General features: G+C 40.7%; 1 protein-coding gene across 6 annotated transcripts; it reads left to right on the top strand.

Moving 5' to 3' along the window:
• The first annotated feature begins 11,837 nt into the window (after positions 1 to 11,837).
• On the top strand, positions 11,838 to 54,130 carry MED30 (mediator complex subunit 30). 6 transcript variants are annotated; one of them, XM_033065292.2, is made up of 5 exons: positions 11,838 to 11,930; positions 12,661 to 12,866; positions 13,693 to 13,851; positions 16,890 to 17,000; positions 53,893 to 54,130. In XM_033065292.2, the coding sequence occupies exons 2-5, from the start codon at positions 12,693 to 12,695 to the stop codon at positions 53,968 to 53,970; spliced, it is 522 nt and encodes a 173-aa protein (XP_032921183.1). In that variant the 5' UTR covers positions 11,838 to 11,930; positions 12,661 to 12,692; the 3' UTR covers positions 53,971 to 54,130. The 6 variants fall into 6 exon arrangements, with proteins under 6 accessions (XP_032921183.1, XP_032921140.1, XP_032921157.1 ...); XM_033065249.1 differs by lacking the exon at positions 53,893 to 54,130 and adding an exon at positions 27,760 to 28,158; XM_033065266.1 differs by lacking the exon at positions 53,893 to 54,130 and adding an exon at positions 27,760 to 28,158 and having other exon boundaries at positions 11,851 to 11,939.
• The last annotated feature ends 10,565 nt before the right edge of the window (positions 54,131 to 64,695 follow it).

Consider the following 64,695-nt stretch of genomic DNA (forward strand, 5'->3'; position numbering starts at 1 on the left):
AATGTAGAATTGTGTATTGTATATATTATTAAAATATGGCATTCAGATACATACAACTAATTTTAAATTTATTTATATTGTCTGTTTCTTCAGTTTTTTCAGAAATCACTTCTGTCCTGAACAACTTTATAAAGTATCTCATTTCGTAGGTCAATACTAATCAAAATTGTGTATCAACCTTGCAGCACAAAGCATGGCAATTTCAATAATAAAATCAGTTTTTATTTTTACAGCTCTCCAAAGTGAGATGTTAGTCTGAGTTTGGAATGCAAATGAACTCAAAGCTATGTGCACGCTCAAGCAGTTGCCTGGATGAGAGCCAACAAAACCAGCTGAGATGGGGGATTCATTACAGGTAGACTCATTAATGGAAATGGTTGCTGAACATTTTTAAGTAGCTTACACAGACTGGACACAAACAAAAAGACAGGAGACACTAATAACTGCCCCTGAAGCTGAGGTCAGGAGAAAGATCTGGTCAAGGCATCCCAGTAAGAACCTGTCTCTGTTCTGACAGACCACATATAAGACTGTCACTGTTTTCTGCTGACCTTAATATGGCCCTAACAACAGGGAAAGGGCCAAGCTGGGAGATTCAGACACAGTCTTGCATTTTTGGAGACTGCATATGCGTTTCCACCACTTATGTCCATATTAAAGGACTACAAAAACATTAGAATGTTGACAAGCCTGGTGTTCCCTCAAAAAACAAAAGCCCACTGCACATGTGCAGCTGGAGTGATGGAACAGCATCATCTATTAGTCAATATAAACAGTTTTGTAAATACATGGTTAAAAATGATCAACTATGTTCTCTAAACTGGTTTAATATGTTAATTATCTTCTGATTGCATGCAGCATTATTTCAGTCTTTTCAGCACAACAGCTGCCAGAACTGCCCTTACTCTGGATTCCTGCTTTGTGCTTAGAGCTCCCATGTTCTTCCTGTTGTAAATTTACTGCAACATTGAAAAGCCCAGAGTTAGGGATATGCAAATTTTAAAAATTGTGAAAATGATGGCAAATTGGATGAACTATGACATGCTCTTCCCATAAGATCTGTTCATATGAAACACAACTTCTTGATATTCAAATTCTAAGGCTAAAGACTGAGGCATAGCAAACTACTGACTCCTATTATATTTACTCTATAAGGATGAAAGATTGTTGGTCCCTGTGGGATTATGAGTCTGAGAAGTGCTGTTATTTCAGACCCGATGTTTAGGCCATTAATGATTTAATGCAGCCTTTTCCTTTACCTCAGTAGTGGCAGTTCTGTCCCTAATGTCTTTTTTTTCCCCATTTAGCCTGAGGATTTGATGTGATTACCATCTGAAATGTATTACTTTGGGTTGCTGTTTATTAATTTAGCTGAAATATTACAACTTTTAAACTCTACTGGTCATGGAAGGCTGAATGATAAGGTTCATTAATTCTGAACAATTTTAACCAAAACCAAAAGTATTTTAAAAATAAAATAATGTAAAATCAGAGAGAGAGTTTTCTCTGCCGTACCTTATTAGGATCCCACCAGTGGCCAGGTGTCCTGCAAAGAATTATTCTCCCACTACCTTTGTGTTAGCTGGATAATATAGAAAGAATGTACCCACAGTCTGGGTTTCAAATGCTTATCCCACCAAAGATATGCCTCTTAGAAATGGCCCTGTATTTACTGGAACTGGACCAAGTTCATCAATCTCACATTCCAAAATCTTCCACACTAAGGCTTAAATTCTCCAGCTTGTATCTTGAGTCTGTGTTAATCAAATCTTTTTAAGTTTCTCCCTCATTAGTCTTCAGTCAGGATTGTCAGTTAATAAAATACAGGATGGCACAGATGCTCAACTCATGTAAATTTTCTCAACTCCTGCCACTTGATAGCTGTCTCTTTGACGTCAGTAGAACCATGACAATTGCCATCAACCCAATATTCATTTTTCTCTCTCCTGTTACCCACTTCCCTGAAGACATGAATCACTAGATGCTGCCACTGCTGTCATACAGTGCCGTACAGACAAAAGATAAGTCACCTAGAAAACTTCACATTTCATGCTTTCAGAGGATATGGATTTGAAAAACTATTTCCACTCAAATGACAAATGATGAAACACTGAATTGACCTTTGCACTGTAGTTTTCTTCTTTTCATGCTTAAGTATAAGCTTTTAATTCTTATGCCTGCAGCTGTTAATCAGCAGATATCAGCTACTAAAGGACCTCTTCCCACGCCCTCCATATGTATGTTTGCTCTGTCACTTCTGGTACTAATGGAAGCAGCATCCCTAAATACATTTTTATCATTAAATATTAAGAAGAAAAGATGGCAGTGTTACATCTCCAGTTGGAAGATGTGCACAGGCTGACAGAAGAAAAAAGAATATTTGAAAGATATATTTTTACAGGTCCAAGGGAAGGATTGTCCTATAGTGTGTGGAACACATGCAGGAAAATTACAATATTTCTACATAAAACTAAAAATTCTTTAATCTCAGCTGCAGAAGTAGCAGCAGGGCACAGATTTTATCTGTAAGCATTCTTTCTAGAACCAGACTTACATTCTCTAAGGGCTACAAAAAGGATTTCAGAGATTTTTCTGTATCAAAAAAAAAAATCCTTTCTGCATTATATAACCCTTCTTTCTATACAGTAATTTGGCACCTCTACATGAAAAATAAAGATATTTGGGTCTGAAGATCCTCAGCTCAAACAATGAGAGCTAAGGATAATACCTCTAGAAATTAAAAATAGGAAAATAAGTATACAAAGTCTACAATAACATTACTTTCATATTTTCTGTTTACAGTGATGTATGAATTGCTATTACTGTTACCAGCCTCACACCAAGAAAGCATACTGAATCCTCCTATTGATAACACATGGATGATATTTGCTAGTGCTTTCTTAAAAGGCATCTTCTAAAAGGCTAGTATTGGTTAAAATAACATTATTTAAAATTTCCCATTTCTTATCCCCAAAGCTTCAAAGCTGCAATACTCTTCTTCCCATTACTGTCCTTATAGCATTAAAATTGAAGAATTTTCATGGTTTTAGCTGAACAATAAAGACTAAGCTGGGGGGTTTGGTTACCTTGCTTTGTTGTGGTTTCTTTGCTCGAACAATCAAACTAATTAGTCATGTGCTCCTTTTCAGGTTACTACTTTCTGGTCTGTTTCAGTTTTTTTTCTCTTATTATTATCACAGAGCTATGAGATACGTCATTCAGAGAGTGCTAGCCAGAAATTTTCCATCAAAAACGTTCATTTAATGAAATGTTTCTATTCAGTTAAATGCAAACATCTGTAGTTACTCCACATATTATATATTAAAAGATGAGCATTTTCAAAAAGAAACCTCGCTCTTGTACATTCCAGAAGTAAAAAAAAACCCAAAAAAACCCAAAACGCGGAAAAACACACAAAAATAATTTTAACCATTTTACTGGAGTAACTAGGGATCAGGTGGAAGGAGTTGGGAATGAGGAAAATATGACTTTTCTACAAATTCTGTTTCTCTCACATGTTCAGTTCTCTCTAAATATTGAAAATACCTGGTGAAAACATCTTAATTGACTTTTGGCATAGTTTGGTTTTTTTAAGGCCTGCATTTAGGGCCTTTGCAATTGTTTTAATGGGTTTTTTAAATGGGGTCTTTTAAACTCCAGCTCAAACCTCCCCATATTACAGGAAGCAGGTGACTGCCTCTGCAGAGCCCCGTAATGGTTGTTTTCAGTTTGACGAGGGAGGCACAGGGGGGTAGAGCCCTGCTGCAACAGTCACAGCGCACAGTGATGAAGCCAAGGGGGTTTGTCAGCACTGCCAGTGCAAATAAAAACCATGTCATGCCACCTGAAGCAAGATTTCAGGGAGTTCTGCAGAAGAGCTGAAGGCCCATTTGAAGGATTCAGCAGTAAGGCTTTATGTGAGAGCGGAATTGTGCTTTCCTGTTTCTCCTTTTCTCCGACAGTTCATTGCATTGGTTTGAAACAGTTGGATTTTCTCAGAATCCTTTACTACAGTACCATGCAATTTTAATGTATTCTCCCTGTCTACCCTCAGACTTTGTCTGCCTGCACTCCTGCTTTCCACACATCTGTAAAGACAGGTGCAGCCATGAGAGTTTTCTTAGGTTTGAGGCAGCTCCTCTGCTGTGCCTGTCAAAGCACCACAACCCACAAGTCTGTGGCAGCTCCTTTAAGGAACATCACTGTACTTCTCATCTGTAACAGCCTGATACAGCAGCAGAGACTGATACATGAGCTCTGTGGGGCTGACATGCCTTTCTTCCTCTTGTTAACATTATTTTTAGAAAAAGCATTGCTGCTAGCTATGGTCAAGTCTCTACTGACAGATGACTGGAAGTAAGCCATCAAAGCAGGAATTCTCCAAATTCTCCAAGTAGTTCCATGTTTGGAGATCCTCATGCTGTCACATGGCATCTGACAGTATGTTGACTCTGCTAATAGGCAGTTTTGAGTTGTAACCTCAGAAGACACTTAGATCTCAGATCACTAATTATCATCTTCATTCCAGGAAAAGCCTTGTTCCACATACTGACAAACTTGTGAAACTGAAATAACACCAGACTTCTCACTCACTTCGCACAGTTCATGGAGAAAGCACTTGCCAATGTCACATTTCATGTTAAAAAAAGCCTCTATAACAATTAAAAAAACAAACAAGTTCACCAAATTCATTATCCTCTTTAAAATGACATGGATTACAAGATTGTGAGGTTCCTTCTTTAGTAGCTTGCTTTTCCTCCATCTCATTTTGCATTTCAAAATTACTGGTCTTAAAGCAAATTTAAAAATGCATTATGGTGTATACACGGGTAAGACTACAAAAAGAAAACTAGACTGGTCAGTGCCACTCTACCACCAACTGTCTGGGAGGTGCCAGGAGACAGCAACCCCTTCCAGCAAACAGTGTGTGTGTTGCCACACTTTTCCAAAGTTTAATAGAGTCAAATATTATTCATATAGACTGTTCAACGCCAACTGGCCTTGCACCCAGATAACAACCTGATGAGGATTTAATTTATTGGTATAGCTGCAGCCATACAGAGTCTATTGAACATCTGCTTCACAACATATCATACCCTACAAGCCACAGAAAACTTTCCGACATGCTGTAATAAAATTAGGATACATGATCTTCAAGAAAAAAAGTCTGAAAGCTAATGTGCAATTAGTACAGATCCAGCAAGATGATGAGTTTTGCCATCATCCAAGTCTGCCCTAGATGGGAATGTGGTCAGTAAAAATGTCCAGATGTTGTATATAGATTCAGGTTATAATGAGAAATATACTGCTTCTAGTAATTGTGATATACATCTGGAAGGTTATATAGGAACAGGATGGAAAACTCTGGGGAAATAGAGGAGATCCTCCATTCAGAAATATATTGCTTGTAATATTGCATAGAGGGAATGTGGCCAGAAGTTTTGCATAAATAATGTCAGTGAGTCAATCCAGCAACCCCACAATAATGCATCAGCCTAGAAGGATGATTTGTGTTCCAACATCTGCCTCCAGCTATGCTTTTTCCCTATCTATTATTCCATTCCCTATTTCACATGGTCTTATTTCACTGGGAAGACGCAAGTGGCATTTGACTTGCATCGAGTGATGATGGCTTTCGTGGACACGACCTGCACTACAAATCTTTCATGCCCTTATAATTTCTTCTGCATTGTCATCTATACAGTTGATGACTTTCATGGTAAATTAGGACACTCCAACCTCCTTATCCAGGAACTATTAGGTCCCTTTTTAATCTATCTAATATCCAATTTCTGAATCATAAACCATCAAGGACAAGGACTGTTTTCTTCTGTACTCACACAGCAGAATGAGGTTCTACTCTTACCTAAAGTCTTCTGCTGCTACCATAATGCATGCATAGTGATCACATAATGTATGTCTGTGTTTGTTTAAATCATTCTAAATCTTCCAAGAAGAAAACAAGAGCAAAATGTATCTCGGGGTGAATAGATCTTGTGTTTGAATGTCCAATGAGGTAGTGAAGGACAAAGAATGATTCCATGAATGGTCACACACGTAGGGGAGCTACTGACCAGAATGCAAAAATTCCCAGGCCCAGATTTATAGCACCAGAACAGCTGATCTTGTTAATATCTATTTTGCATGCCATCCATGTTTACATGCAATATCTGATTCACATGCAGAAAGGGTTATGGAACCTGTGAATAAGAAATGAGGCTAGAGAATCTAGCTTGATTGACACTGAATAAATCACAATTTTGCTCATGAGAAGGAAGTTAAGGTGAAAGAAAACATCTTGTGCCACAGATCCAAGAAACAAAAATGAGCCTTATAACACTTCAAGAATACAAATGTTCTTTGCAATCAGTTGATGGGTGCTTAGTGCTCCCTCAAATGACAGTGGGTGAGGTGGGTTTGTTTCTGTAAAGTCACAGAGAAAGTTTTCACCTACTGCAAAGGGTTTACAGTCAGAAAGAGATAAAACATCAATAGAGGCAGATGAAGAGAGAAGCCCTGGGCTGTTGCACTTTTCAGGGTCTGAGACAAAAAGCCATATACCACAGAAAGCAGCAAGGGTCTCCTCACACACTAAGACGTATTTCAGGAAGGAAATAAGCACAGACTTCTCTGTCTGTCCTACTATGCAGTGAGTCACAGGAATATCATCTGTCAAGACCTTAATGAGAACTATGCCTCCAACTGTGGAGCAACAATGGGAAACTGCATACTGGCAATGACCCCTGAAGGGAAAAACCACCCTTGCACTCCTGATTATAATGTTAATAGCATATAAACAGTCAAGCCACAGGGCAGACTGGCTTTTCTCCCATATTAACTACTGTGAAGTCCACCACAAAGTCATTTGTCACCAACATACTTTCGGCATTGGTGTAACAGCTGTGAAAATATAATTAGTCCCTCCATCTCTATCCCACTGGGTACCAATCACTACTTCAGTGGTCTCTTTGGATATGTTTCTGTCCTCTACTGGCCAGAGGTCAAGTTTTCCAGAAGCTAGTTGCCTGTATAAATTACAGTGCACATATTTTACATCTCATTGTAATGCTTTCTTTTGCCAGCATCCGCTTCTTTGCAAATGTTCCATTTCCAAGTCATTTTTCTGCAAGCCCCAAGAGAAGTCATCAAACAAACATGATGAAAATTTATCCACAGGCATCAAAAATGCACATTTGGCTGATGAAGACATAGAGTTCACATAAACTTCGGTTTGGAATGCCTCTTCTTCCAAACAGCTAGTCCCATATGGCACCATTTGCTCAGGAAAAGTAGGACCAGGGGAAATGTGTGAAAGCCCAGTTCAAGAAGGCACAGATTGCCCACAGCTATTTTGGGACAAGGAGAGAAACTTGGTACTGTTCTGTTTGAATAATTTTCAGCGTCAGCATTTAGAGTACCAATACAATTGAAAGTTGCAGGGGAGATGCTTGGTAGTGAGAGACCAAAGGAGACATGATACATCTGCTTCTGCACTTGGGTCTGAAGTCACAACGTCAAGATTGTGCTGAGACTCCCAGATGTCTCTTTGGAGACAAGCAACTGAACAACTCCAAAAGCAGAAAAATTATCAGGATGCTGTTTTTGCATTGTGATACCCTGGAATAAGTCCTGCTACTCCTTTTTCTTCTGTTACCATTAAGCTGCGGGCATAACAGCCCACCACATAAAACATGAGGAAGGATAACAATCTTCATGCCAGAAACAACTGACCATGAAACTATTTCTTTGGTGTTTAAAGGAATATGAAATGGGTCAAGGGGAACATTCCTGAGCTAAATGTCAAGAAGGAGACTTCAGGGAAGTAGAGAACTGATGATAGAACATGCCTGTCAAGATCAAGAAATGGTATGTAGGATCCACTGCATAGTGAGAACCAAAATGCCATATCGTGTTTTAACCACCCCACATGTAGGCTGGACTATTACACTGCACCTGACTTCCCCATATTCTGTTAATGTTTGTTTTCATCCTATGGGAAGCAGTAAACCCATATAGTAATTATAGTAACCCACAGAGTGACCCTGGCTTACAGAGGCAATGTGAGTCCCTACTGTGTCTAAGCTGTTGCAATGCTATTTGGATCAATCTGCAGGAGGATTGTGCTTCCACATGCAGATCTCAGCCCAAGAGGTTTTCATTCTATTTTCTCCCCCTGTACTGCTGAGGAGGGAGAGGTGGAGAGTGAGGGAATGTGATGGTGGAGTGATATGGTAGGCACCTGGTAGCCACCCCATCATGTAAAGCCATTTTGAAATGGGTGGTTTCCTGACCCATTTTTTCTCACCACTCCGTGAACATTCAGAAGTTGGGCTGTGGCTATTAACACATACAATGTATGACAAGTTTGTTTATGGATATACAGATGACAGAAACAAGAAGCAAGCACTGAGGCAGAGCCCCTTCCATCTTACTCTCCTTGCCATCTTTCTATCACCTACAGCACCAGAGGCTGTGCAAGAGAATTCTGTAAAGCCAGACAGGTCTTCATTGCTCAACTCCAGTCTCCCCTTGGTCCAGAAAACAGCTGTGCTCACCCTCTACTGAGCAAGGGTATGGCATATAACTCTCTACTCTGATGCTTTGGGCTCTGATCCTGTCTAATTTATCCCATGTTACATAGCCTACTACAGATGACCCTGCTTCCCTCTGAATGGATTCTTTCACAGTTCATGAAAATACCTGCCTGGATGTGGAAAACACCATTGCAAAAATCCCCGTCATGCAAAAAAACCCTCCAAGCACCCAGTCCTCCTCACCTAATCACAGCCATTAACTGTTTCCTCTGGTCTATAAATATAATCTCTGCTGAATTAAACTCCACCTACCTTAAGTGTTGGCCACATACTAAAAAAGTTATGTGCCATGCTGTTATCTACCAAAGATTGGTAACAGTAAAACTGTGCCATGTCTGTTTACTGTTGGCAAAGGTTCACAAAGTCCCATTATTTCTCCTTGAATGAACACATAAACACTGGACAGGGTGGAGAATTAAAGTCCTTCCATGGTTAACACATTTCCCCTAAGCCCATCTGTCACCCTCAGAGCACTAACAAAGCACTACTGCTTAAGGAGTAGTGTGAGGAGACTTGTGAGGCAGTAAACTCTTCTTTATTAGAGGAAAACAGATGGTAATCCAGGAATTTCACCAGTTCTGTTTATTTTTAAACAGAATGATTCATAGTGCCTTGCAAGCGTATCAACTGATTTAGAGAAAATTATTTAAACAAAAGCAACAATTATCCTCTTCCCTCACTTCTGAGGATTTTTACTCTCCTTATAGAGCACATCAAAACCATCTTTGGAGTTGCTCAGGATACATGAGTGCAAAATTTGTATTTTACCTTATAAAATACAAAAAAAAAAATCATAAACTGTTATTATGGTGAAAATTATGAAGTAGTCACTCTTTAAAGAGTCCTAATTTCAAATTCGGGTTAAAGTTGATTGGAATGGAATATTACATGCAGACATGCTATTACATGCTCTTTGTTAAGTTTTCAGTAGCCTCTCTACAACCCAACAACAAAGGCAGCAGAATCCTTAGACACTGTTTGAACTGATGCCACAGAAACTGAAATGGATATGAAAGATAATCTCTGATTTGGACACGTTCCAGATGAAAGCACTTGGCCCAAACTGAAGTCAGAGAGTGGTTGCTTAATAGATTGCTTTAAAAAGCAAATTCATCTTTATATCTTTGGACCAGGAAACATTTTTATCTGAAAGAAGATTCCTTTGCCTGGGAATGAAATCCCATATTCAGACAGTTCCACAGACTGGCAGTGAAGAATATTCGGCCTCTTAACAACATTCTCCAGCACTTTCCACAGGCAGACTTGGCTCTGTGTTTCAATGGCCTGCAGTACATGGCAGCTCTATATGCAGGATACAGCTCCACATGGAGTCTGTCTGGCAGCCCTGAACAGTGGCTGGTCTGAATCCCTCATTACTCTCATGCCATCAGATTTGAGGCAGCAACTTAAGCATTGTGAACAGAACTCTTGGGTATGGAATCAGAAGATGAAAACATTATCCTCTGTGCTCAACACTTGAACAGTTCTTGTATCATTTTCTTAGTGTACAGTGAAAAGAGAAGCAAACCTTCAAACAAGCTCTTTGAAGTTCTCCAGAGGCTGCTCTTCCCAAGCATTGTCTAGGTAGACACCATGGGATGCTCCTTTGCTTTCTGAAAATATGCTCCTCATATTTTTATCAACCATTTTTTCCTCACTGCTTAAGAAACCGCTTTTGTATCCTTTATGCTAAGATCTTGGCTAAAATAGTTATTTATATTGCATCTTGAGTAAGGCAGAGTACTAGGGAGAACTTAGTCAGGCAGCAAAAAGCTCCAGTTTAGGAAGGGGGGTGCTCTTTCCCCTCAGTAGTTTGTTTCTGAGGTAAAAAATGTTTTATGAAACAAAATACCTCTGATAGCAAGTTTATATGGTTTTGTTCCTGAATGTTCCTTGACTTCTTCTTGTTCTTTGTTCTTCTTTCTTTAACGAAGGCTGTATACCACACATCAAACCTCCGATGTGTTTTTACAGCATTACAAATGAAAAATATTTCACAAAAAAAGATCATTCGTAACATCAGTTTTAATACAGCACAACTACCTTTACTGTACTAAGAATTCATTACAAGTTGCAGGTATATAAATGTCCTCTTCTGCATATTGAGATACTTACTGCCACAATCACTCAAATACAGTGTCCTAGATATGATATCAATTGGAAAAGGCAGAGAAACTTTGGTACTCACTGATTTTTGCATATGAATAAATTTTTTTGTTAGGCAGATAGTAAGCAATAGATACTGTAGAAACAGCTCATATCTGTCAGGCCTCACAGAACCTGCCTGATTTCTTTCTGAGGGTGTTCCCTCTCCCTCACATAGTGTGGTACAAGCGCTCAGAGCTGTTTTCTATCCGTGCAAATAGTGACACAGGAAGGTCAAGTGTTAAGGCTTTTATGTATTAGCAATAATATATCTATGCAGGAAGGAATAGCAGCTTCCCCATAAAGCTATAAAAGCAGGTTTTAAAGTGTGTACTGACAATACATATCCCACAAAACAGACATTGAGCCATTTATCAGTGTGACTGTGACTTGAACATCTCTCCTACAAAGACAGGCTGAGAGAGTTGGGGCTGCCTGGAGGAGACCTCATAGCAACCTTCCAGCGTGTGCAGGGGCCTACAGGGAGGGTGGAGAGGGACTCCTCATCCTGAACTCTAGTGACAAGAAACGGTGAATGGCTTCAGACTGAAAAACAATAGGTTTAGGTGCTAGGCAGAAATCCTTCACTGTGAGAGTGGTGGTACACTGAACAGGTTGCCCGGAGAAGCTGTGGATGCCCCATCCCTGTCAGTGCTCAAGGCCAGGCTGGATGGAGCTCTGAGCAACCTGGTGTAGTGGAAGGTGTCCTGCCCTGTGGCGGGGAACTTGGAATTAAATGATCTTTAAGCTCACTTCCAACCCACACTGTTCAATGATTCTATGATCTGACAGAGGGGTGGTGGGAATGTGTGAATATGCCTGGGGATTATGACCAAACTTTTGAACCTAAAGAGTCCGCATGCAGGCTGACCTGCCCGCAAACCCACACCGCATTCAGCAAGTCGGGAAAACGCCCCCGCTCCCGAGCGAGGCGTTCGACGGAGAGCGGCGGTACAGGGGCGGTACAAGGAGGTACAGGGGCGGTACAAGGAGGCACAGGGGCGGTACAAGGAGGCACAGGGGCGGTACAAGGAGGCACAGGGGCGGTACAGGGGCGGCCCCAAGCCGGCCCGACAGAGCCGTGGCCCCGCCCGCCGCTCCCGCCCCGCCGGCTGTGACGGCGCCGGGAAGTGCTGAAGTGCTTCCGCCGCGGGTCCGGGGCCCGTGAGTGCGGCGGGACCCGTGAATGAGGCGAGTCCCGTGAGTGCGGCGGGATCCGTGAGTGCGGGGGGGGATCCCGTTAGTGAGGCGAGTCCCGTGAGTGCGGCGGGACCCGTGAATGAGGCGAGTCCCGTGAGTGCGGGGGGGATCCCGTGAGTGAGGCGAGTCCCGTGAGTGAGGCGAGTCCCGTGAGTGCGGCGGGATCCCGTGAGTGCGGGGGGATCCCGTGAGTGCGGGGGGATCCCGTGAGTGCGGGGGGATCCCGTGAGTGCGGCGGGATCCCGTTAGGGAGGCGAGTCCCGTGAGTGAGGGGAGTCCCGTGAGTGCGGTAGGACTTGCGGCGGGGCCCGCGGGGCCGGGGGAGCCGGCGGGGCCGGGGCACCGCTTCGCCCCGGGAGCGGGTGGGTCAGCGGCGGGAGGAGTGCTCGGACAGGTGCCGGTCCGGGAGCCCAAGGCTGCGGTTCTGCCTGCTGGAGCTGGGCAAACACCTCTGTCGTGTGCCCTTGGGACAGCTCGGGGCGCGCCCAGTGACCGCTGTGAGGGAAGGGAGGTGCGTGAGGGGCACCCGCAGTTCCAGCGGCCAGCAAGGCTGCGGCGGGTCGGGGAGCGGGGTCCGCACTGAGGGGTGCTGCGCTGGGCCGGCCTCCTGTGTTGGACAGAGCCGCGTACGGGGAAAAGGGAGGGATAGCCACTCTGCAGAAGTTTGTTAGCCTGGAGTCAAACAAGTATTTGATCGTTCCATCATCACCTCTTTGTGCAGCCTGCCCTAGTGTGACTGGTCACCGCCGGGAGATGTCGACCCCCCCTCTGGCCGGGGCGGGGATGCCGCCGGGCGCCTTCTCCGGGACGCAGGCTCAGGCTGCCCGGGAGGTGAACACGGCTTCGCTGTGCCGCATCGGCCAGGAGACCGTGCAGGACATCGTCTTTCGAACCATGGAAATCTTCCAGTTACTGAGGAACATGCAGGTGAGAAACAACTGTTTATTTCTATACACTCAGCTTGCCATGTTTTCATCACTGACAGCCACTGTATATAGACTCAGGAGTTTAAAAAACTAGATCAAATTGCTTTGAAAAGGACGATTGGTTGAAGAAGTGAGTGCTACATTTAATACATTTGCTTAGTCCTGTACATTAAGTGAAATTGCTGTATTGTCATTGCCCCCACAACAAAAAAGCTCTAAATATGCTTAGTAACTGTGTTTTCTTCTATGTATAATGAAGACTGTTCATAGGTTGGTTATGTTTCTCTGTTTATGTTAACATATGGGGAGCAAATTTAGAGGGATTTTCATTGATCTTTTTCTGTAATATTTTCTCCCTAAAATTTTTTTTTTTAGGAAAATGACATAATCCTTATTTTTGTCTACTTATTGAGAAAATATACAGACTTCTGTTGTGTTTTCTCTGTGGAGAGTACAAGATAAATAATCACTCCCACTCCTGTATTTTGTTGGCTCTTGAATCACCAAATTGAGTGGCGTGGGATTGAGACAGAAAATCTCAACCCCAGTCACAATGGTGTCATATTTAAGCATTGTGAAGACACTCACTGAAAAGTCAGAGGGATTGACAATGACCACAGTGTAGAATACATGAGGGTGTTTGAATGTAGTGATTGAGCACATAAAATACGTAATTTTACTTGTAAAGAAAATAAAGATTTCAGTGATTCCTATGGGAAAAGTGTGATTTTCTTATTTTAAATTATACAAAAAACTGTCTGATATCTTTATTTATTTCATGTGACAGAAACTTTACTGTAATATTTTTAATGTTTTGGTTCTCTAAGTTACCAAATGGTGTTACTTATCATACTGCAACATATCAAGACAGACTGGCAAAGCTGCAGGAGCATCTCCGTCAGCTATCAATACTCTTCAGAAAACTGAGATTAGTCTATGACAAATGTAATGAAAACTGTGCTGGGCTCGATCCTGTTCCCATAGAAGTAAGTACCTTTATTTATGTATAAATTACAGATCAGAATAACCACTCTGGATAGCAAATCATCTATCTTGCTTGGTTGCAGGAGGCTGATAAGTTTTAATTATAATGGAATTATTCAGTGGACTGAAATCTGTTTATTAATTAGAGTTTGTTGGAAGATTGTGAAACTTAGTGTCTAATTGACAGCCTGTTCTGTCATAAGTTGGACTTGGTCTCAGAGGTCTTTTCCAGCCTACTTTGTTCTGTGAAAGTGTACTTAATTTAAAATTTTAACCTTTTTTCCTCTGGCTTCTTGGTATCTTCACCAATTTGCTTCCCCCAGGGAAAAAATAAAAGAGGATCAGGGCAAAATTTTTACAAGAACTGGGAAGTGGGATAAAGACTGCTTCAAGCTCTCACCTGTCAACCTGGCTCCTGAGTAATAAGAATTATTTACTTTCTCTGGCCAACACTCTGTGCCTCCATACTTCCTTTACTCAGCTATCCCTAACCTCCTGGCCATATGAACCAAACGTAAATGTGCAGTGGTGATAGAAAAGTTGCAACATAAAACTTCCAGGGGGGAGGATTGGCCAAAGTTTTTCTTAATAATACTGCTGTCTTCATAAGTTGTTTCTGATTTCTAGTAATACTCTTAAACCCTGGGTTTTGTTACAATTTGAGTTGCTCCTACTCTGTATTAACAGAACTTAGAAATTCTTTACTTTCTGACCTCTGGATTCTGAGGCAACTTTATTAACAGACTTTTGATTGTCCATTGAATTTTAAGCATATAGGCATTATATTTGAAGTGTCTCAACTGAATAGGAGTAAAGAAATGAAGAGGTCCGTTCTGTGCAGTCCATTCTAGAGTACTATTTCAGTTAACAGTCGCTGCTAACTTTTGGCAAGGGTTTGAGAGAAATGGATCTGGAAACCTGACAGAAGCAAGGGAATGAGTTAATTTTCCCATTTAAGAAAATAAACCTGTTTTCACAGTGTAACTTGTGCACAATAACCAAATACTTGTGTTCTCTTTAAAAGCTTTTCATGTGTCTTTTTTTCCCGTATCAATGGAATGATGTGGGGTCGGATTGATTGATTTTTCTATAACTTTTCACATTTTTTCCTGTAATCAGAATGGAAAATAATCTCCATAGAGAAAATAAGTAGTCACTTCAGGCTCTTTTAATGCAAGGTTTCACTGATAACTTAGTCACAGCAGAGTTTTTTATTGATAGTTGGGGTATTTTTTAAAATCTTCTTAGTCTTTTCTTCTCTGAATAGATGCCTGTCTCCCCAAGTTTTTATTGGTTAGAGTGAATGACAGTGGCACATCATTCCTGTTGGATCAGTTTTCTTAAATTCTTCTTCCAGTAGTTCAATAATAGTCTCAATTGTATTATTAATGACTGATATTCTAACCATGTCTTTACAGAATATCAGTAAAACTCTTTATTTTTTGCACAGTCAAGAGAAGTCCATACCTATTAGTATTGCTTATTCCATGATTATTGATATAAATTATTTAATACTTTTTGTAAATGTGTACTAATGTGTAGTAGGTATTATTAGCTTTCTCTTAACCAGCATAGCAAGGCATGAGATAATTGTGAAGATCTGCTTACAAAGATTAAATTTCCTGCTTCTTTTGTGTATTAGGTATAGCTCTGTTTTTATTTGTAGGTTTGTTTCTTTGGCTTTCTTTTTCATCTGTCACCTTTTCTGAAAGATAGTGAGGTTTTTGAAGAAAATGTTATACTCTGAGTGCTACTTTATTTTTCCATCAGAGAGTTTTTTCCAAGAGAGTATAGCAGCCCCACTACTTCTTCTTTATGGTCTGCAAATGTAGTAAGTTGTCAACATCTGCTACTTTTTATGTGGCAGAGTTTAGTGTGGTAGCTTTTGTCCATTTTGCTAAGCTTAATAAGAATGGCTGCAAAAATTTATGTATAGGAGGAAATTACATTTCTAGTGGGTTAAATCAAATAAGTTTTCCAACAGAGTGCTGAAGACACTGAATGCTTTTTGTAATATTACACCCCAGCCTAAGTAAGAAGTTAATATGCACTCGATGAGCAACTTGCTCCCAGGCTTTTAAACTAGTGTCTTCTTGCTCACTTTTATCAGTATTAGTCTTCCATTTGTCTGTAGTGTGTGTGTGAACACAGATGTATTTGTGCATAGTTCAGGACAGAAGAAACAATGTCAAACTATGGACTTTGTGGATGCATTATCTTTTAAGGAATTGGTAGTAACTTGGGAGTGTTCTGACACAGAAGCAAGTTATTTGTTTTGTATCTAGTATGTTTCTTTTTGATTTATTCTTTTAGGAAGGAAACGTATGGTAGCATTCGTTTAGAAATTCTGCATCAAGGAGTTTTGGCTTTGATGAAGCTTACAAAAAAGACAGTACACTGTGGTGTTCTCCTGTCTAAACCAAACTATGATTCTGTGTGTCTGAGGAGATCACAGTGAGAAATACATACAGAAAAGCTCATTTTAGGTAACTGTGGGCCTGGTCTTAGAACAGCCAAACAGAGGCTCATTAAAATAGCAAGTCATGACTAGAGTATTAACCAAGTAGCTATGTAAAACCAGTCATATTTATGTTCAGTGTATCACCAAAATGCTTTTTCATCATGATAACCTCATGTTTGTGGTTTTATTTCTTAGTGTGGAATAGCAAATTTTAAAATCCCAATCTGCAGAATTCAAAACTTCAAGGATTATCTATAATAAACATCTTAAAATGCAAAGACTGGCTTCTGCCTGCAGTTACGAAATGTCTTTGGTCTAGGCTTGGTAATATGTGGGATTGTGTCTTTTTGAAGGATGTTGCTTTCCTGGAGAACCAGCTGAGGTCATTGCAAGGCCTTTAGATTTGAGGTGCCAAGCAGGCTCATGTCCACTTTCTCTTGGGCAGTTAGAACCTGTGGAGAAATGGTAGTATGTGTTTCCTGGATTTGTTTTGGGCTTTTTTTCTTTTCTTTTTTATTTTCTATTTTTTTCCATTTTCTTTTTTTTTTCCTCTAAAGCTGATGTTTCTTGTCTTCACAGCAACTTATCCCATATGTGGAAGAAGATGGCTCCAAGCATGATGATCGTGGTGCTGCAAGTCAGCTTCGTTTTGCTAGTGAGGAGAGAAGGGAAATCATGGAAGTAAATAAGGTAAGGAAGTTGAAATTAATTTGCATAAACTGAGAAATGTCATTTTCACATTACAATGGCCAAATTGCTAGATTGCTGTGCTAAATACACAAGGTGTGATAAATACCATCAAAACTGGAGATAAATACTTTTTATATATAAATATTTCAGTATTGACCTTTTAGTTAAACAGCTGGTTTTCAGCTGTACCTCTGGCAGTAGGGTTTAGGTTTCCTAACAATTTTAACTTTTAAAACAGGCATACATTCTTATGAATGCAGTGTGTTATGTTTATGTGTAACCCACTAGATATTGACAGTACAAACTGAACTAAGGTGCCTGTTGAACTTAATTGTCTTCAGAACTTACCTTAGGTGTTAAAATAATTGATACTGAACATCAGATGTGTTAATATTATTACAATTATGTCAGTTGGTAAAGAATTTTCAGGGCTACGTTCTGTATTTTGACAGTTTGGAGAAGACTGTTCCTTTTGTAAGGAGGAGGATTTATTGAATCTTGGCACATTCAGAAAAAATGTACTATGAATTATAAATGTTATGTGAGTTAAAATGTTAAATTTTCAGTTTGAATGGCATTGTGCAACTGGGTACAATTACTGAAGAGGGATTCAAATCTAAAAATAATTATGCTGTAGTGAAAGCTAATGTAATATGGAGATTAAAAATACATAGTTTTATCAGACCATAGTTTTGAAAATTGTTTCTTCAATCTGTAAAGTACAAAGATAGGATTAAATAAATATTTCTACAGCTGTAATATCTGCAAGTACTCAGTAAAGGAGTTATAATCTACAAAAATACCCAAACAAAAGAAATAAATTAATAAAATGTTATTTATTGAATGAATAATTGATGGATTTTCGGCTTTTTAAAATATTTCCAGTGTTCTAATTTGTCTTCCACTATCATACACTGAATTTTTCATAACCCATTTATTTAGAAAAATGCATGTGTATTGTACAGGAGAAAATGAAGACTACATGAATTTAGAGAAATGCAGTTGTCAGCTCTCCTGTTGTAATCTTTCTCTTCAGTGCTGATGTAGCAGAGTTGTATATATTATGTTGTATGTAATGTTGTACTGTGAATTTATGCACATTTATTTGCAATCTTTAAGTATTAATAAGCTTAACTGTCCATACTTGCTTTGGTTTTAATAGTTCTGTGACATGGTTTTGCCCTTGCTGTTGTACCTATATGCTAATATGATTTTAAACCTCCTTGGTGTGATCTTGTGAAAATAATTTCATAAATTTTTATGAAGAGTTCTGAACCTTAAACAGATTGATGGTTTTACAGGACCATTGGTAGCAAACTGGTAATTAAGAATGCCTTGAAATCTTTATGTAAATATAGGCTGAAATCCTGTATTTATATTTAAATGCCTAGACCTTATTTCCAGATTTTCCACACTAAATCTTCAAAAGATAGTTGAACTTTCTTTAGTATTCTTGTGGACAAATACTTAATAACTGCAGCAAAAGAAAGCTAAACTTCTTTTTTGAAATTTCACTGATCTTTTCTTTTGTCTCCCTCCAGTTGTATAAGCATACCATTTTCAAAGTTCAAATTCTAATACATTACAGACTAGGAAATGCTTTTATGACTAGAAATATATAATTTTTATTTTTTTTCAAAGAAAAATCACTAGAATTTAATTGGTCTAATTCTAATTGGTCTAATTTCTAACACTGGCTGCTGCTTCAAGGAGGTCTTGCCCTGGTTCTTAGCTGGCACACCTGACAGCTCTTCAGTCCTCTCTAGTGTGTAATGTCCACCTCCAACTCAATTTGATGAATTAATTATAGGAAACTTTAAATAATACAAAATGTTGATGAAAATACTATAATAGGGAAACCAGCATGATAGTTAAAGAAGCTTTTTATATTCTTGACCAAAACTTTTCTTCCTTCAACTCCTTGTCCTGTTCTCACTTTATCCGTTTTGCTGTGATAGGCATTATTTTTTCAGTCTTGCAACAAAAAATCACTATTGCACTAACACAAGACTTTGACACTATTTTGATATTTGAATTATTTCTTAGATCTTTAATTTTGCCTTTCTTGCCATGATATCCCAGCCAGTCTGATTTCTTTTGTGGCTCTGGATGCATGTCAAAGACACTAACTGCCCCACAATGTGGACCACTGCCAAAACTAGTAGTAGCTCTTCTAAACCTTGTGGATCGTATATTCTCATGCAAAAATGTCCTCATTCCATGAGCCACTGACTTGAAAAACAGCAGTTTTGCTTTGCTACTGCAGGTGTCTGGGAAGAGAGCATCCTCAGTGGAGGAGGAGGGGAGCATCAGGTACTTCCTGTGCTCAACATCTTGTTCATGGGGGAGGAGAACCTACTGATGTATCAGAGTTCCTAAAAACTATAGGAGCTCTTGGTTTACTGTGTCACCTTTTGGTCTTATTTAGTTATTCTGCTATATTAGGGTTACCTTTTAGGTCAGAAAGTTTAATGTGCTGACCTTGGATATGTAAGTACTTGTCTGTTATTTTAAAATATAGATTAGTTTACAAGGCAATGAATTTCTGTCCTAGCAATTCAGTAATAATTAGCAGCTGTAGGTTTAAATAAAACCTATTGAGCTTTATAACGCAAGGGATTTTGCCCACAAAAAGAAGCTTGTACCATTATTACAAAACAAACCATTTCTTGAGCACTGACTACCTCTATCTCTTGTCTAAAACAATTCTCTCCTGCAATTCCCACAAATGTAACTTACTCTTTTTGATCTGTATATGCTTTCTGGGCTTGTAAATTGTTGAAGTGGTTGCCTTTTTTAAAAAAATTACTGTTCCAGAATCAGTTTAGCATTTGAATTGGTCTTCTAGTACGTCTTGATCCAGTTTTCATTGAATTAATGTATTTGCAGCAAATGGAAGATGTTACCAAGATTTCCTCTCTTCTGTTCATGTTTTTTCGAGTGTTTAATGTTCCATCTATTAAGTTTTTTACCTTTTAAGTATAGAATCATCAGTATTATTTTCAAGATGTCAGGCTCACATTCAGTCTGTGCTCTTGTACTACATTTGACAGGACTTGAAACAGAAATACCAAATCAAAAATTGAGAGTGATTTAATGGTGTTCTTCACTGCTTGCCTTTAGAAATGGAGCAAGTACAGCTGAGTTTCATTCATGCTGTAGGTCTGGTTTCAATGAAGCACTTAGGAAAACCATCCATAGTTAGTAATGTAAGTACATATGGGTGAAAACAAAGCAAAATAGCATTTGGACATTCCAGGTGGCCCTTTAGAAAACAATCATATTTTATATTCTTAACTAATGTTTGTTAAGTGTTTAACAGTGATGTTGCTAAGAGAGAAAAAGACAATCTACATGACAGACTTTTAAGTTAAACTGTAACAAATTTAGCTCTGGGCTTTTTATGATAGCACAAATGTGCCTTGCAGCTGATGCTGTGTAGGACTATGCAGAAAACCTAAATTGCTTTTAAACTGCCTTTCACACTATTTGCATGCATTTTAATTGGTTTTATATGTGTAGAGTCCTTTTTCACCTAAAATTAGAGTGTGCACCAAGGAACGCTGTGGCAAGAGGCTCCGTAGGATGTCTGGAGATTATCTGGTTCAGCCCCCAGCCCAAGACAGGGTCAACCAGCAAAGTTAGATCCAGCTGCTCCAGCTCATGTCCATGCTCCAGCATTTTAAATGTCTGTAAAGACACATTGAAATTCTGTCTTTTCCTGGCCCTTCTTAAGGATTGACTTTTACTATGAAAATTTCCCTAATGTTACATTGGAATTTTCTTTGTCTAACTTGTATATTCGCTGCCCCTCATCCTTTTGCTGAGTATACTCAAGAAGAGTCCAGCTTTGTCTTTTCAGTGAGCTTCATTAGGTGGCTGAAGACAGCACTGTGATCCTGCTCTATGGCCTTCTGTGCTTGAGAATGAACAAAGACGGCTTTTATCATTGTGGTGGCCTTCCACTAGGCATTATCCAGTATGATAGAGCTTTGTATTGGTCTCCAAATGGCACAGTCTTCTCCAGAGCCAAAGGACAGCATGAGAGGTACTCATCTGACCTGAGAGGTACACTCTTGCTAATACAGGGCAGAGCGCAGTTTATCTTCCTTGTTGCAAAAAAGATCTGCTGATAACTCATATTAAACTTGTTAGAAAGTATCAAAAAGGACCTCTGATCCTTTTCTGAAAATTTCATTTCTGTTCAGTCAACCCTCTGCCTATGCTGTTGTATGGATTTATTCTGTATGCAGATGTAGGATATTGTTTTAATTGAAGTCCCTGAGATAGGTATTGGTCTGCCTTTCCCACGTGTTGAGGTCCCTCTGAATCCAACATCCTACTGCTCAGTATATTTTTCAGTTTCCCCAGTTTGGCATTGTCCACCAATTTGATAACTTTGATATGGTGATTAGGTCATTAAGTGTGGATTAGTAATTAATGAGGATATTAAGAATATTCACGTTAGTATCAATCCTGAGAAACTTCATGAGTGACCAGCTAGCACTTGGTATTAATACTGATGATCCCAGCATTTAGAATCCCATAGTCCAGCCAGTTTTCCATCAACCGAGTAATTCATCTATCCAAACCACATCTCTCCAATTTGCTCAAAGGCAATGAGAGGCTGTGTCAAAAACCTGCCTAATGTATGATTTTACTTTATGAAAGGGAAAAAAATCTCCTGCTCTCCCCTTGCCACACAGCCAGTCATTTCTCAATAGAAGGCTTTTGTGTTGGTGAGGCACAAGGCATCTTCAGGAAATCCAGTAGAAGTGTTCTCAGTCACCTTATCATCATGTGTCTGGATATGACTTCCAGAAGGATTTGCTGCACAGTCTTTCTGGAGTCAGGAGTTAGGCTGAGTAGCCTGTCGTTTTCTGGATCCCCTCCTTGTCTTTCTTGCAAATGAATTGAAATGTTTCCTTTTTCATCAGGAGCATATGCCCCCTCTCCAATAGAAAATTAAGTAGAGTAGTCTTGTTGTGTCCTACACCATCTTACTCAGCATTCAGATGCACTTTTATTCCAGATAATTAATTATTTCCTTTTCAGTTTTGTATAAAATGTTGTGCACAAAATTTTTCATATTGTGTTCTGTATCACAACCATATCACACTTACAAAGTTGAAAAAAGTTAGGAAAAGGTGAGCATAAAGCTGCCTGTAAAATCCCAATTGTCCCCCTTTGTCCTCATATGCATGTATATTATACAACCTTTATTGCATTATCATATTTGGTTCTTCTTCCTCACTTCCCACTTTCTATTCTGGAAGAGTCATTTTAGCTATTCTGCTTTTGTGGCAGACCAGGCACTATTTAGATTGAATCAATATTGTAGTAAATAAGATTATAAAAATCCTGGTTTGTGTATTGTGTAACTGGCATTAGAGTATTGAGTAAGCAGGGAATTTGGGAATGAGAAGGAAGGATTTATTGTGTATAGTGAGTAACTAAGGCAGCTCTTGGGAGCTGATTTTTTTTTTTTCTCTGCCACAAATTATCTGTGGTAGTTGTTCATTCTTCCCCTTATGGCTCGTGGTATCTTTGAATATGTGGGAAGCTGTTAAAATGCAAAGTTTGGAGTTGAACATGAATCTTAAATGTCTTTGGACAAAGTTGGCAGCACTGCAGTTTTATCTGTAGTGTTCCTGTGACTGAGTTCGCCATCTGTAACTGAGGATCATAGATCTGTGGGATTTTCATATTAAGAGTGGGGATGTAACACTGAGAGGTGTGGTGGAGAAGCACCTTGGGGAATGAATAATTTCATTACAAGCTACAGAGCTTAGATGTGCTCAGTAAATAAGACCTCAGACCTCATTGTTGAACGATAAATAATTGCTATGAAGCAAACATCCATCTATTTGAATGAAGGTGCTTATTCCTCTCAGAACAACAGATCAGTGGATAAATACAATCCTGCCTGGGTCAACAGGTGAAAAGTATTGAGCTTGCAGCAGAGCACAGGCTATGACTGATGATTCTGTTTGTTTCAGGAACACAGGGTTACACATGCAGAAGGAGCAGTTTTCCTTTCAGCTGTCAGGTGAGGTGCAAGGCAGAAAACTCAGTCTCTCATTTCTGCTAAGTGTAGAGCAGTCATGCCTGTGGCTGACATCAGGAAAAGCTGTAGATACTGGACAGTAAGTGTGTTCATGCTAGTTGCACAGCAGCTACTGTATTAGTGATGAAATTTTTTTGTCTCTTTGGAAAAAAAAATTTAATAGATTCACATATGAATTTATTATGATGGAAAATGTGCCTTGGTATCAGTTGAGCAGCCATAAGTTAAGGCACCACTTGGCAGCTTTAAGAGAGTTCAAGCAAAGTGTTGAGGGCACTTTTTCCATCATATTTTTTTCCAGCAATGTGCATAACATATGTTATATGCATATAACATAGTAATAGTCTCTTGACTACCAAAGGAAAAAAGAAAAGAGCAGGTTTTTCCACTTTCATACTTCAGAGATTTCATTATGAAGGATTCATTTAAATAAAGAATGGTATAAATGTCACCTTCCTATTACAAAAATCATATTTCTGTAGAAATTTCTTGGGCTTGACTTACCTGGAAACACAGAGGCCACTGTCACACTGTCACCTTCATAAGGCTTTCACTTCCTACAGCAGTTCAGTGGTCAGAAGGAGTAATATGAGTATTGTGCCTAGCTCTGGGCTCCTCAGCACGGTAAGATATGGACCTCTTGGAGTGGGTTCAGAGGAGTGCTACAAAAATTAACAGAGGCATGGAACACTTGTCCTATGAGGAAAGGCTGAGAGCTGAGGCTGTTCAGTCTGAAGGAGAGAAGACACCAGGGAGGTCTTACAGCAGCCTTTCAGTACCTAAAGGGGGCTTATAAGAAAGATGGGAACAAACTTTTTAGCAGGGCCTGTTGCGATAGGGAAAGGGATAATGATTTTAAACTAAAAGAAGACCAATTTAGATGTAATATAAGGAAGATATTTTTTAGGCTGATGGTGATGAAACACTTGTCCTGAGACGTGGTAGATGTCCCATCCCTGGGAGAATTCACAGTCAGGCTGGAACAGGCTCTGAGCAACCTGATTTAGTTGAAGGTGACCCTGCTTATTGCAGGGTTGGACTAAATGACCTTTAAAGGTCCTTTCCAACCCAAACTCTTCCACAATTCTATATGCCTGGGAAAGAATGTGATGCAAGTTCTCTGTAGTAGAGCCTTAATCAACAAAATAAACATTTTTTTAAAAAAACTTGCTAAGATTTATGCAAGTAAAGGTACTACAGTTATTAATATTTAATGTTACACTGAAACACTGATATGTCCTTCTGGCCTGTACTGTTGTAGATCTTGAGTAGAGCAGGTAAAATCCATAGCTGGCACAGCAATCAGGAGAATGGTCTTCAATATAAGATTTTCAAGATGGAAACAGATCTTTGCTAGTTTTTTTCCTTGAGCAGAAGAGCCTGTACAACTTAAACAAGTAGTGTTGATGTTTTTATAAGCACCACCTTAATCTTTTTTCTTTGCCTGAAGAAGGGATTTCTAACAAATGGATTGAGTGCAGCATAACGACTCACAGTGATGTTTTAGTTTTAAAATTTGAAGGATACATGAGCTCAAAATGAGGAGAGACAAGAACACTGTGCAAAGGAGGGTTCGGATACGTCTCTGATTATAAGTTGTGAATTGATCTAGACAGCACTGATTTCTAATGAAATGCAAGTGAAGCAAAAATTACTTCAAGTAAAACATTTATTTCAGTCGAAGTTAAAATTACTGTGTCCTATTTGAATCCAAATCTGTATGAAACATGGCAGGTTCTTTATGGCAGCTTTTCTTCCTTGAAAGACAGCTATTTTCTGGATGTATGTTATAGTTCTCCGACTTTGTTTCATTTATGTGGGTTTTGTGCTTTAGTAAATGTTTTCATAAATGACTACCTGACCTAAGCAAGTTAAGGTCTCATTGGTTACTGGAAGGTGCAGTCCTTGACAATTCCATCACTGGCCATAATACTTGCAAAGTCAGTCAAAATGGTCCCCATTGAAATTAATATCACCAAAGAAGACTCCCTGGAGTAGGTTTTCAGTCAGATCACTTTTCTGACAGAGAGGGAATAAGAGAAACAGGCTTGACAGATGTGACTTGAATTTAGGTCTTTTAAACTCATAAACTGCCTCATATAATTTCCCTGTGCTATCTTAAAACAGATAAAGTCAGAAGCTGTAGCATGTGTGTAGGATGAAGTACTTTTTCTTGTTTCATACAACTGTTAATCCTGAGAAGCAGTCTAGAGTTCAACTAAGTCTTTTCAACACAGGGAGGAAAGAGTGGGAGACAACTTGCAAGCAATCTGTTCAAATGAAAATTTGTCACTGCTGCAGAAGCTGCTTAAAGATTTTGCCAATCTACCAAGAAGGCCATTTCACCTATCTTTTCAAGGTTAGACTTGAGTTGAGATGTTCTTACTGGCTCAGCAAAGTCTTAAGCAGAGGCCAGCACTTCCAGTGGTGCAGAACATATTAATTATGTAGTACTTTGTGGTGTGGACCACTGCCTGTCAAAGATCAGTAACAAAGATCACTGTATGCATTTCAATTAGGAGACTGTGCTCTCTGAAGTGGATTTTTTTCTTCTCTCTTTATTCTTTCAACAGCCTAGCAACCCAGGGATGGTGGTTCATCTGAGATGTTTTTTCTGGCTCCAGAAAAAGTAGAAGAGCTAAAAAATTAGCTCTTCACTAACGATGAGGATCTAAAATTATCTTCAGATAAATAAAGAAACAAATTTATAATTCTTGCCCTTACAGATGCTTTGAAAACAAATGAAATTTAGGCTGAAGGTTCCCCTGTCTAGCATCAAATAAAGATCAAACAATTTACAGTGTCATAATACTTTCACAAGAAAGAAAAACAGTATTACACAATGAGTCTTCTGGGCATAACTTATACAAAGTTCATGTGAGTAAGAATATTTAGCAGTACAATTGGACATGGATGGAGAAAGAAGGTCAATGGTTCTTATTTCTGTGTGTGACTTCAATTACCATCATCAACTGTTCAGCTTTGTTTCCATTGATGAAGGTTTTGAGTTACCTTGAAATGGTGTGGCCTCAGTAAAAGGGAGGAGTTACAGCTTGCATTAAATTAGTGGTCTTGATGTAACAGTCACCAATTTCTCTAGGATTGAATGTTGGGGATGGCAAACAGAATTATGTTTAAAAATGCCACAGGTACCAACATCTCTCTTGTGCTTTCTCAAGCATCAGGATCTTGTATTTATGACCTTTGGTAGAAGACCCTTGCAATTGTCATTTCAGTGCTGTGGTAACTATGTGCTGCTTAGATTTCTCTCTTGTCTTTAGTTAGGAGCTGAATCTCTACTGCTTGTTGTGAAGTCTTGGATGAGCAAATGGAAAAGAAAGAAGTATTAGATAAATGCACGTATTGCCCTTTAAAACACTTTTTAGCCTGTCAAATACTTGGCTAGGAATTCCATGTTAGTGCACATGAACTGTCCTACATATGTTTTTGTATCCTTCGTGGGAGTCTAGATCTGAGTGTTGTGTCTTCCAGTGCCCTGCAAAGTCTGTATTCAGGAGTATTTCCCTTACTATGTTTCTCATGTAATCTAAGCATAATTACTGTATTACCTCAGACTGTTTTTTACTCTGGACTTCTTTCCCAGCTGACCAGCTGGCAGTTTAGAAATGTTGTTGTGTTGACTGCATCAAAATTCAGGAGACTAATTTTCAGGGCATTGCTTCGTTTTCTCTCTGTTCCAGTAACTTCGGTTGTATTACTGATTTGAGTCACACTTTTAATGTGTTGCCTTTTGTGTAGTGCAAATAACAAAGTTACATCAAACCTGAAACATTTTGTTCTGTTTTGATGGAAGCAAGTCTTTCCTGTGCTTTTACTTGACTTGGAACTCTAGACTTCCCTAATGAATAGTTTGATGTGTAATGTTGGAAGGCTGACATCCTATCAAATCAGAATGAAATGAAGGACAAACTGTGTACTGTTAACAACAACCTAACTTAGTTCTCAACAGCTTTGATTTGAGCAGGAAAATGAATAAATTAGACAATAAATATGAAACATGAAAGGTTAGGGAAATTGTGTGATGTCTTGATGCCCTGATCTTTCTTTTGCAGAGACATAATTTTTACGTTTTGGCTGTGCAACAAAATAAAAGCTAGTTTGCTGTTCTCCTGCTCCTCCAAATGCTTTTGCAGTTTGCAGAGACAAATATATAATTTTAAAGAATTTACAACCATTTTCAAGACAGGACTCTTAATGCATCACAGTTGACCTACATAGCAGAAGCTTGATTTGTTTCACCTATACCCTATGCCTTGTTCAAACTTGTAATGTTAATGCCTCATTTTTCTCTAAACCAAATTTATAAAACACATATTCACATAAATTTACCTGCTCCCCAAATTCTTTCTTCCAGCTTAGGATGCTCTCTTTTAGACTTTTCAAAGTGAGGACTGATTCCTGCAAGCCTCCAGCTTTTGAAGGTGTCAGGTATTTTGATAAAAGGCTGCTCTGAAATGAAAAGGCATTCCCCCTCTAGCAATGGTCCTTAACTTTTGAGGCTTTCTTGTATTTTTAGAATGTGCTTTAAAGGGGATGTATTATCCCACCATGCTCACTGACAACTGAGAATAAGATTCATATAGCATTTCATAGCACTGTAACTTTTGTTGAATTTTTGAGAGCGCTATTTGAACTGATCACAAAAAAACTTCTAATAAACTCTTCCCACAGAAACTGAAACAGAAGAATCAGCAGCTGAAGCAGATCATGGATCAGTTACGAAATCTTATTTGGGACATAAATGCCATGTTGGCAATGAGGAACTGAACAAGGAAAATCAAGCTTTGTAACTGAAGAAGATACAGATCTGTTTGGATATACTTAACTTCCTTCTAAGAAGTAACATGTTTTTCCACAGTTATATTGCAGGAATGTTTGAAAAGTCTTCAAGATTAAAACATTGGGTCATTTTCTAGTACTGTAAATGGTGTTGGGTTTTTTTAATAGAAAATTCATCCTATAAGGTTTTCCTGTGTGATTCTGCTGCACAGCCTCAGTAATTTACAGTAGCAGTTTGGATTGCTATGCAGATAAGGAGTTTTATAAATAGTTTCTGGATTTTCTTTATAATACAATTAAAAATTATAAAAACATATGTTTGCATGCTATTCTTCAGTGCAAATAGTCTCTACAGAGAGGGAAAGTTGCAAGATAGGAAAGTTGCTCCAGTAAGCTGGAGGGCTGAAGTCAGCAATCAGATACTGCAATTCAATCTGCAGTATTTTATATACTATCTGCAGTGCAGAGCAGGACAATCCCCAGCTGTGCCTGATGCCCCCCAGGACAGGGCTGGCCCTCCTGACTGCCAGGGCATGCTGACTCCTGGTTGACTTGCCATTGCCCAGGACCCCCAGGTCCCTTTCCATGGCACTGCTCTCCAGCCTCTCCTTCCCCATCTATACAGCCAGGGCTGCCCCATCCCAGGTGCAGAAACCAGTACTTGCCTTTGTTAAACTTCACACAGTTGGAGATTGCCCAATCCTTTAATTTGTGGAGATCTCTCTGCAGGGCCCTCTGACCCCAGGGGAGTAGACAACTGCTCCCAATTCAGTGTCATCAACAAATTTACTTAGTATTCCTTCCGGTCCTGCCTTGAAGAGCATGGGGCCAAGGAACCTGCAGAACCCCTCTAGTGACAGTCACTGTAACACTTTGTGCTCAGCTCATCAGCCAGTTGCTTACCTATCATGTAACTCAGTTACAGCTGTGTGCTGGACATTTTGTCCAGAAGGCTTCTGTGAGAGGCAGTATCCAAAAACTTTGCTGAAGTCTGAAAGGATTACATCTGCTGGCTTTCCTAGATCAGCTAGGTGGGTTACCCTGTTGCAGAAGAAAATTGGGTTCAACAAGCAGGACTTCCCCCTCAGGATCCATGCTGGCTCTGGACAATTGTGACCGGTGGTGGTGCATTTCTGTAGCATTATGTATGATTGGAATACCTAGGTTTTGTTTACCAGAATGCACTGAATAAAGACCTCATTAATCTTTTCCCTATGACTATGAGTCCTAGTAAACTTTGGAGTATATGAGCAGTTTGTTATTTTGAGTTAATCATAAACTTTCATATTTCTTTGTTTTTACTTTGTTACTCCTCACCATTTTTGTTTGCTTTGAAAATAATCCAGAAAATTTTTGTTATCCACAGATGCTGCCAGTGTAATGCTGCCACCTAGAAATGTGTCTCTCCAGATTAAAAAATACATAAAAACAGCTGTTTCAATATAAATCCATAGGGCACTTTACTTGTCAGGTTAAAAACTAACCATCCTCGTGATTTGCTTCTTGTGTATCACTTGTAACTCTTATTCCATGCCCAGTCAGACTCCATAGTTTTGTGTGAAGGACTTGTTCAGAACCTCTTAAAGCATCCAGTTAAATGGTATCCTTTTAAAAGCTACTTTTTCTGCAGTCTGATGGTTTGATACTGAACACTTAGTGATTTGAGATTCATGGATTTTAAAATGTTATGCTGATTTTCATAGAGTCATAGAATGGTTTGTGTTAGAAGGGACTCTGAAGAACACCTTGTTCCAACACCTCTGCCACACACAGGGCTGCTCAGAGCCCCCTCCAGCCTCACCCTGAACACTGCCGTGGATGGGACATCTGCAGCTTCTCTGGGCAACCTGTTCCAGTGTCTCACCACCCTCACAGGTGTTTTGTTGTTCTGTCAGTCTCTTTAATTCTGTTTTTTTAATGATTTCAACCCATTCGTCTACTCCTTGAGGTAAAAATCACTGGCAACAGATCCAATCACACCTGGTTAACAATATGTGACTTTTCACTGAAAATAGGTACAATACAGTTGTCTTTTGTTTCTCTTTTTAAAGGTTGTAAATATTGACAGATGAATGGATGTCCAGTCCTGTAGCTGAAAATAAAGTGTTAGAAAACATTGATTTTGATTAGTTTACTTGGTGTTGAAAGTGGTCTGTATGTATGTCAATACCTAGATGTCAGTAGTTGTCAAAACACCTTACAAATAAGATTGGATCTTTTTTCTCCCATGTTGCAAATGCAAGAGTAGATATCTTGCTCCATGGCAAAGGCTGCAGCAGAATTGTTTGTTCCCTGTTTAGATTCACCACTATGGCTGGTCAGAAATAATAGTTTTTTCTGCAGCTGTGACAGTCATAATTATTTGGTACGCAAAGCTTTTGAAAAAGAGATAACTGCAAGTAGAGATTTTACTTTGTTGTTGGTTTAAAATGCAAATGCATTTTTCTATTTGCAAGCTGTAGTGGCAGCTTTCTGTTTAGTGCATGCATAAGCATGCAAGCAGCCTAGAAGAAGTATTTGAAGTGGATTTTGAAATGGCACCATCATCTTAATTATGGGTGTGAAATTCTCAGATCGTCGTATTTTTGTTCTATTTTTGGAACAATTATGGAAAATGGAGATTAGTCTTGACTTCACTGCATTGCTCATATGGCATCTAGGTCTTCTTACTAAATGCATTTAAAGTTTGGTGCTTTTTTATTACACACAAACAGTACAGAAGTAACCTAAAATGTGAATAAGAGTGCAGCTATTGCAAGTGGATGTCTTGGTGATAAAATATTCAGCTTTCTCTGTGCAGCTGCTGCAGTAGCCAAGGTCTGTTCTACAGTTTTTCATCTGGGAAAGAGGAGAAACACTTCAAACCACTACCAGAATAGATGGGCAGTAGCTAAATTGCAAAGTGCAGAAAAAGACAGAATTGTAAATTATCACAGTAAATACTGTCAAACAGGACTGTGCAAGGTGTTGGACCAAAACCATACACTTTGACTTACACAGATGAAACTAAGGGAAGCGAACATAATTCAAATGCTATTGGATCTGCGAATAAATGTAGGATTTGGCCAAGAAGATGACAGTTTTAAGAAAAGTGGCGATTCCTCGGCTGTGAAACACTTGAATGAATTACTGGGCATCAACCTGTGCTGAAATTTAATATTTTATTCATGCTAACTGAATTTTAACTGCTGGTTAGTGAAATTACACCAGATGAAGTATTTACAAATACCAGTAAAGCAATACAAACACAGATGTTTCAGTGTTTGGTTTATGTATCATTGGCTGTTACATCAATATATATCATTGAAATTATCTTCATGCTTCTGGTGTTCCGCTACTTTCCTCACCATGTTGGGGGCTCTCAGAATTGCTGCCTGCAACAGTGCTGGATTTGCTGTCCCTCCTGAGCACACAGAGCTCTGACTGTCTCTGGAAGTAGCCCCTCTTCACTTCAAGCATCATTTTCTTGTGACTGGTAATAGTACAGCTGTTTACTAATGGTCGGACTCAATGATCATAAAGGTCTTTTCCAACTTAAATTATTATATGATTCTGTGGCTATTTTTATATTTTTGATAAGACAGAAGCAGGATAAACATGCTGACACTTCCAAAAGCAAATACCAGAACATAGGATCGTTATGTTTTTGTAATATAAAAATATTTGGATTTCTTGGGGCTTTGTTTTGCCCAGATAGGACTTGGGAGAGTAGACCTATGATGCAGAATACTTGAAAGGATTTTTGTGGGAATAGTCCAGGCTAACACACACTCTTGAAGTACAACCATTAATCCAACACCTTTGTAGACAAAATAACAGATATTGAATGTGTGGTTCAGTGTCACAGCACAGAAGATGCCTGCTAGGCAGTATGCAAAGGTCCAAGGTTTTTTTTACATAAAAAGACAAAAATTCAGAGCAGATTTATGCTTTGCTCAGGAAAGATGGAAGAAGCTTACCTTTCTACTTGTCTTCCATAGAGGCAGCAAGGCCAAATCCTATTCTTGTCCCACAGAGAAAAACCTTGCTCTGATAGTCATATTTCTTACTGATGGAGAAGCTAGAACTTGTGCACAAATGCTACTCAAATTAATCGCTAAAAAATGGATTTACAGGGAGGGGGACAAGGATTGTGGTCTCATAGGAACCAAGATTTCATAGGTGTGCAGGGTGGCTGCACAAGCCAAAAACACTACAGCTGAAGGGTAACTGACTACTGCTGTGGAAAACAGTAAGCTCCAGATGTAGGTTTGAAGACCCGAGGTTGAAAAAACATGTTAAAAAATGTGCAATGACACCCAAAGACACTATGAGTCAGCTGGGGTTGACAGAGGATGGATTAGTTTAATTGCTTGATGCTAGCAGAGGAAATGGGGGATTATAAAGGAATTTACAAGTACATCAGTGCAGAAATAATATTTGGGGAAGGAAGTGAGTAGTTTTCTCATTCCTCTTATGTAATAATAATGAAGACTGATGTGGTCGAGCATCAGGGGTTTAAAAGGGAAGGGGGTTTTCTGTACATAAAATGAACAAGCTGACTGATACGTATTGAAGGATTAGAGTGACAGAAAATATGTACCAATGCCAGTTTTTATTTAATAAAATGTAATGGATAAGTGAAATGTAAGAGCTAAATAAGTACCAAGTGAAACTTTTGTGAAGTTTAATTTCTGTTTAAATTTTAAGGATTTTTTTTTGCTCTTGTTGCATAAGGGACACATTCTGGCATCTGTTACAACACTAGGGAACAAATAACACTATGAGGAATCATTTGCAACAGTGTTTGTATTGATTGAATTTAGTCAGAGGCAGAAGCCGTGTTTTCCAGCAGTTCTCACCAGACTAGCCCAGTAAAGACCATCAGTGTGATTGAGGTAAATAAGCAGAGCAAGTGTCCATGTGTCTCCTTAACTCTGGGAGCATCTCAGCTCATTGAATGCCTCTGTTTTCAACTTGCAGACTGACTGCTTGCTTGGAGTTCTGCTGCTGCACATGTTCCCAGCAGCTGATGATATCTGATAATACCTGCTGAAATTGTAGAAATTGTGATTTTTCTGCCTAAATCCTATAAGAGACCTGATGTGCTTAGGGCCTCCTCGGCCCCTTGGGCTCTCACTTTCAGCTGACTGCACCTACTACATAGCTACAGAGCAATGTTCCAGAATGGAGTTGAAATTGAGTGGATGAATGGAATGAAATACATGTCTGTACTAAAACTTTCTCCTATGCCTCTGTATGCATATCATGAAATCTTAATTGAAAAATAAATTCAGATTTGCCTAAGTAGGAAGAAAGATTCTTGATTTTAAAATTGTCTGAGTAGCAATGGATAGTAATGTGGTTGTTTTTATAATCATGTAGAGGGCTTAGTGGTATTTACAGTCCTCGAGAGGGGGGAGGAAGTTCATGAAGACAGTCTGTTGCTGAAATACATTGTTAGAGTGGGAAGACTTTCAAACAATAAGGGGAAAATATAAAGAAGTACAACAGCAGCAATAAAAAGTTGGGTGAGTACACTGGCCATAAAATAGAGGCAATGAAAGGTGATTTGGGAAAGTATATTTTAAACCTGCATTAAAGAGATAAATCTGGATACAGTGAGAGGAAAAAAGCCACTGCAGTTTTGGGGTGCATGTCCAAATATTGTGTAGTAGGGAATGTGAGAGCTCTTGCTGTGAAACCACTGGTTCTGATACTGTAATTCTGCACAAAATACTGAATTAGTTTTGGGTTCAGCATGATACTAACACAGTAGAAGAATACTGATGTGGTCCCATTCCATATAATAATAATCATTAGAATAACTTGTGAAGGCAAAGACAAGGCTCAAATATAGAAATGCAAAGGGGAGGTAATTAGAGTGATTTGGAATGGCTGTACTATAGAACAGTGAAAGAATGTAAAAAGAACTTATTTCACCAAACAGCAGTGAAGAGGGAAACCTCTTAGCATGAAGATATGAACTACTATTTTCCCTAGCAGTTTAGAAGATACCTCTTGGGTTATCTGAAGATTTTGAAACTAAACAGCACATAAAGGCTAAACAAATGTGTTGGGAAAAGGAAAAAAAAATAATCCTGCCTTGGATTGGCAGAGCAAGAGGTGGACTGAGCTGGCCCAACTGGTTTCTCCACCTTTAGACTGTACAGTTGTAAAGCATGTTTATCAGATGATTGTGAGATAATGAGCTCCTGAGAGCACCTGGACTGGATGCCACCTGCTAGTATTAAAAAGGCTCTAGTGATTCTAGTCTTCTCTGTGATGATTTGTTGCTGAAATTCCTCTTCAGGTTAACATGCCCTCATGGAATTTCTGTTAGAGGAATTTAATTGGAGCAGACAAAAGAAATGAACCTTGTTTCTCACTCCTTGCTTCCCCACCTCACATCCCAAGCTTCCCACTCCTAGTTTTGAAGCATTTCTTAGTGAAGTAGCTGATACTTGATTATGGTCTGTTGACTCAGTAGAACTTAGGAAGCCTTTTACTAATGGGACATGTGTTGCTATTTATCCACCCTTCCCCATCTTCTGACAAAACCAGCTGCAGTGCTTGCATGCCTTGTAGTATGATCTGGTGTCATCAAGGGAGCACAGACACCAAGGGGTGATCTAAGTGTGTAAAATATCTAATCATATTTTGCCTCAGATATGAAGAAGCATTATAAAATTGTTATGTAAACCACATGTTACTTTTATAGCATTTACACACATTACATATATTTTTGTTTGATGTGGGAGTTTTCAATTACTTTCTAGGGACAAGAACTTTTTTAGAAGATCTTAAATAGTCTGAGCAACCACATCTAAAATACCCTCCAGCACTCACAGAAGGCAGAAGTAAGGGATGAAAATAGAACATAGGCATTGCTCTTCCTCACAGAAAAGAAAATGGGTATTTATGATTGCCACAGTCCTAATTTCTCATCAAAATCCTTTGATAGCTTAGATTTTGTCAAAACTGTGAGCCCCACCATAGAATTTGAAAAGCAATAAGTAGATTCATGGTAGTAAAGCCACATACAATTAGATTTATTTATTTTAGCATGAAGTTATTTATTTATTATAGCAGAATGTTGCAGAGACTGATATAATTTAAATTAGTTTTACAAAGCCAGAGTGGAGATGGAATTAATCCAAGCAAAAAGTATGTGGCTTTCATATTACAGCTATTGAACTTGACACAAACAATTCAGCTAGTTTTCCTGTTGAAGAAAAAATTAGGCAAACAGTAAATCCTTCAGATGTGCAAACAAGTGTCACAGACAGGAGTAAGGAAAACAGGTGGATATTTCAGCCTGCTGATACTCTGAAATACAGTTTTCAAGCAAATTATGGAATGTACTACTACCATTTTGCCACACATTAACACAGCACCTTCCAAGGACAGTGGTTTCAGTGACAGAGCCCAGACTTGTAGCATAATGCCAGTGACACTCACCTCACACGTGCTGGCTGTGATCAGGCCTGAGGCACAAATATTTATTCCCAAAGTCAGGTGCTTCCATGTGCCTTGTGTATAAAATTTCAGACGCCCCTTGTATAATGGTTTGTGTGCTTTTTAAAAAGTCTTTCACTGACACGGAATAAAGTCAAGTCTGTGGTGATCAACCATGTACTGGCATGCCACTAAGGATCTCTATTTGTATGGGTGGAGATGTACAAAATCAATGGGTATCTCTGCCCCTAAAGTGCAGGTTAGATAAACGGGAGGGATTAATGAGAGAAACAGACAGCAGAGAAATGTTTCCTGCAGGACTGAAGGATTTGGTTTTTGTCAACTTTTTATTTCAATATGTGAATAACTGTCTTAGTGCATGCAGGTTTTCATTTCCAGCTCCAAGACAATTTGCATTTGAAGTTTGGGTTCAGACTTCTGAGAGGCAGGAATTATCTGCAGTGTGCAAATGTGAATGTGGAGTGCAACTGCCCAGGAGACTGGTGATACATCATCTCCAGGGTTTTTGTCAAGGTCTTATATTTTAGCAGTGTCAGCCTTCCCAGTCTGTTGCAAACACAATTTACACCCCTTCTGTCTCCAAAGAGGAAGGGAAAGGCGACAGAGATGTTCCCAGAGGAGTGACTAATTTTTACCCTTCAGGAGTGTTCAAGGACAGCCCCCCCTAGTAATCTTTAAATAGTTGTTTTTAAAACAAGGGGGGGGGGGGGGAGGAAATCAGTTAATGCCATTTCCCAAGTGTTCTGCAGTGCACATCATTATCTATTCTGCTTCTTGTAGTCATTAGCAGAAAAAAATTAGGTCTAGCAATGAATGGTCAGTATGATGCTGTGAGCAACAGAGTTCAATTTGAAATTTAAAATAGACTCGGTTGTCTGTCTATATCAGCTATTAACTTTAGTGTCGTTGTCACAAAGCCATCAATCTTTGCCTGTCCCAAACCCATTTTCTGTGTAGAGTCAGCCCATCTTCCTTATTTCCTACACATGTAGATTTTAAATCATCTTGTAAACCTTGTACTGCACCAAAGGTTGAAGGCTGAAAGACTTGGCAGGTTAGGGTTTTTTTAATTCCCCTGCCTCCCCCCAACATATATTCAGTATCCACCAACAGATGACAGATTGCAGCTACTCTTTGAACTGGATCATGCCAGAAATAGGAAAACAGAAAAAAAAAAACCAGCCTTAAAGCTGATATGAAATGGCTGAAAGCCTGGTTCCACTGATGCTAATGGCAAATGCAGTAGAACAATTAATTTCCAAGTAATTGCTATAAAAATTGTTTCAGAGAAACAGTGCACGAAGTATCCTTTGTAGGCTGGATCTTGTACATTTTAGAGATGATCTCTGCTTGTGTGGTACCAAAGCTGCTGAGCACATCAGAAATGCCTCAGTTAGTTGTCACCTAGTTTAATGTGGGGGAGTTTGTTACTGGAACACTTTAAGCACTTAATTCAAAGAGTCTTCTGTTCTGTATTTTGCCTCTCTTCTGTGTCTAATGATGTCTAAGAACATTGATTTTTAAGGCCCATAAATTTCCTCGAAATTTCCAGAAGGCACAGTTTTAGGAACATACATGTTATTTGTAAAGGATAGCTGTAATAGGAAGAATTGCTTGACTAGAGAGCCTATTCTGATCTTCATTGTATTCTATCAACATTAATTCTTCAAGCAAGGGTCTTTTTAAAATATCTACAGAGAGGTTTCTGCCTCTTAAGTCCATGACAGAATGTTGCTTCATTAGCCTACATCTCTCTGGAACAACTGTGAAGGGACCAATTTGTAAAATACAATAACTGTGATGTGTTGCATCAGTACATAACACAGCAAGTAACAAAACCTGGCTAATTCTGGCCATTTATGTGTGCAATTACTTTGTTGTTTAAGTGTTGGAAGCTTGGAACTTGAGTATTTCAAAAGCTGCATGGCTGCTTTGAGTACAGTGTCCAACAATGACACTTGTTGCAAATCTTGTGTTCAAATCCCATTTCAACCTGTAGATGTCTATGTTACTGTAACGCTGAAGCCTAGGTTTTGCTTACAGGAACTCACAAGCTTGCTAAGCCTCATGTAACTGAGCTGCTGTCATCCCTAGATAGGATCTAAGTGTTGGCAAAAGTCCCGTACTGACCCTTTCATCACCTCTCACTTTTGGGAACTGGCACTTTGTAAATGAGGCACAAGAGACTACACAGTGAGATGCAACACCTGTGCCACTGGCATTCAAAGGACCCAAACGCAGGTTTTCAATCTTTGGGAGCACATCGGGCTCAGACTGAGGTGGAGAGGGGTGCAGCAGAGTAAGTCATGCCTGAAAGGAGCCAATTCGGTGTCTGGAAGGTGTTCTCTCATATGCAAGTCTCTTTTTTTGCATACATAGCAGCTTCACTGCAGAGAGAGAAGGCAAACATGTATTTCATGAAAACAGAGATGACACAGACTGACTGCATGCATCATTTATATTTGTTGGAAGATACAGCTTCTGAGTGCAAATCAAATAGTTGATCCAGAAAAGGGAAAAGTAGAAAATACTGTTGTGTTGGGGTTTTGTGGCAGAGTTTCAGTAGTGGGTGGCTACATGGGTGGCTTCTGTGAGAAGCTGCTGGAAGCTTCCCTCATGTCTGACAGAGCCAATGCCTGCTGGCTCCAAGACAGACCTGCTGCTGGCCATGGCTGAGACCATCAGCCCATGGTAGCACCTCTGGGATAATGTATTCAAGGAGAAAAAACTGCTTGGATGAATGAGAATATGTGAGAGAAACGGTCTCCAAGGTCATTGAGGAAGGAGGGGTGGGAGGAGCTCCAGGTGCTGTAGCAGAGATTTCACTGCAACCTGTGGAGTAGAGCATGGTGAGGCAGCTGTGCCCTGGAGCCCATGGAGGTCATGGTGGAGCACAGATCCACCTGCAGCTCCTGGAGGTCCATGGTGAGCACAGATCCACCTGCAGCTCCTGGAGGTCCATGGTGAGCACAGATCCACCTGCAGCCCATGGAGGTCCATGGTGGAGCACAGATTCCCTGCAGCCCATGGAGGTCATGGTGGAGCACAGATCCCCCTGCAGCTCCTGGAGGTCCATGGTGGAGCACAGATTCCCTGCAGCCCATGGAGGTCATGGTGGAGCACAGATCCGCCTGCAGCCCATGGAGGTCCATGGTGGAGCACAGATCCACCTGCAGCTCCTGGAGGTCCATGGTGGAGCACAGATCCCCCTGCAGCTCCTGGAGGTCCATGGTGGAGCACAGATCCCCCTGCAGCTCCTGGAGGTCCATGGTGGAGCACAGATCCACCTGCAGCTCCTGGAGGACCATGCCTGGACCAGGTGTGTGCCCGAAGGAGATTGTGACTCCGTGGGAAGCCTGTGCTGGATCAGGCTTCTGGCAGGGACCTGTGGGCCCCTGGAGAGAGAAGCCCAGGCTGGAGCAGGTTTCCTGGCAGGACTAGTGACCTAGCAAGGGACTCTCATTGGAGCAGTCTGTTCCTGAGGAGCTGTACCCTATAGAAGGGGCCCATTCTGGAGCAGGGGAGGAATATGAGGACTCCTCTCAATGAGGAGGAAGGAGTAGCCAAGACAAGGTGTGATGAACTGACCACAGCCCCCATTCCTTGCCCCCCCTGTACTGCTGAGGGGAAGATTGAGAGAACTTAGATGTAAAGTAAAGCCTGGGAAGAAGGAAAGAGTGGGGAGAAAGTGATTTAATTTTTTTTTTCTTTACTTTACTCTGATTTTATTGGTAACAAATTTAGCTAATTTTCCCAAGTTGAGCCTGTTTTACCCATGACAAGAACTGCTGAGTGATCTCTCCCCATCCTTTTCTGAACCCATGAGCTTTTTGTTACATTTTCTCTCCCCTGTCCAGCTGAGGAGAGGAGTCATAGAGTGGCTTTGGTGGGTACCTGGCATCCAGGCAGGGTCAACCCAAAATTTCGGAAAGAGAACAAGCAAGTTCTCACTTTAGCTACAGTAGCTAAGGGCAAAGGGGAAAGAGAGAGATAGTATTTGTGTAAGTCCAACGCTGCTTTTGTGATGCAGGTGAATTTGCAGTCATTGGCTTAAGTGTGAGATATGGTTGCAACATCTTCTCACCAGATCCTTGCAAAATTACCAGATAATACTCCACAACACATCCTATTTCTTATGCTTAAATCACACACTTGTAAATGGTGCATAAGAAACACAGTCCTATAACTCCTCTCACTACAAACACAATGTTGTGGTTTTAGGCTCAGGTGGACACATAATCACAAACCCAGCCTCACATTATTCACATTTTGTATAGCTGGAAAAAACATCCTTTTCCAATGGCTAAGACCCCAATAGTCAGGTGAGATCACCCACCACTTGCTGGAACCATGAGCCTGCAGTGTCTCTTGTCTTCCAGGAGTTCTCTAAATAAGGGAGGCAACTGTGACTGAATATGAAAGACACCTTATGGCAGGAGAACAAAAGTGTCCTGGGCATAGCCTCAGCCAGCCAGTTAAGGATAGAGGAGTTCTCAGGAAACCTTGATCTTCACTTCAACTCTTTTTGTACCTCAGAAGGGACTTTGATTTTAAAAATGTGACAGGGCTCCATCTGTATAACAAGAAGGAAACTAGAACTTTATTCCAGGCCTCTTAGTTTTATCAGTTATTGGTGTCTAGAAGTAGGTGGATACTGTACAGGGCTTGAAAAATGCTTCTGCCACCGAGATCCTTTAACAAATGATTTGTAAACACAAGCCTGGTGCTCATTAGTGTGATAGTTTTGGCAATATTTGGCCTTGTCTGAATATTGTAATGGAGTAGGAAGGGCTGGAGAAGTACAGTAATTTCACGACCGTAAGGCACACCGGACTATAAGGCGCACCCCCCGGGAGTCGGCAAAATTCACAACTTTGTAGATCAGATAAGGCGCACCGGACTATAAGACGCACTTTTTTTTTGCAGCGAGGTTCCGCCCCCAGCTCACCCCACACGGTTGCTGGCTAAGGCCCCGCCTCAACCTGGCAGCCATTGGCCCCCGGGCCCGCCTCCACCCGGCTGCCGTGGCACTGCCGGCTCCCCCCACGGCTCACGGCTCACACTTCCGCAGTGGCAAATGTCACAACTTTGTACATCATATAAGGCGCACTGGACTATAAGGCGCACTTCGGGTTTGGGGGAAATTTTGGTCAAAAGGGTGTGCCTTATAGTCGTGAAAGTACTGTACATGTCCTCAGAGGAAGATGTGCTTTGAGAAAGGATGTGTGAAAACAGAAGTGCATTCCTTTCTAAACTGCATAAAAGAAGAGTTCATTTTTTGAGGATGGTTTGGAGCATGGAGGAGACAACAAAGGCATCACCAAGGTATGATGTACTGGCTGAGTGGAAATGAGGGCAGGAAATATTGCGGTTGGTGCAATAAGTCAGGGCAGTGTTCTGGGGATCCTTGAAGGGAAGCACAAGTAGCTGAAATTTAATGCAGGAGGCCAAAGGAAGATGATGGAAGAATTCAGAGGTGCTGCTGTTGGGGCAGGTGATTTACTGAGACATTTGAAATAGGTTGCAAAGGAAAAAGGTGAAAATGAAGAGGAGGCTCTAGTAGTCTTGAGGAGAAATGATCAGGGCACGACCACAATTTTTGTCACATGGCTGATGCGGGTGAGACTTAGAGAAGTTGCTCATGGTGAAATGATGTAATTTGGCAAATGTCTGGCTCTTGTTTCAGACTGGGAAAGATGACTCTCAGGACATTTAATTAGCATGTAGGACCCCTTGTAGGAAATTGCTAAGTGTTTCTATGCCCAGAAGTTTCTCAGGAAATTGAGAGCAAAATGAAAGACAATCATGATTTCTTCTCAAAGAAATTCTGTAAGAGTTGCAATCTCTGCTTGCTGTCCAGGACATGAATATTCAAGTGTGTTGTCTCCTGAATAGAAAGCTCTAGAAAGAACAAGTACTTCATTCTTGGGCCTCCAGAAGGTTCATGCTGAATTGTGTTTGAAACATAGCTCAATAAGTGTTTATGAAGATATAAAATATAAATTCTATCTTGATTTCAGATTGACTTGTTACAGACAAGCAACTGTTCAGAAAATGTTTTCACATATTCATTCATCTCCCTTTAGAGAATGCAGTGTGCCAGTTTTTGAGAGAGAACAAAATTATCATGTATTATTTTTAGATACAAGCAATTTGTGGTTAATGCCAGCACAGGATACCAAACCCCAAGTTTCAAAACCATGCAAGTTTACTGGATAGCTATAAAACTCAACTCAAATAAACCTAACTCAAATAATGTACTTCCAGCCTACAGATAAGACTGAAGCTGGAGTAGCTCAACAAGAGGAGATGAAGAATATTAATGCACTGTCTATATGTGGATGCAAGGAGCATGGAAAATAAGCATCAGGCTCTAGGACAGATACAAAACAATGACATTTATGAGCTAGTGGGCATAGCTGAGACAAGGTGGGCTGATTCTTGTCAATACTCTGAATGTCAATAAAGAGAAAGACAGTCTGCACAGATAGGCAGAGACATGGTGGTAGGATGCAGCTGTTTTCTCACTGGTGGGGTGCGTTGAATGGGCTGAAATGATGTTCTGTTTTCTCCAAGAAATTTTAACTTGGTGGATCAGAAGAAATAATGAACATGATAGATTTGGTTCAGGTTTTTTTGTTCATGAGCTTTTGGAAATCCATAGAGTCCAAAGCAAACTGGATGTTTGTGATAAAAAAAAAGTTCAACCTCTTTCACTTAACACCCACAGTTAAGTAGTGTAGCAAAGCTACAAAACACTGGATGTTTAAATATTGGGTGTATTCTTATGAAGCTTCCTAATTGCAATTATTAGTACCAGCCCTGGAACAGGCCACCCACTTCTTTTTTCCACTTTGATGTCAGCTGCTGAAAGGAAGAATGCAAATAAAAGCTGGACTGTAAACACAAACACTTACTGTAGTCTTTGGTCCCAGTATAGTAGTCTTGACTCACTGTTTTAGGTTTAACAACTCAAACATATAGGAAAGAGCTCTCCTATGTAATATGCAACCATAAAAAAGACATTTTAGCCACCTCCAGGTGTAGGTAGTTTGGCCATTAGCTGTTTTGTGTGTCTCTTTTGCACATGGAGTGTTAGCACTGAAATCCTGTGTCCATTATCTGAACTGCAGTGCTTAGAACCAGCCAGCACTTGGTGAAGTCAGACTCAGCTTTCCAGTGGACCTGGGAGCCACAGCTGACCCAAACTGGCCAAAGGGTATTCGATACTGTATAGTGATTGATGTGCTCAGGAATAAAAATGGGTGGAGGAAGTGAACAATGGAGTGTTGGCTTCCAAGGTGGTCATTGCTCAGCTGGTCTGCCTGTGGGACAGGGTGAAGAATCCCATTTGGGTTTTTTTCTGTTTCCCTCACCTATTAAGCTATCTTTATCCCAACTCATGAGTTTTCTCATTTTTTGTTCCACTTGTTCTGTCCCAGCAGAACTTGAATGTCCATGGAAAAGGGTGGTCTTGTGAACATATCAAGGTGAATACAGCTGAGGCAGTTTCTGAGGCACATTGATCAAGACACCTTCAGCCTGATCTGGCACGTAATTTTCTGCTTCTGTAGGGATGAGATGACTCAGGACTCTTTGTAAATTATGGAGTAAGAGGTGAGGTACCCAGGATGCCTCATACTGCTAGGAACTGCAGCCCTCAGCCTTTCAAGTAGCCTTTCAAGTTAGCTTACCACAGATGTATGTGCACTACTAAATAACTGAGGATAATTCATTCAGAGACACTTTTCCACAGGCATTATGGACAAGATTCCCCAAGTTTGGATCTGTCCACCATCCATTGGTTACCACTATCCCAGAAAATCTTTAAGCTTCCCTTCTTCTCCTCAAGCCAAAACATCACTGTGGGAAAGAGTCTCACATCAGTTCAAACACTCCAGGAGGAAAAACGCCAGAAATTATTATGCATTAAGTCCAGTTTACATGTGGTTCCCTGCCTCTGCAAGCTTTGGTGCTGTCTGGCCTTTGTGACAGTATGCCTTTTATGTTTAATCTACTGGACAGATGCAATCTCTATATGACCACTCTTATTTTGGGTTCACACCAGGGAAAAGTAGGTATTTTGGTTGTTTTGGTGTCTCACTTGTAATCATAGGAGTCTGACTCTTAATTACCATCTACATTAATATCTCTGAGAACTTGCTGCCTTTGAGGGTCCATGTGGACCTTGGCTTTTTCATTACACAGATATTAAGCACCTAAGGGCCAAAATAGATATTTAGTATTTGCAGATAACATCATAGAGTTTGTTGAAAAAGACCTGATAAAGATTTAGTAAACACCAATGTTGTGCACTTTGGTGCTTTCTAAACTTGAACTTGGCATCATGCATCTACCTAGGTATCCTTGCAAACCTTTGCTTCCCAGTGGAGTCAGATTTGGAATGAATTTTGGTGTCTAAAAAGGTATCTAAGTCCACCGTGAGACCTTAAGTCCACCAAAGATCCCCCAGCTCAGACACTAGGCAACCTCCATTCTCCACAAGTCAGACTACTTGTGAGCCATGAGGTGGCCCAGTCAATGACCCTGGAAGGACTGGCTAAGCCCAAGGACCAGCCATGCTCCTTGTAGCTGGAGCACAAATCACCTGAGCACCATGGAGGAGAGGAGAGAGCACCAAAACAAACAAGAATTGAGAATAAGTTTCCAAGTTGTGCTGAGTGCAGCAGAGCAATGCCACTCCTATTTCATAGATTCATAGATTTGTAGATCTGTAGACTCACAGAATGGGACATTAAATACTGTCTGGATCCAACCCCCTTCCGTGGGCACAGACTCCTTACACCAAATTAGGTCACAGGGAGAATCTTTTTTGCTCCTCTGCAGAAGCAGGTTTGGAAAGAGGCTCCTCAGCTGTAGAGGGTGCTGGTCTCCAACCCTCAGTCCACTCAGGCAGTTCCAGCTCTTGCCTCACTTTGCCCATTGTATGTCCCACCCTCCAGTTTTTAATCACAGGCACTCTACTTGCCCCAGAGAAGTCATCTTTAATTGTGGGGCCCTTGTGCACACAGCTACATGTTTTTCTTTCTTTCCTTACACCAGGATAGTACAGCACACAATATAATGGGATAATGTGCTAAAATGAGATGCCAGGGCTGTCTCTTCAGAGGGCTAGGCTGCCAAACATTACACCCACTGGATGTTAAATGAAGGCGATGACTAAGTGTTCACACAGTGGCTTGCTTTTGCTGAAGAGTTTGGCAGACTGACGTAAATTGAAAGCCTGCTGCGGGCAGATTTCCTCCTACTATTTCTGATTTCATGCAAATAAGAATTGCAGGACGCCAGGCAATTTCTACCTGTGACTGACATATTTAGTGTTGACAGTCCCACACTGTTTTTATATCCAGAAGTGTGGATTTAATGATACGTGCAGGGCAGTTGCAGTTTGCAGTATCTCACCACAGACACATGTCCAGTCCCTCTCCCTCCCCTGTTCCCAGCAGGCTGCATCCAGCCCCATGGCAAGGCTTCCTTGGACACGTGCATGTCTATAAAGTATTGCAGTCTGCTGCCAAACTTCCAAAGAAAACACAACAGTGCAATATTTTCTGCTAACAAGCCTTTGTCCTGTGTGTTTCACTCCCTGGTTCTGCTGGATTACAGCTTCCTGATAAAGATTTAAAGGGAACCTTAGTCAAACAAAAATTCTCCATATTCCAACTGATCCAGGCAAGGAAGCATCTACTGCTGAAAAGAATTTAAGCAAAACTGAAAAAGTCTATGAGGGAGGCTCAGCAGGTGCAGGGCTTCTGGGAGAGGAACAGAGACATCTGCTTTTGGGGTGATGGGGAGACAGTAGGAAGCAGCTGCACAGGGGAGCAGCAAACCCCACAAGAGTGGGAACTGGAATGTGTTGCAAGAGTCTGAAGCACCAGGTGTGAGTGCAGCTTCACTTTCTCAGCTCTGGGTTGCAAACATGTGTCACAAAAAGTGCTGGGTAGGGGAGGCAGTAACGCCCTGGGTATGGAGATCCCAGCCACCTGCAAGCAGCACTGCTGCCTCCCAAGGCCAGGGGCCATGCCTGGAGACAGGGGCTGGCTGCAGATACCTTTGGAAAAGCTCACTAAGCTCACTCTTGGATTAATAAACTGTGAGCTCTTTTATGCTTGTCCCTGCCAGCCCAGAAATTTTCCTATTTATATTTTATTGTACTATCCAGCCACCATGAAATGTGGTGATTTCACATCATGTTTTCCCCAGAGCGACCAGTCATGAAATAAAATCTCAAGGAGGAAAGGAGACAAGGGAGTCAGGATCTGTGACAAAGGTTAATGTTTTAATTTCCATCATTCTCTCATTCAGATCAGGACCTTCCGCTGCAGCAACTGCCTGTTTGGAGGCATATGCTCTCTCCTTGCAGGTATTCTGCAGCAGATGCCTGTCTTTCCCTACCATGTTTTAAACAAGGCTTAGGCTATGCCTCTCTGCCTGCAGGCATTTGCAACAAGCTATACACACAACTTCGCCAGTGGCAAGGTGTGGACTGTAGCCCAAAATTCAGGGGTTGTGCTGGAGGCACATCCAGCACCCTCCTTGGGGAGCCCCTGACCATTCCTGCTCCCACGTTGTGGCTAGATGTTCTTGGGCAGCCTAAGACATGTTCAAGGCCAGGTTGGATGGGGCTCTGAGCAACCTGATCTAGTGCTTGAGATCCCTGCCCATGGCAGAGGGATTGGAGCTAGATGGTCTTTGAGGTCTCTTCAAGCCAAACCATTCTATGATGCAGAGGCGGCATAAGCCCAAAAGGTTTCAAAGAAAAAAACCCACAGTTTCCCTTGATGGCACTCCATAGCTGCTCAGCACAGAGTCATGGGCTGTCTGTGCAGCCCTTGGCAGGGAGCAGCAGTGGTGGAAGAAGAGGCCTTTAGTTCACCTTCATCAGGTGCCCTGAACGCAAGGCTGGGGCACAGTGGGTTTGCTGTTGCACGCTCATCCTGGCCCCAGGAACCTTGATTTTTTGTGTGTGTGCAGCTGCTTTCTCTCTATTTCTCTCAAACTCAGACAACTCCCTGCTTTGCTGGCCAGCCACTGTCATAGACATTTACGTGCCTCCAGGCACTGGGGGAACCTGAACACCACCAAGCATGAGGCAGAAAGTCCGGAGAGAGCTTCACTGTTGTGTGCTCAGCTGAGCGACATCAAAATCCCTCCTTGCATGTTGTGCCCTTTAAAATGTTATCCCTAGAAAAACTGGACATAGCTGATGTGGTGCTTTTGAGATAATATAACAGGCCATGATGACATGAGCATCCTTGAAATTCTACCCAAGCTGGGGGTGAGGAGGTGGATATTTTTATTTACAGCCTGCCTGTGACCTGATCCCATGAAAGAATGTTCACTAATAGCCCTGATCTGAGTGGGATTACTCTCGTTGCTCAGTAAAGAGTGAGCCCACCAGCAGAATAAACATTGGCAGGATCAAGTAGCAGATGAGTCATCTTTTCCAAACACAAAAAGACAGAGAACCAGTAAATAAACATATTCGTTAAATTAACTGTCACACACAAACTCCATGTATATGCAAAGCTACCTCGGGGGGATAGCCACCCCAGCCTACTAAAAAATACTGCTTAGGCCTGTGTCCTCAGACAAGCATCTCCAGCTAACACATCCCTATGCAAAGAATGCCATTGCTGCAACTGTCCCTGGCCAGGGAAACACTCCTCCTAATCCAAACCATGTGCCAGCTGAGCACCAGCAGATAAACTAATCGAGTTCAGCAAGACAAACATCTGCAGAGTTAACTTCTGCTCTCCTTTGCTTCCTCTGTGACCTTTTTGAAGTCCATGGAGCTGTATGGAGTAAATTAGAGGGGAGCTGTGTGCTCAGTGTCCCTGATGCAAACATAACACTACCATATTCCCCCATGGGTATTCAAACAACTTTAAAGAAACAGTATAAAAACATGACCATTACATTTTAAAAATATATATATATTTAAGCTGATAAGTCTTCCCTGAGGCTTTAAAACCTTCTCTGATTTTTTCTTTTAAATTAAAATTAAATAGGTGAACATCTGCTGAGTAAACTGATCCTACAAGTGTAAGGATGAAGCACAGTAGGCAAGATGCCTTGCCAATGCAGAACTCTACTTTGTAGTAGTCTTTTTGGTGTTTTTTTCAGACCTCTTCCAGGGACTGAACAAAAAACCTCTGACAGGATCATACCATGTTCAATTAGACCTCACCAATGCCAAAGTTTTACCAGCCTTTACATTTTTCTTGTTAAATTTTATGCTACTGCTCCTCACAGGCCTCATCACTGGCATCCCTTAAGTAAGGAAGTGATCATATCAACAGTGAATTTAAAGGTGGGTTTGGTGCCCCCTGGAGCAGTGGTTGCACTCCCAGTTCCTACAGCCTGCTTACTGCTCTGGCCATCCTGGGCCTGCTGTCTAGGTAGGTGTGAGGTCTTATCCTCCAGGAGGAAGCTGGTGTGCTTATTTCCAAGAACTTCTGATTTGGGGTCATCCTGGGCAGCAGCAAGGGTCTGTTTTTTGGTAAGGCTGAGGAAGAAAATGTGTTCAGTGCACCTATTTTCTGTGAAAGTCAGACACGTGTAGGGATATACAGAGATGTGTCCAGCACTGGAGAAAACAGAGCTGTTTGGGGAGCTTGGATGAATATGCCACCATCACTGTGCATGATTTTGTGCTTTTTAAATGAGAGCTGTGTGGTTTGTATGGAATTTTGTAGCCTGACAACATGTCAACTTCTAAATCCTAATGGAGCAATTTTTTTCAGTCCTTTTACCTTGAAGCACTGGGTTATCCACAAAGACAATTTTTCCCATTGTATTTCATTCTTAGAAGAAAAGTGCAGCTGATAATGATGCTTGTTGAGATTCTTTCAGCTCTAGACTTATTTTAACAGAATTTTAAATGAATTATGGGACCAATTTTGGCTGTACTGTTAGCCATTGGTCCCATTTTCATGGCAATTTTGACATTATCTCTAGTATCTTCTTGAAAGCTCTGTATGGGCTGGGTGCCATGTGATTTGATGGTTTCCCATTGAAATCCATACAAGTCTAGCACATGGGCAATTTCACAGCATGGAAATGATGTCTCAGAAAACGTACAGTGTCGATATCTTTTCCTTGGGCATGGGGCCCACTTGCTGCCTTCTGAGGTGAAAAACACTCCAGTTGCAGCAGTGGCTTTGTGCAACTTATTTAAAGAGTGGAGTCTCAGCTGCTGCAAACTTACAGCTCCTCTGATTTCTATTTCCACCTGATAAAATTACAGCTCATTTGTTTGCTTGTTGGTTTCATTTAAGGTTTGAATTGTGCTGATGAGCCTCACAAGATCCATTTCCTTCTGTGTCTTCAGTTGCCGTATCAGTGCTGAACTGGGTTGAGCTGTGATGCAGGAGCTCTTCCTGTTTAAACAGCTGTGGGTGAAATCCTGACTCAGGCTGTGGCAAGGCAAGGATGCTGCTGGCTTTTGGTGGGGCTCTGATCTGACACCTGGTCATCTGTCCCTCAGACCTCTTACCTGTGCCACAGGAGAGCTGGAATAATGAATGTTTTGGTCTGGGGAAAAAACCCCAATAGGAACTCAGCACAGCCATGGCTCTGAATTCTTCCTGATCATTTAGTAGGACAAAACATACCAGAGCAAAGCAATTGAAAAATGTTCTTATTTTGTAAGGCCACTTCATACCTGTATAGTTTTCTTCTCCATAGGGTTTGATTTCAGCAGTTTAAGGACACAGCATGCAAGGCAGTGGCGAATCAGACTGTGTCATTTTAACATGGAGTCCTAGCAGCGTTTCATTTCAGTAATATTTCACAGGAGGCTTCTATGACTGACAGGCACCATATAAATAAAATATATGATCATTTCAAAAGCATAACCTGTAGGTTGGTCTCTTGTGCCGAGTACAAAATTTGCTACTAGCATTCTTCCTCATCCACCAATAAAATGAATCAACAAAGCTGCTGGACATGGTAGTTTTAACACCAGTCTATAAACTCAATATGCAAAAGAGGTACATAAAATATAGGGTAGAGTACATTTATACACACACACATATATTCATATGTTGGTCACTCACTGTCACATATGTACATGGTACAAAATATAAATTTCTTCTTTTTCAATCATATACTTTTAACAAATGTAAAAATAAATCACCAGTAAAAATAAACCAAACAACTCAGCTGCCTACACTCTGAACTGTGGTATGCCTTGCTTGTCAGTAGGTGTCATGCAACACCACAGTTTTTAAACACCTGGCTTGCACAAAAATCTCCCTTAAAGAGGATATTCACCTCCGAATGGCTTTTGTTGGTTTTTTTAAAGTTGCAAATATTCTTATCTGGGTGATGAACAAGTGTGATGTGAGCATCCACTAATGAGGGACTGCAGCTAATTCCTGTCTCTTTGGATACGCGGCTGGTTGTGTTTGGAAAGGCAGCAGCCAGACAAGCAGTGAGCTGTGCAGACAGGGTAGCAGAGAAGAGAGCCCTTGCTGGAGAGACTGAGCACAAAGGCACCGAGCCTAATACCTGCTCACCTCTACATTGCCTTTTGTCTCCCCTTTTCTCCCTGTGCTCCAGTAATCCAATAAAAACTCTTTGTTTCTGTCATATCTGCAAACACAACTCGATAATGTCATCATACAGATCAGCCAGCTCAATTTTTCTCTAATCCAATCAATAAAATGACCATGCTGTGCTCCCTGTTCCTATTTAAAACTGAGGATGATAGCCTGAAAGAGGTAAATCCCAGAGAGCTGCTGATCGGACCTTAGGGTATCATTTTGTTTGGTTGCTGTTTTCACAGCTTGGTAATACACACATTGAACCTGCAAATGCAGCAATGAAGCTAAACTAAGTGGAAAGCAAAACCAAAGCTGAATTTTACAGATTTTAGGATGACTGGGGTCCTCAAAGAGCCCATCAGATGCCCCAGCTGTGAGCTGAATGAGTGCTTGGGTGCTCAGTAGGAAGGAGTAGGTTTCAGTCACATGCCTGGCATCACACATTTGAGTGATTTGGCAGACCACAGGAATTTATGGTTCTGTGCCCTAAAATCTAGATCAATCCACAGCCCTGAGGAGTTCAGACTGCCCTGAGACAGGACATCACATATAGCGGCTGACATCAGCAGACATTTCCATCCCAGCTCCCTCTGGCTAATTCCTGATAACACTTTGAATGTCTATTGATCAGGCAGGAATTTTTCTATTTGCTCCTGCAATTGAAATCTCATTTGGTTTGTTGGCATGAAGATATCACCAGCTTTTAATACAAAGAGAATGATTTTTTTTTCCCCAACATCTATAAAGCAGAAAATTGTTACAACTTTTTTTTTTAAAACAAAAAACAGCTCTAATGCCAAAACAGCTGGGGGAAGCAATCCTGAATTTGTCAGACAGATAGATAGCCCTCGTTGCAGAGAAGTGTTTTGGAGTGTTCCGGTTAAAATTGGTTTTCATTTGCCAGAGTTAAGGGCTGTTGAGAATTGCACATGCAGTAAATATTTTAACACTGATAATGCTGAGCTGGAAGCTGGCAGAATCTTGCTGTGCTGCTGCCGTGGCTGTGGTCTGGCCAAGTTTACTGAGGCATGGGATGTTGGAGGCCCCCAGGGGTTGTAAACCGAAGGGGCCAGGTGCAGAGATCCAGAACACTAAATGAAGTGAGCTGGAGCCAAAAAAATGCCAAAGTCCCCCACGGCATCTGACTTCTCAGACCCCTTCTAAATTCAGCCCTAGGACAGGGTGAATTTTTTCTCCCACACAAAGTCAGGCTCCCCACGGGAGATGCCATGCTGGTGTCACCGGTCAGGTAGCAAGGCACTCTGACAGCATATTGATTTTGCACAGTGTAAGATACTTCATGGAAAGAGAGAGATTTACTGTGTGCCTGATGGACAGAAAGGCAGGTAGCTGTGTAATCAGAGAAAATGGAGTCTACTAGCAGCATCTTATTTATGGTTGTTTATTGTGAAAACACAGAGCACCCAAGAAGGACTGTTATTTTCTCTTTAAAAGCCCTTGGAACAGTTTCCCAGCACCACATGCAGCATTGCAGTTAGTGAGCTATTGGACTAAGTAACTTGGACCAATGCTTTGTTAACAGATATATATTGCTAACAGCATAACTATTGATCTATCGCTTGAGTAGGGGCCAAATCTTGGTTCTAGTCAGAACCTCTGGGGTAGCTATAAACTGTGCAGTGCATGGCTGTACCCCCTTCCACAGAAATCTTATTACCTTAAATTCATGCTATTGTTCCTTCATCCTGTAAACAGCCACAGCAAATCTATCTATAGGTCCAACATCTGGGGGTGAGGAGAGAGAAGATGTGGATGGTGGCAGTATAAGGTTGTAAGTTTGTCAATAAAATCTATAGATTGAGAAATAAATATGGATCATCTAAACAGCTGGAATATACAGAGAAGTAGAGATACAGCGGGGGAGTGGGTGTGAATGAAAGAAAAATTCATTCATGAGATGTATTTAAATATATGTCTGCAGATACACAATTTCCATATATATTACAAGACCGTAAAAAGACAAGGGTGGATATACATTTTCAGAGATACCCAATTCTTTAAGCAAGGGAAAATACGCAAATACAGCAAATAGCTCAGAGCAGCAGAACTAATGCAAGCTGTTTTCCAATGGATTTGTGTCCTGGCTTGACTATATAATATATGACAACCTGTGAGCTCCAAATTACTGTTTCCCATGTCTGGGAACCTGACAGGGTTTCCTAGCATCTTAGAAAGGGTTAGGTGAAGCTTGTCTGCAACATTTCCTTCAGTGGAGATGACAGCACAGCTCTTTCCTCCACTTGGCTGCTGATTTTCATTAAATCTGTAGGGATACAGTACCACTGAGATTGTCAAATATGTTTGAAATTAGTCAAGGAGTTGAAAACTTATTAGTAACACATACACATCCATACATGCATACACGTGCAGCGCGTGCTTGGAGAAGCATGGGCTCATAGGAAGCCAAGCCTAGACAAATATGTAAAAAGCTCTCTGATCTATAAGCTGCTCACTCCCAGTGTCAAAGAAAACAGCAGAATGTATTTTATTAAAATATTTGTCAGTCTGTTCTTAATTTAGATTCTGGTTCTTTCTATAGGAGAAAAAAGAAGTGCCCCTCCTAAGAGCAGGGCTAGAGGCAAATGTGGAACTATTTGTAGATTTGAAAGCTGGGGGACAATTACATTCATGTAATCCCACATCCTCACCAAAGAGTGCACAGGCGAGGTAGTTCCTGCATGCACAAGGCACACTGAGTGCCATAAGCTGAACAAGACTTTGTTAAGACTGTACCTAGAGTCCATACACAGCTGTCCTATCATGTGGTAACAAAGAATTCAACCCAGAACGGGGTAGAGCAGGCTTCGTAGGATGTTCTGGAATTTTGACATTTATCTTTTGAGGGGACACTAGGGAAGGTTGACTGTTTTAGTTTATCAAAGTGAGGGTTGGAAGAGAATAGGGTCATTATCTATAAAAATATCAGGGACAAGTGTGAGCAAGGCAGAAGAACTGTTTAAGTGTAGAGAATATTGACAGCCTAAGAGCTCACAGTTGTAAGTCAATTTTCCAAAATTAGAACAGAAGTTGAAAGGAGCTACCTAGTGAACAGAGGAGCTAATTCCTAGATCTGCATTTTAGCACAAGTGGGAGTAAATGACAAACTCATGTTAAGATCTATCTTAATGAAAGATTGCCAGGAAAGTGTTTGGCGTGCAGTACATAACTAGAAGAACTTTGCCACCCAAAATGTTCTTCAACCTCATGAGGTTCTAAAGGACTGCATTCAGGAGTTCAGAGGCTGGAAACCTGAAGCTGAGCAGTATACTACTGGAAAAACAACGTGCCAAAGGGTAAGTGTGCAGTGCAGTGCCACATTCAACTCTGAAGGAGGATTGGGATCTACCCAAGAGTGAAGGGGAATTTAGGCCCCTGTCCCTGCACACCACACCAAGTGGCACACGATGCAATCTTCCAAGTGATGATTGTAGCCCCATCGCTGCACCCACTTAACCTGGCACCATATCAACTCCTGTTAGTTGCCATTTGTGAGCAGTGTTCTGTCCCCTTTCTTGAACTTTATGGGTTTCTTTGCTCATGCCCTATTTATCAGGCTTGTAAAATATATATAGCCTACAAATGGCAAAAAGAGTTTGACTAGAAATAGAATTTGGAGAATTTTATACAACACAGACATGGAAACTGTGGAAGGCATCAGCCATAATGCCGATGCTGTTGGATATGCATAATTGATTGTCACTAAGACACCCAACAGCATTCCATGTTGCGTGGGTTTGATTTCTTTTTCCCAGATACTGCTGAACAGATTGGTGGGAGTCTGAAGAGAATAAAACAGAAAGATTTATATTCTGACTTGCACCCTAGATGCCGAGCTTCACCTTCCACCAGCTCTCCTGCCTGAGTTTATTTCTGTGGATGCGTAGGTGTAGGAGAAATCTCATTCCTAATGCTGCATATAGGCTGTATTTCAGTCTCTCTTTATGTTTATCAGTAACATAAATCTCTCTTCTTACAGTGCAGAACATCTCTTGGAGGCAGGAACTCATTGACCACATGCTGCAGCAGTTGGAGAGCCATGCCTACTAATTATTGACACTCTGCAGCACTTCATCAGCATTTGCTATTGCAAGTAATAATAATGAGCCACAGCATGGGTTGGATCTCACAACCAGTAGCTTCCTTCCTACTTCTTGGGTTTTTCACCCTAGTTTTTTCTTTTCACTTTTTGCGTTTGCCCCCTGATCACCTTCCTCATTCCTGGACCAGGAGTCTCCAGGTTTAACAAAACTTCCAAGTAGGAGCAAAGGAAAATAAAGGCATTAACCCTGTCTGGAAATTTTTCTGAGACAGAGATTTCCTCTGAGCCACTCTCACATAAAGTATATTTAGTTTAATGTTCCCCAAGGTATGGCAGGCCTGACCATGACAGCATGGGCTGGTGTTACAGGATAATTTTTTAATGTCAGGTCAGGAGGAAGCCTTTGTGGAATCTAGGCAGAGAAAATTGATTGTATGTCTGTCTATTTTTTGTGTTTACCACCTGCACTCAGACTAAAAAGATTAAGAAAAGTGATGACTCTTACCAGAGAGAGTCAGGGAAGTCTTCTCAAATGAATGGAGATCCAGCTCTTTAAAATGCATGTGAATATTAGAAGAACACAGGTTTTACATAGTAAACTTTTTATGGTGGCCTTCTTTTCACCTCTTACATCTTTGCAAGTTCCTCAAAAGCAGCTAGTGTCAGCAAAGGCTGGTCAACTTACAGATAGCCACAGTGGATGCTTCAGGGTGGTGCTGCAGTCCTGACCGCTCCTGACATCTTCCTCCAGATGCTTCCCTGGTTATTTCTACCTGACTGATACCTGTGGTCTGAGACCTATTGTTAATGTGCTGGATGCACCTGTGTGTTGCTCTGGTTTGTGGTGGTGGCACCTTGCCCTGAAGCAGGACACAGTACCAACATAAAGAGCAGAGCATGGTGGATCTCTTACTCCTTTTCTGTAAATTGTTCCTGTCCCCAGTCACCTTTCCATCCAAATGATTTCAAAGAAGTGAACTTTCTCGGGATGCCAGTGGGAACAATCTCAGTCCATCTGAGGCAAAGGCCCGCCAGCATCACCTCAAGAAGTCCCTGTATCTTCCAGCCATACCTCAAGAAATCAGATGTAACATCAGAAAGTTCAGCTCACATGTTCTCTTGCCTTGGGCTGTACAAAGTGTGGCTCCCAAAGAGTTCCTAAGCCCATACCTTGGATCCTTCCTCACCAGAAAACTACTTCCTGATTACTTTTCTACATGGCAGTACAAATCACCTTCCTCTTTGCATCCACAGAGCTCCATAGTCTCTCCTCAGCCAAATTAATGTATTCCAGCAGCCTGGAGACTCACAGAGATGCTTTCTGCAACACATGCTTGGCTTCTAAGACAAGTCCATGGAGAGCACTAACCTGCCACTGCACAGGATGAGGCAAAGTACAGCCCGTGCAGCCTGCAAAGCCTCAAGTTTAGCTGCTGTATTTTCTGGTATATTCAGTTTATTCTGATTAATATTTATAAAAGCACCACCAGTACTAAAATAATTGCCAGTATTTTGACTAGCAACTTGCATTTTCAAGCTTAAGAAGTTAGTGTTGGTCATAACACATCAACCTGAAAGTCTGTGTTGTCTAATATCCTATTTCTGAGAAAAAGCAAGGGAAGAACTCAGCCACATAAACTGGTACTGACATGAAATATCCTTCCTGCCTCCAGCAGCTTGGGGACTACACAGGCTGTGGAGGCAGTTTTTGTATGAATGATAATGTGATAAATGCTCTTTATTTTTAGTCAGCCAGCACATACAAGAAGCTTTTAGGATTTTAGTCTGGTAAAGTAGGAGGCAAAAAGATTTTTAGATGTTATTTATTTCTATATAGAGAGAAAACTACTGTTTATGTCCCCCAATGTATTCCTGTTTTCTTTTTATTCTCAAGGTTTTTCCTGCTGGAAAAGCAAATATATCTATGAGTTAAACATATCTTCTTAGTTGAAACTGATATGACGACTTACTGGGAAAAAATAAGGTAAAATACTGTCTCAGTTGAGTCTTTTCTTTTCCAAATAAAATACATATTTATGAATACTTGTCAAATCAGAATACGGATGGTCAACAACCAGACAAACACTATTAGTTTGCTAGCTGTTTTCTCAGCTCAGAGTCAAGATTCTTAATGGCATCAAAGAGGAGTGTCATAAGTGCCAATAAAGTCTGTACCATACACAACCTGAAGTTTAGTGGTCCTACCAAGCATAAAAATTGTCCTACATGCTCTGAGTGTCCTTTCCTGGCACTTGTCTATTGATCTGCAACAAACATATGTGCTATAGCATAGTTAAGTTGCCCAATTTGAAATATTAGTCAGTCTTCAACTCCCGCTGATCTCAGTGTTTAGGTTTCTGTGAAAAAGAAAACAATCCACAAAACAGAACAAGAAGATTTGGCTATCTTTTCGGGAGTCTAGATGTGGAGACAGAAAAACAGATACTCAAATCCTGGCACCAGATGTCTGATGGCATGTTTGGAGAATTAGTAAGACTGGAAAGACAGGAAAAATGGAGAGGAAGTCTTCACCCAATATGATTGGAATGTATCTGCTAGCAATTATTATGTCATTATGATTTCACAAACAACATGTATTAAGCAGTACACAAATCTTCGTCAGTGCTAAATGAAATGTTAACCATTATATTCCAAATGCTTTATCACAAGAGACATTTTGTAACATCAGAAACTAGTTTTCCTTCCACTCAATTATGTCTATTAACTGGTAATGTATACTGAATCCCTGCCATGCATTTTGTAATGCTGATCTTCATTAACTGAGTACACAGAAATGCAGCCTCATTGGCAAGGCAACTCAAGTGACCAGAGAGCAGGGATCACTCTGGCCAGAGACCATCCATCATCATTCCTGTGTCAGGGTGTGAAGCTAGCATGTAATTATTGGGCACTTGGGGTGAACAGGACCGCAGATGGAGTGTGGAACAAGCATTACATTTCCACAAAATCCCACAGCTGTGGCTAGGTGCAAGACTGTGCTTTATAGGAAGCATTTTACAGCATCAGGTAGATTTCAATGCCCCAAAATGTGAAGCAATTTAAAAGGAAAATTATACAAACCCAAAAATCACAGTGCAAACAAACACAAAACCCACTTTTGTTTTCTCCTATGCAGCAGTGCAAAATCAGACAATTATCCTTCCCTTGAAAGACTTGAATTATAAATGTCATTTCTAGATCTCTGTGAATGGGTAACTCTCACACTCTTGAGTAGTGGGCTTGATGCTAATTAACTTTGACGTCATGTATAAAATGCTATCAAACCAAGGACCCACTTCAGAAAAGCATTTAAGTACATGGTTAAGCTTAACTACTGCAGTGAAGTTGATAAAAGTGAACCTCATATTTAAATACTTTTGCAGCATGGAAGTTATTATGAGTAGAAAAGCAGCCAGCCCTGAACTGAAAGTGCTTGGACTTCAGAACGGCTGCATCCGCTTTGTCTCACTATGGAGTGGTTTGAATGGCTGAGCAGGGAGCACAGCTGTGCAAAAAATAGCCCCAGCCCCAAAATCCACCACATTCGGTTCTGGCTGCCTCTCTCCCTCGTTTGATATAATTGCATGAGCACAGCTTGAATCTCTTCTCACTTCTGCAAGTGTAAATCACAAGTAAATCCTCTGAAGAAGGGACTGAATAGTGAAAAACAGGGAGAGAGTGAGAGAGTGAGGTCAACTCTTCTCTCTGTAGGTACTCAGTAAAATCACACCAACACTGGATAAACAATCCCTAGGAAAAAAAAAAAAGAAAAAACTTTCTGCAAAACTGTCACACCCTACAGCTCTGGATTTCCTACTGTGCTTCTGTCATCACCTTCTGATCACCCCTTAATTTTTCGCTTATCTAATTCTTCCTGAGTTTGCCGAGCCTGGTTCTCACCTGACAACACTTCAGTGTAGATCTGCTGATGGTGGTTACGTGTGGCTTACACCAGCAAGAGCAGGTGAGTGAAGAAATGGCCCCACTGGCTCTTACCTTCCCACCACTGAGCATTCTTAATTCGCAAAGAGTAGGGATCACACCCAGCAGCTTGTCCCTTGTGGGCTGAGTTGTACAGGCATGGAGCCTGTTACAGGATTTATTAATGGAGAAGGTGGTGATAGCAGTGCTGTTCTTCCTACAATTTACATAAAATCTGTGCAGAAAGAGGGAGAAAAATTGTGAACATCTGGCTATACCCGTAGCCAGTACAGAATTCCATTACCGTGTTGGCATGAGCCTGTGAGCACGGCATGGCTAAATAATTCATTAAAATAGCAGGAATTGCACATGGAAGTCATACACAAATACAATGCAGAGCAACACTGTTCTCTATGGCAGAACAAGCTTTACAAGAGGAGGGTTGACTACCTGGTGTTGTACCAAAGCCTAAAAAGATGTTGGTCTTCCTTCGATTAATTTAGTATGGGATAAAAGCTCAGAGGACTTCTTGTCTGTCTCATGGATGTTTATTGTGCACCACAGGGTACAAGGACAGCTACTCTCCCTATCTCCACAGCAGTTGTGCCACTGGCCTGCAAAGAGACCCTGCCCAAGCAGAGTCACTACCAAGCACTACCAGGACAGAAAAAAGGATATGAGCAGGACTGAGTGTGTCACCCACTTGGTGTTGCAGCACACCCAGCTCCCTAATGAGGGTGATAAAGAGCTCTCAGCCAAGCAAATCATGTGGCCCAGGAGCTCTTCAATTTCATTGGTGTTTGTGCCTCCCAATCACTGGGTGAGGGCCATGAGACCAGCACCCTGAAACTCAAGCATGAAGCTGAGCAGGGCATGCAGAGCTCCCCACGGGCAGATCCAGGCTGAGGTCCTTGACAGTCTCAGAGGTGCTGGGAGCAAGTCCCAGGGCAAGGATTGCTGCTGGGATTCAGCACTGACCCACTTGAGACTGGCATTTCATCACTGTGTCAAGAGAATTCTTGACGTCCTTGATGTCTGCAAACACTTCAGGTACTCAGAGGATCAACCCACAGAAGAATCTGCTTCAAAAGCAGCAAGAGCATAACCAGAAATCAGTAGTAAGTGGAGAACCCAGACAGAAGCAGCACAATGTTGGTCACTTACTCAAGATTAATTCAACCATTTCTAATTTGCCTAGCATAATACATTTGCATTTACTCTGAATTTGCTATATTAGCTTCCACACAGCATGACATTGGCTCCCTGCAAACCCCATTCCTCATCTCTTTGTAAGCTAAATTTTACTGCCTTTTTTCTTTGTTTGTTTTTTTTCCCCTTTTTTTCTTTTTAAGGCAATGAAATAGAGTTCCTTTCTATTGTTTTGCAAACAACTGCTGAGTAAAAGAGCAAAACTGTGTCAGGTCTCTGTATTGCCTGAATGAATGCAATTCTCAGAAAGGACAGTGCTTTCATCTTAATTGCTAGCTAGCAACAAAAGTGTTGGAGTTTAGCACTTCAATATAAATCAATGATGGAAAAAAACCACAAAAAATTACTAGAAAAGAGAGTATCTTTGTGGATATTATATATTACTGCAAGAGCAGGAGAATTACATAGCCCATACTAGCACAATATTTATAAATCCCATTGATGCCAGTTTTCATATTTTTTTCCTATTCCTTAGCAATTTGCAAACAGTGCTCTAGTTTCTGATAAACACTGAAATACAGATACCTTGCTATACCCTGTACTTGTGAGCTAGCAAATGAGCTGTAGAAAGCCCTAGTAATTTAAAACTTATTTTTTAAAAAAAATATACACAGCTCTGAGACTGCAGAGTTATCAAATATCACCTTGAATTGGGGTGATTCACTGTGATGTATTTAATGTCAGGCTTTCAGTATTTAGCATGAAACCTGCTCAGTGTGGCTGGCCCCATTCCAACAGGTACTGCAGTTCCCATAGTCACTCCACCATAATAAGGTAGCCTGATTGAGGGGTGGCTCAGACCAGTGCAAGGATTACAATGCTAAAAAGGGGACTAATGATGTAAGTATCCATCCTTACATTGAAAGGGCTTAATCTCAGAGGCAGGGGAAGAAACTGAGGGTCTATTAGCTATGTAGAAGCAGAGGTGCCTAAAACACTAATGACTGTCACCTTTCCCAGAGGAGAGCTTTCTATCAAAGAGCATTGTCTGAGAATTGCTTTCAAAAAAACCTCCAGTCTCTAAACTAGATAGGATTCAGTTCACATTTTATCATATTTAGATTGTATTTTATCATTAAAGACAAATCTTTCTTGCTAAAATGCTAAGAATTTTTTATAAACAAAACCAGTCTTGTCCATAAGTCCATGGTGATCTTCCCTATGAGGTACTGGCACAGGTTCCCCAGAGAATTTGTGGATGCCCCATCCCTTTAAGTGTACAAACCAAGCTGGATGGAGCTTTCAGTAACCTGGTGTAGTGGAAGGTGATTCTGCTCATGGCAAGGGGATTGCAACTAGATGATTTTAATGTCCCTCCCAACCCAAACCATTCTATCATTTCTATCGTTTCTGTAATTCGATGATTCTATGATGAGTGTTTTAAACATGTACCCACAAGCCAGTGTGAACCATTCACATTACCATCTGAAGCTGACATTCCAACTTCTCCAGCAGCTGGTCCCTGTATCCAATTAGTTTTCTTGACAGGACCTGAATATTAATTTGTTCTGGGTTTTAATTAAATATTGAAGAATTATGGTGACATAGCATGACAGCCTACTGCAAAATAATTTACAATATCCTGTTATGCTGTTATTCTAAAACAATTTTCCTAGCATGTTTAATCTTCTTAAAACCTGCTGCTAAGTGAAATTACTGTATTTTGCTATATATCAAATAATGATAAATGGCATCTTGTATTTACATGTGCGTTCCATATCCAAGGAACAGAGTACTCCTTCTTACCTGCTTCCCTCTCTCCCTTAAAGAGAAAAATACTTCTTTCCATCATTGAGAAGCCCAAGTTTCTTTAGAACAGATCCCCAAGGGGGTCACTTGTATATTAAAAACTGAGCTCATGGTGAACATGTGCTATTACCATCAAAGGCAGAGAGGTCAAAATGGATATTACAGATCTGTATAAACCTTCTTTGTCTAGCAGCTCAGGTCAAAAAGAGCCAATTCAAATGTCTGATGTTTTGATGCAGTTTTCTGCATTGCCTGAAAAATAAATCACCAAATCCACCATTCAACAGAAATTAGGTGTGTAATAAAAATGGGCAAGATCCTGTTCTCCCTTTCAGCTGCAAAACCCTGCAGACCATAATGAAATTTCTTGGGTAAGTGCAATCCAGAGGTGGATTTACTGGACAAGTGCCAATATCAGCAGGTATTGTGTTAGTCTAGACTGGAAATATCTATAGAGCTGGGCTGATGCTTCTTTTCAGGTTTTATGCAGTGCCCATCACCTCATTAGCCAAGCAGTGATCTGCTGTGCTTAACCTTCCACATACCATGAAATCATGTATTTAAAATAGACCCTCATGATACCCGTGTTTGAGGTATCACTGGTTATTTGAATGACACTAGAATTGAATTTTTTAATCAGCTTTGCTTGAACTAAACCAGCAAAGGAACATAAGATCTCTGAGCACACAGTATATTTTTCAAATGTTAGAAAGATCTTTTTCAGCACGAGCAGGAAAAAATGGAGAGTTAATTTTGACAGCACAGACACTGCTGCTATTGTGCAGGCAGAAACTCGAACTTCCCAGCTGTCTTGCTGGCTCAACACTCCATTAGACATTTGAAAGGGAAGAATACATACTGGAAATTTTGTGTGGAGGAACAGCTCAAGGGCAGAATGTTAGACTGTTGTCAGAGTGTTCTGGAAAGCATATTACTATTACTATTATTATTATTATTATTATTTTTATTTTTATTATTATTACTATTATTTACATTCTTTCCTTTATAATGTCCAGCTTCCAGGAACATAATAACACACTGCTGCTTCCCAAAACCATAACCATGGCAAATGAAGCTTGGGCCAGCATCAACAACCTGCAATCTGAAAGGAGAGAAGACAGAGGTGCCTGTGGGCTAGCCAGAATGCCCCTCCAACAATCTTGCTCAGTGTCAGTCTTATCTAAAATAATGCAAGGCAGATCTGTTCCTAAAGCAAAAATTATCATTAAACTAAATAATTTCAATCCAGCTGCAAACATAGCAATAACAAGATGTATCAGTGTCTGGGAAATAACAATAGTGTGGATTAAAAACCAGAAGGATATATGACACCTTTATTCATAGCCTTTCCTCTGAGCCCAGCACCTGCCCTAGGCACGCCATTCATTTTCTTTGTACAGTTTTTTGAAACATCTTCCTGGAGCAGGGCTGTTCCTCCATGCCACCCCTGCAGAGAGACCATCTGTGCTAATAGCAGTCCTGCACACAGCATAGGTGACATCTTCATGCTGGAATGGAGGAAAGAAGTTTTGCTTTCCCTGTGCTCCCCTTAATGCATATTTGTTTTTCAAAGTAAGTGTCTAGGATTGCTGCTGTGGAAGTGCTTTGGGGAGCTCATGTGACGAAAGCTTTAAAAGCATAAAGGGAACTGTTAGTTTTTATTAATCCCAAAAGGCTATTCTGAGAGTTGCCCAAAGGGAGCACATGAGCAATACTTGAGAAGAAGAAATATTATTTTTCAGTAAGGTATAAAATATTTACTATCTGCCAGTGATGGGCGCTGAACGATTTGTGAATATTACTTTGACAGTGCAGTGTTTAAGGATGCATTTCTCCCTACAAAGGCAGCCATCAGAACCATATATCAAAACCTAAAAATCTCTTACCCATGTAGATATTGAATGTATCTGAAAACAAATGCATGTATAACTTACCTAAAAGTTGTGTAATTTTTACACAATTTTAAAATATGTGTATGTGTATTGTATAAAGCTCCTTTTGGGTGAAACTCACAGCTGCTATGCCTTATTGCTTAAGAATGAAGGATCAAGGTTATATTTTATATCACATGCAGGAAATTTAGATACCTTTCCCATTATTTACTTAGACAGGGTGCCTGAACTCCATCCTGTCAATTGATGAATAACCCTGTTCCCCAGTCAGAGCAAAGCAAAAGGTAGCCCCAGGGATAATTCACCTTCTCTGTCTTGTTTTCAGATGGGCACCTCTCACCGTGAAACACTAATGACCTGCTTAGCCCAGAGACTTGAGGAGAGAAGAAAAGTGGATGTCTACTAGTAAAAGAGTCATACTAGTATTTTGCCTTTATTAAAAAAAATTCTCCAAGTTCTTTATCAACATCTTTATAAATTGTAGATCTGTGCAAAACTCCTAAAAACAATGGAATCTTTGCTTTACTAGTTTTAATTCATTTACACACAGGCCCAGTGGGCTGCATTTTTAATTCTAGTTTCCACTGAACCAAAATTGAGTGGAAAGGCTGTGGATATCATTGTTCAGTATACAGGAATATTCAAAGCCTCTAGCTTTTAGTGGTTTCCGAGCAAGCAAGATAAATCCCTTTGGTTTTCTCACTTTTCCCCTTCAATGTTACGTTTATTTTCTAATTGGCTTAAAACAGAAAATTTAAACAAAGACTTCACATTTCCAGCAAGGATTTTGTGTGGATGTGCATAAAGCTCTAGGCCACTTGAGTGATGTTATTCTTCTGAGTGCATTGCCCAGTAGTATCACCGGACCTCTGGAAGCCTAATTACACACTCTGGATTATTCACAGGAGTAAAGCCTGGAAGACAAGGCTCCCCTAATGAGAGAATGCTTCACCCAAACCTGACACATAGCCACCTCTGATATGGATTGTGGTAGCATTTAACAGTGCACAGCAAGATAACCCAACTAAATTAGGACAAGAAGTGGAAAAAGAATAATGCTGCCAACAGGAGCTCTAGGGAGACTGAAAGTAGGCAGATTGCAGCTACCCAAGCTGTAACCAAGCCAAGGAGCCTGGGGGAACGCTGTCAGTAGCACAACAGTGGCTGCACTGTTCCAGTGACTGGAAGGAACTAAAGCCTGGTTTATCTCTTACACCTCGTATTAAACTGCACAGCCCCCCTTTAACTGGCTCAGGAGGGAATAAAGAGCAATACCTTGGAGGAGCTCTGTAGGCTGTAAAAGCACCTGATGTGGGCTGTCCCTGGGTACATCCCACAGCAGGGGTGACCCAGCCACCTCTGCCTGTCTCCGTGCTCTGAAGGGAGACCATAAATCTCTAGGAAGTCATCTGCAGCTATTATGGTTGCTATTAATTTACCAGAGCTTACTTGCTTTATGGAGCTGTCTGGGCCATTAGGAAGTTTCTGGATTGTATGAGACTTTTAAACTTTTTGGGTACCTAAGAATAAACTGAGACACATGAAATCATAGCCTGAAGGAAATTAAGAGTCTGAGTTTAATACTGGCTTCATGCCTGAAAAAATCTATGAGTGCACCTTAGCTTCAGCCTGAGAGCATTTAAAATGACCACAGCAGAGGCACCTGAACTAGCAGGGCTAGAAACCATCAGTCTCAACCTCTTCAATACAAAAAGACTTCATACTATTTTGAAACAGCCCTTTTGGTGGCTGCTAAGAGCATCTCAGAGAGTGCTAGCATGAACGTAAAGTCAGTTCCTTAACACCAGGAATGCAGTTGTTCAGGCATCCCATGACACACCAGAACACAGATTAATATTAATGAGAAAGTTGTCTCTGCTGAACTTCTCAGCATTAATTTCTCAGCTAATCCATGTTCTGAGAACTCGAAACCACAGGCAGAGTCCATGTGAGGAGAGAATCTGGTGTG

Source organism: Catharus ustulatus, chromosome 1 (assembly GCF_009819885.2).
Source record: "Catharus ustulatus isolate bCatUst1 chromosome 1, bCatUst1.pri.v2, whole genome shotgun sequence".
In the NCBI taxonomy this organism is placed as follows: Eukaryota; Metazoa; Chordata; class Aves; order Passeriformes; family Turdidae; genus Catharus; species Catharus ustulatus.

What these genes read in the sequence shown, in the direction of transcription:
- MED30 (XM_033065249.1), top strand. Translation starts at nt 12,693, where the DNA reads ATGTCGACCCCCCCTCTGGCCGGGGCGGGGATGCCGCCGGGCGCCTTC. An exon ending in TCGATCCTGTTCCCATAGAA is followed by an intron (nt 13,852 to 16,889) that starts GTAAGTACCTTT and finishes TTGTCTTCACAG; the next exon opens with CAACTTATCCCATATGTGGA. An exon ending in AAATCATGGAAGTAAATAAG is followed by an intron (nt 17,001 to 27,759) that starts GTAAGGAAGTTG and finishes CTCTTCCCACAG; the next exon opens with AAACTGAAACAGAAGAATCA.